Source organism: Pleurodeles waltl, chromosome 1_1 (genome assembly GCF_031143425.1).
Source record: "Pleurodeles waltl isolate 20211129_DDA chromosome 1_1, aPleWal1.hap1.20221129, whole genome shotgun sequence".
NCBI lineage: Eukaryota > Metazoa > Chordata > Amphibia > Caudata > Salamandridae > Pleurodeles > Pleurodeles waltl.
This window is the reverse complement of record NC_090436.1, coordinates 915789107-915861195: the sequence shown is the minus strand read 5'-3', so window position 1 is coordinate 915861195 and position 72089 is coordinate 915789107.

The window sequence follows — 72089 nt, the reverse complement described above, 5'->3', positions numbered from 1 at the left end:
GAGGGGTACTATGGAGATACGAGGGGCACTTTTGCTGGGGGGTACTAAGGGAATTAGAAGAGGAGGTCATGACTGTCGGACTGGGTGCCACCAGCGCTAAACGCTGTGATGATCGGTATGTGGTTAGGTGAAGTAATACTGTATCTTTTTTTTTTTCAGTTTCTTCAGAGAATCTGCCGAATCAGAGAAGAAGCAAAGGTAAGGTGATGACATTTACTATTGGACACATCACACACACCCACGAGCAATTTTGTGGCTCTATCTGCCTTCTAAATAGACTAGTTCTTTAGAGGGACAGTTTAGCCAGTAGCAGAGATGGTGTCTTGTTGGATGACTGCTGCTCAAGCCCTAACTAAGGTTATGGAGGATAGCTCTGAGGTAGGATCTGAGGGAGAGGACAATGGGGCAGAATTTGAGAGTGATTTTTCAGTCGGCGGAGTCCCATCTGACAACACCTCTTCCAGTGATTCTGAAGGAGACGATGACGACAGCCGTGCTGTCCCTTCGCAAGCACAGTCTGTGCAGCGGGACTACATCGGTTTAGCGAACCCAGAGAGCAGGTGCATGCGGCCACTAGCATAGAGAGAGTGCCCTCTTGGCAGCCCCCATTTAGGGCAGCCCCAAATTCCACCTTTTACTGGTGACACTGGATGTAAAGTCGATACAGCCAACTTTTTGCCAGTCGACTATGTCCATCTATTTTTGGATGTTGACTTCCTTCAGGAAATTGTGCAGCAAACAAATTTGCATGCAGACCAATTCCTGAGGGAGCATGGAGGCACTCTAGGGCTCCGTTCTAAGTCATGGCAGTGGACTCACAGTTCGCTAGCAGAGTTGAAGATATTTTTGGGCGTTAAGCTAAAAAATGGGTTAGTGCAGAAAGCCACCTTGCAGTCCTACTGGACGACTCGCACGGTTTGGGTAACCCCCATCTTCGCACCATACATGAGCAGAGATCGTTTTTTGCTACTGCTGCGCATGCTGCATTTCAATGACATTGCTCCTGCATTGCCCTGGGACCATCCACACCATGACAAGTTGTTCAAAATTCCGCCTGTCATGGAACATTTGTCGGCCAGGTTTCCAGAGATCTATAATCCTGGAAAGAATATAGCAGTTGATGAGTCCTAGATCCTGTACAAAGGACGGCTGCATTCAGACAGTACACTGCGAGCAAAAAAGCTTGCTATGGCATCAAGCTGTACATGCTGTGTGAGAGCTCTTCTGGCTATGTGTTCAATTGAGAGTGTATACAGGGAGGTACTCTACCCTGAACCATGTAGGTTTCCCTCCCGCGTTAGGGGTCACTGATAAGATTGAATGGGAACTTGTACAGCCACTCCTTCACAAAGGTTATAACCTTTATGTGGACAATTTCTATACAGGAGTAGAGCTGTTCAATGATCCCTACAAAGCTGGCACTGTGGCCTGCGGTACAGTTCGTTGTAACTGCAAAGGATTCCCGCAGGAGCTTGTTTGCAAGAAGCTTCAGAAATCCCAGAATACTGCATTGCGTTTCAATGAACTGCTCGCAGTCAAGTTCTTGGATAGGCGTGATGTGTACATGCTCACTACAATTCACAATGAGAGCACTTACCCCATCATGGTTTGCGGTCAGATGACCGAAGTCCACAAGCCCATCTGTATACTTGATTACAATAAGTACATTGGTTGAGTGGACAAGAATGACGAGGTTCTTCAACCATGCAATGCGTGTCGTAAAACCCGCCCTTGGTACAAGAAACTGTTTACCCGCCTGATCTAGATGGCAACATACAATGCATATGTTGTTTACCATCAGACAACCACAGGAAGACTCATGACTTTCCTTCACTTCCAGTTGTCTGTAATTGAAAGCCTCACTGCTGTTATAGAAGCAGCAGCAGCCTCCACCTGATATGTTCTGGAGGATGTGACTAGGCTACAGGTTCGACACTTTGCTGATCGTATTCCTAAAACACCCAAAAAGGATTGTCCATGTCGTCGCTGTAAAGTGTGCTCGAAGCATGGAAAGCGGCAGGAGAGTGGGTATTACTGTCCTCAATGCCCATCTCAACCAGGCCTCTGTGTCCCTATTTGCTTTACGTTGTATTATACTAAAACAAAGTTCTGGGAAATTGACTGAGGTAGAGCTTCCATTGGGTAATCTTTTCAATGGCTGTGCATGGATACAGAATGTCCATGGGCCACTGCTTCGTTACTTATTCTACTTCAGGAAATTATGGACTTCCTTATGGCCTGCTTGAGACCTATATCCACCGTCAGAACGTGGTAGGTGTTATGTTCAATTAACTTGCATTATAGTCCCCATACTGCACATACTAGTGATAGAACATATGCCACATTGTCATGGAGTATCCTGTGTGGCAGAATGTTAAAAGCATGACTGAATTTTGAAGTGCTTCTTAGAGAACTTATGTTTGCTACACAATGACCACCATGATTTCCAACGAGAACCAGAGTAAGTGTAATAAGTCAAACAAATGTCCTATTGGACGTATTCACCAACATTTCTACTTGTTTGGAAGTGTGAAAACTCAATTTGTAGCTTCACTTTCAAAGCAAAAGTAGAAGTGTTAGTAAATGAGTCCCACAGGATATTTGTTTGACTTTTTAGTTTAGGGACCTTAGGATTTCTTTACCAGCATGTCTGCCTTAGTTACAATGGTAGATATGTTCGCTCATTTTGAGGAATAGGCCTCCCAAGGCATACTAAAACACCCCCAACTTCCATCCACAAACTATTATAGGTTCACTCAGCAATTATACAGGATTATTCAGGACTCTGATGAGAACAGAAACATGAATGGGTAAGGAAAGCTCATGGTAGGTGTGCCTTCCCAGGGATATTGCACAGGTAGAAGGCAGATAGTAAAGGCAGTACAGATGTACATCATCTAAACCTATGGATTCAAATTAATTGGTGCCATCCCAGCAATGAAGGACAATGACACATATGGGTCAGTGTTTGACCTGCTTTTTATGCTCATCTTCCATCAGAACGTAGTAGATGTTCAGTTTGCTGTATGATAAGTGCATTTCAGTCACAGCACTGCACATAATGTTGGCTGGGAGATATGCTATGTTCTCACGGACTCCCCTGAGTGGCAAACACTACCCTTTTTCATAGCCTATGACTTTCTCTTTAGGGAACATCGCAAGAATTCCCCATCATGTCACCCTTAGTTTCAAAGTTAGATATGCTCACTCAGTTTGAGGAACAGCATGTTGGGGGTGTTCGAGTATGTACAGCATACTCGGACATCCCCAACTTGCATCCACAAACTGGAAGGAGTTGGATTTAGCACAGTAAGTGCGCTAAAGACGCATTAAAAACATATCCTCCTGAGCCTCGGGTGGCTTTCATGGGAGTCATTAGTAAAGGTTTGTTATGCATTATGAGAAAGTAGCCTCTTTCTAGCCTTGTCACCCCCACTTTGGGCCTGTTTGTGAGTGTATGTCAGGGTGTTTTCACTGTCTCACTGGTATCCTGCTTGCCAGGGCCCAGTGCTCATAGTGAAAACCCTATGTTTTCAGGATGTTTGTTATGTGTCACTGGGACCCTGCTAGTCAGGACCCCAGTGCTCATAAGTTTGTGGCCTATATGTATGTGTTCCCTCTGTGGTGCCTAAGTGTCTCACTGAGGCTCTGCTAACCAGAACCTCAGTGGTTATGCTCTCTCATTTCTTTCAAATTGTCACTGACAGGCTAGTGACCAATTTTACCAATTTACATTGGCTTACTGGAACACCCTTATAATTCCCTAGTATATGGTACTGTGGTACCCAGGGTATTGGGGTTCCAGGAGATCCCTATGGGCTGCAGCATTTCTTTTGCCACCCATAGGGAGCTCTGACAATTCTTACACAGGCCTGCCACTGCAGCCTGAGTGAAATAACGTCCATGTTATTTCACAGCCATTTTACACTGCACTTAAGTAACTTATAAGTCACCTATATGTCTAACCTTTACCTGGTAAAGGTTGGGTGCTAAGTTACTTAGTGTGTGGGCACCCTGGCACTAGCCAAGGTGCCCCCACATTGTTCAGGGCCAATTCCCCGGACTTTGTGAGTGCGGGGACACCATTACACGCGTGCACTACATATAGGTCACTACCTATATGTAGCTTCACAATGGTAACTCCGAATATGGCCATGTAATATGTCTATGATCATGGAATTGCCCCCTCTATACCATCCTGGCATAGTTGGCACAATCCCATGATCCCAGTGGTCTGTAGCACAGACCCTGGTACTGCCAAACTGCCCTTCCTGGGGTTTCACTGCAGCTGCTGCTGCTGCCAACCCCTCAGACAGGCATCTGCCCTCCTGGGGTCCAGCCAGGCCTGGCCCAGGATGGCAGAACAAAGAACTTCCTCTGAGAGAGGGTGTGACACCCTCTCCCTTTGGAAAATGGTGTGAAGGCAGGGGAGGAGTAGCCACCCCCAGCCTCTGGAAATGCTTTGTTGGGCACAGAGGTGCCCAATTCTGCATAAGCCAGTCTACACCGGTTCAGGGACCCCTTAGCCCTGCTCTGGCGCAAAACTGGACAAAGGAAAGGGGAGTGACCACTCCCCTGACCTGTACCTCCCCTGGGAGGTGCCCAGAGCTCCTCCAGTGTGCTCCAGACCTCTGCCATATTGGAAACAGAGGTGCTGCTGGCACACTGGACTGCTCTGAGTGGCCAGTGCCACCAGGTGACGTCAGAGACTCCTTGTGATAGGCTCCTTCAGGTGTTGCTAGCCTATCCTCTCTCCTAGGTAGCCAAACCCTCTTTTCTGGCTATTTAGGGTCTCTGTCTCTTGGGATTCCTTAGATAACGAATGCAAGAGCTCAGCCGAGTTCCTCTGCATCTCTCTCTTCACCTTCTGCCAAGGAATCGACTGCTGACCGCGCTGGAAGCCTGCAAAACTGCAACATAGTAGCAAAGACGACTACTGCAACTCTGTAACGCTGATCCTGCCGCCTTCTCGACTGTTTTCCTGCTTGTGCATGCTGTGAGGGTAGTCTGCCTCCTCTCTGCACCAGAAGCTCCGAAGAAATCTCCCGTGGGTCGACGGAATCTTCCCCCTGCAACCGCAGGCACCAAAAAGCTGCATTACCGGTCCCTTGGGTCTCCTCTCAGCACAACGAGCGAGGTCCCTCGAATCCAGCAACTCTGTCCAAGTGACTCCCACAGTCCAGTGACTCTTCAGTCCAAGTTTGGTGGAGGTAAGTCCTTGCCTCACCTCGCTGGGCTGCATTGCTGGGAACCGCGACTTTTGCAGCTACTCCGGCCCCTGTGCACTTCCGGTGGAAATCCTTTGTGCACAGCCAAGCCTGGGTCCACGGCACTCTAACCTGCATTGCACGACATTCTAAGTTGGTCTCCGGCGACGTGGGACTCCTTTGTGCGACTTCGGGTGAGCACTGTTTCTTTCATCCTTGTAGTGCCTGTTTCTGGCACTTCTCTGGGTGCTACATGCTGCTGAGAGGGCTCCTTGTCTTGCTCGATGTCCCCTCTCTCTCCTGGTCCAATTTGCGACCTCCTGGTCCCTCCAGGGCCACAGCAGCGTCCAAAAACGCTAACCGCACGATTTGCAGCTAGCAAGGCTTGTTGGTGTTCTTTCGGCGGGAAAACACTTTTGCACGACTCTCCACGGCGAGAGGGATCCGTCCACCAAAGGGGAAGTCTCTAGCCTTTTGCGTTCCTGCAGAAACCGCAGCTTCTTCTGTCCAGTAGAAGCTTCTTTGCACCCGCAGCTGGCATTTCCTGGGCATCTGCCCATCTCCGACTTGCTTGTGACTTTTGGACTTGGTCCCCTTGTTCCACAGGTACCCCAGATTGGAAATCCAGCGTTGTTGCATTGTTGGTTTGTGTCTTTCCTGCCTTATTCCTCTAACACGACTTCTTTGTCCTAAAGGGAACTTTAGTGCACTTTGCACTCACTTTTCAGGGTCTTGGGGAGGGTTATTTTTCTAACTCTCACTATTTTCTAATAGTCCCAGCGACCCTCTACAAGGTCACATAGGTTTGGGGTCCATTCGTGGTTCGCATTCCACTTTTGGAGTATCTGGTTTGTGTTGCCCCTATCCCTATGTTTCCCCATTGCATCCTATTGTAACTATACATTGTTTGCACTGTTTTCTAAGACTATACTGCATATTTTTGCTATTGTGTATATATATCTTGTGTATATTTCCTATCCTCTCACTGAGGGTACACTCTAAGATACTTTGGCATATTGTCATAAAAATAAAGTACCTTTATTTTTAGTATAACTGAGTATTGTGTTTTCTTATGATATTGTGCATATGACACTAAGTGGTACTGTAGTAGCTTCACACGTCTCCTAGTTCAGCCTAAGCTGCTCTGCTAAGCTACCATTATCTATCAGCCTAAGCTGCTAGACACCCTATACACTAATAAGGGATAACTGGGCCTGGTGCAAGGTGCAAGTACCCCTTGGTACTCACTACAAGCCAGTCCAGCCTCCTACATGCATGCCTTCGGTAATGTTCAGGAAGTAGGAGGCGGTTACTTGACAGGTGGTAAAATGTAGTCAAACTTATTCCGTCCTGTGGCACATAAATGTGATGGGCCCTTGTGTGGCAGCGGTAATATAATGTGAGTGCAGTGATTGGTTGGATTCGGATCGTGGCTGGCAGTATGGAAAGTTATGTTTGTTGTGTGTGAATGGGCGTGGCTTTATGGCCCACCTTCAGAAGGCTTGGTTTCAATATTCAGATACTTTGATAAGTATTCATGGTTTGAAACCATAATTTCTGGAGGTGCTAAAACCAACTAATGTGACTGGTGTATTAACTTTAACATACTAGTACCAGGGGAGTCCAAGGGTGCAGGACTTGCATGACTCTCACCAGTTTTCCTTCACCCAGAATCCCCTTGAAATCACAAAATGTGCTTAAAAACACTTTTGCCTTGCATTTCAGTGAGTGGAAGTCCTGGAATCTGCAGGCAGCCACAAATGTTCTACCACCCAGAATTCCACTAAGGATCCAGAGAAAAACTGCCCACTTTAGTGAGTGGGAAAGTGACCACAACAGGGAAGTACCCAAATTGTGGAGACATCAAAATTACCTACCACAAAACAGCCCAGTTTTATAAGACAGTCACCTGAGTATTTGGTCTGGGGCTCAGCGGCCATATAGGGAAACCTACCAAACCCAGACATTTCTGAAAACTAGACACCCTAGGCAGTCCACGGTAGTGTGGCGTGTTTGGATTTCACAAAGTTTTCTTATCCAGAATACTCTTCAAAAGTGAAACGTTGATTAAACGCACTATTTTTCCTTGCCTTTTCATCAGACAAATTACAGGAATGTACAGGGATCCACAAAATTCCTACTACCCAGTGTTTCTCCACTTGTCCTGGATGCAACTCCACTTGTGTGCCTGTGCCTAGTACCTGCGTCAGGAATGGATCACTCCAAGGTTAACAGTAGCCCTCATGCAAGGACTACCATTGACCCTTGTGTGATCCATTCCTGTCAGGGGCACTAGCCTGCCCTCACAAGTGAGGTACCATTTTTATCGGGAGGCTTGGGGGAATGCTGGGTGGAAGGAACTCGTAAATACTAGTAAATAATTTTATTAGCAAAGTTAATTAAAACCATCCCTAATTACACATTCCTACATTATAAACACTCAAACATGCTCTTGGTTTAAAATTTAAATACACATAAAAATTAGATTTGTCCTAATCCTAAAACTTTTCTTAAAATATTAGGCTTATAAATGATTACAGTTATAAATAAACCTACTCAACTAATTTCATCCTTTCTTTGTTGGTGTTAAGTTCAAGCACTCGCTTACGTCCATGAAAAAGTGACATTTCATCCTAGTTACTAAAATAAAACACAGTCAAATTCATAAAGACAAATGAAACTTAATTTAAACTAATCACTAATAACTAATAATTAACTAATATACTAAGAATTACCATTTAGATTCTTATCAACATGGACACATATCGACAATGCCGGGCACACACTACCTACTCAGCTATTTTCTCAATTTCTTTATGGGCCTGAACCATGAATTTAGTCCCCCAACAAGAAAACAGGATTGACATACCACTTAACCAACTAATAACAGCTGGCCTGCATGAGCGTACGTTTAGTGACCTAAGAATATTTTTCAGATACTTTCTCTTGTATTCTGACAAAGCCGGGCACACACAAAAAACATGTACAAGTGACTCTTGTTTGTACCCACAAAGTCGACAAGAATGTGTCTGTGCTTGCTGTCTCCATGAAGGGACCATGTCTTTGGTTTCCATCTTACCAAATTGCAAAAGCATAAATTGATGTTTCAGTGTCTGGGTGAAGGGTACTGCTAGATTGTCCTGGACCCGTAAAGATTTATATGATGTTAATATGGTCCAGGCATGTCGTCTTCTTGAGAGCATATGTTTGTCAATGGTTAAGGAGAGCAACCTTTGGCAGCATTTTCCTTCCACTAAAACTCCACATTACCCAGGTTCGTATCCCATGCTTCTTGCAAGCCTAGTTCCATAAAAGTTGTTTAAGTGATGGCCCCATGTGCCTTTATCATTACAATGCTGTTGCTCCTCAATTTCAGTCCAGCATATGTTGTTGATGGTACCAGTCTCTGCTGCTCGCATTCTCCAGTAAAACGTGATATAGGCACATTTACTCTGATGTTGATAATTTTTCAGGCCAAATTCTAAGCGAAGCTGTGCAGTGGATACTGAACGTGGGATCTGAAAAACTGATTTGTAAGCCTTCATTTGAACTTGGTTATAGAAAACTGCCCTCTTACCTAACATTATTTTGGCGCCATAAGTTACTGTGGCCCTTAGTCGTGCTGCCATAACAGAAAGCATATGATTATATAACGGGCAACTCAACTTTCGTTTTAATAGTTTGAAACCATAGGTCAAGGTGGTGGGCCTTTGCTTCAGCAGCAGCAAATTGCGGTTTGAAGGTCAAGAGATGATCCATAGTGAAACCCAAGTATTTGTATGTAAGGACAACCTCCACCTGTTTTCTATTAATGAACCACGCAAAAAATTTGAACTTCGTATCACCCAAACAGACAACCTTAGTTTTGATCAAGTTCAATTCCAGACCTTGCTTAATAATATATGTAGTAAGTGTGTCAATGCTGTGCTTTAGTCCGACTGGTGTTTGACTGAGTAAAACTATGTCGTCTGCATACTGTAGTCATGCTATTCCTTCCCTGGCCAAAGCCGGCGGATGACTTTTCACAGGTGCAAGGGCGTCGGCTAAGTCTGCAAGGTATAAATTAAACAGCATAGGCGCTAGTACACACCAATGTTTTAATCCATTTGCGGTTTGAATTCTATTGGTGACTTGGCCACCCTCTCCAATTTTTACTTGCACCCAAGGGCCCGAGTATAAGTCCATCATTGCGTTCATTAGACTGCAGGGAAGGCCCCAACCTTAAAATTTTTCCCATAAGCAAATTAATAGTAGTCTTTCGTATATCCATACCGATAGTTGTTGCACTAGACAGGCTTCATACAGTTTGGCTTCCACATCGATCAAGGCTATTAGCCTATAGCTTGAGGGGGATAAACTATTTCCTGTCTTATATTTAGGGTGGAAGATGCTGCCTTTCCATGCGTCTGAAAGCTGCTTAGTACCCTGGAGATCATTAAAAAGCAGCGCCAAATAGTAAGCCCAGAATGTAGTATGTCTCTGAAGAGGGCATTTGGGATTCCACTCTGACCGGGTGCCCCTTCCAATTTTAGTTTCCTAATGAGACCTGTCAGCTGTTCAATGTCTACGCTCATTAGAGTGTGGTCTTGTTCAATATCAGACAGAGAGGAATCTGTTTTCAACTTCACTCTAATGCCATAGCTTGTCGTACTTGGATCATGAAGACTTACAGCCTGAGAGGCCTCCTCCTTCCTGTGATGCTTTGGGAGTGAATATATTGTTAATACGTGGACTTCCCACGTGGCTGCATCTATACCTTCATTCACTTGTTGATTAGTACCCTGGCTTAGCCCATTCACCAAATGCCAGAACTTTTTATTATTATTTTGTTTGCTAGACATGAGGAGCTTGGTCCACAAATATTCATAATATCTCTGTTTTTCCATCCAACTATTTTTCTTGTATTTAGCTCTTACTTCAAGAAGCCTTGTTTTATTGGTGATCTTTCGCCACTGAATATCCTTTGCCACTTTTTTGTTTCACTAGAAACTTGTTTTTTTAATTTGTGCAGTGTTCTATTGTGCCATGGGTGCTCCACTAGGCCACCTTTCACTTTATTATTCGCCTCAATTGCCTTGATTAGAGAACACTTTTTAATGGGGCATTTATCCAGTAAAGAATCACACAAAGGCTCCCAAGCCTTCACCCATTCTCCTGGTTTCAGTTCTGCTTGTTCCCACATGTTGGGGGAATGCTGGGTGGAAGGAAATTTGTGGCTCCCCTCAGATTCCAGAACTTTGCAGCACTAAAATTTGAGGAAAAGGTGTTTTTTGTGCTAACTTTTGTGGTTTGCAAAAGATTCTAGGTAACAGATCCCGGTGAGAGCCCCACAAGTCACCCCATTCTGAATTCCCTTATGTGTCTAGTTTTCAGATTTGTCCAGGTTTGCTAGGTTGTCCTATGTGCTGGTGGAGCTAGAGGCCAAAATCCACAGCTAGACTCTTTGAAAAAACAGGTCAGTTTTCTTTAGGAAAATGTGATGTGTCCATGCTGTGTTTTGGGGAATTTCCTGTTGCAGACCCTAGGCCTACCCACACAAGTGAGGTACCATTTTTATTGGGAGACCTGAGGAAACGTTGGGTTGGAGGAAGTTTGTGGCTCCCCTCAGATTCCAGAACTTTCCATCACCGAAATGTGAGGAAAAAGGTTTTTTTTGCCAAATTTTTAGGTTTGCAAATGATTCTGGGTAATAGAAACTGGTGGGAGCCCCACAAGTCACCCCTTTCTGAATTCCCCTAGATGTCTAGTTTTCAAAAATGTATATGTGTTGGGGCATTTTCTGTTGCAGGCACTAGGCCTACTCACACAAGTGAGGTACCAGTTTTATTGGGAGACCTGAGGAAATGCTGCGTAGAAGGAAATTTGTGGCTCTCCTCAGATTCCAGAACTTTCTATCACCAAAATGTGAAGAAAAAGTATTTTTTTTTGCCAAATCTTTAGGTTTGCAAAGGATTCTGGGTAACAAAACCTGGTGATAGCCCCACAAGTCACAGCATCCTGGATTCCCCTACGTGTCTAGTTTTAACAAATGCACAGGTTTGGTAGGTTTCCCTAGGTGCTGACTGAGCTAGAAGCTAAAATCCACAGCTAGGCACTTTGCAAAAAAAAAGTCATTTTTCTTTGAGAAAATGTGATGTGTCCATGATGTGTTTTGGGGCATTTCCTGTTGCAGGCAGTAGGTCTACCCACAAAAGTGAGGTACCATATTTATCAGAAGACTTGGGGGAATGCTGGGTGGAGGAAAAGTTGTGCTTCCTCCTAGATTCCAGAACTTTCCGTCACTGAAATGTGATGTAAAAGTGTTTTTATTTGCCAAATGTTTAGGTTTGAAAAGGATTCTGGGTAAGATAACCTGGTGAAAGACCCACAACTCATCCTATTCTGGATTCCCCTAGGTGCCTACTTTCCATAAATGTATAGGTTTGCTATGTTTCCCTAGGTGCCGGCTGAGCTAAAGGCCAAAATCCACAGCTAGGCACTTTGCAAAAAACACATAAGATTTCAATGTAAAAATGTGAAGTGTCCATGTTGCTTTTTGGGCCATTTCCTGTCGCGGGCACTAGGCCTACCCACACAAATGAGGTGCCATTTTTATTGGGAGACATGGGGGAATACAGAATAGAAGAACAAGTGTTACTGCCCACTGTCTGTCTCTATATTTTCTCCTTCCAAATGTAAGACAGTGTGTAATAAAGAAGTGTATTGGAGAAATGGCCTGTAATTCATATGCTCGTATGGTGACCCCCAAATTCAGAGTTGTGCAAATACCCACTGCTTTTCAACACCTTATCTTGAGCTCATTTTGGAAATTCAAAAGTGTTCTTGATACCTATTTTTCACTCTTTATATTTCATCAAATGAATTGCTGTATACCCAGTATACAATGAAAACCCATTGCAAGCTGCAGCTCATTTATTGGCTCTGGGTACCTAGGGTTCTTGATGAACCTATAATCCCTATATATCCCCACAACCACAACATTCCAGCAGACGTAATGGGGTATTTCTTTTTTTTAAATCTGACAATGCAGGAAAAAGTTACAGAGTAAAACGTGGAGATAAATGGCTGTTTTTTCACCTGAATTCCAATATTTTGTTTATTTCAGCTGTTATTTTCGGTAAATAAACCTTGTAGAATCTACACAAATGACCCCTTGCTGAATTCAGAATTTTGTCTACTTTTCAGAAATATTTAGCTGCCCGGATTCCAGCATTGGTTTCACACTCATTTCTGTCACTAACCGGAAGGAGGCTGAAAGCACAAAAATAGTAAAAATGGGGAATGTCTCAGTAAAATGCCAAAATTGTGTTGAAAAATGTGGTTTTCTGATTCAATTCTGTTTGTTCCTGAAAGCTGAGAAGTTGGGGATTTTAGCACCACAAAGCCTTTGTTGATGCCATTTTCAGGGAAAACACCACATGCTTTTTTCTGTGGCCCTTTTTCCCATTTTTCAGAAATTAATAAAATTTTCGCTGTATTTCCGCTAATTTCTCGGTCTCCTCCAGGGGAAACCACAAACTCTGGGCATCTTTAGAATCCCTAGGATGTTGTAAAAAAGGATGCAAATTTTGCGTGGATAGCCTATGTGGACAAGAAGTTATGAAGGCCTAAGCGTGAACTACCACAAATAGCCAAAAAAGGGCTCAGCACGGGAGGGGCGGTGGGAGGCCCAGCAGCTATGGGGTTAAGGAGATCCAGCTACTCCTGTGGTGTGGGACGTGCATGTGACATGATCGGGCACGTGCCCATACAACGACCTGGCCAAGAGTGGGCCTGTCTATGCCCCTCCGTGCCTGGATGAGGCTGGGCTGGGCCCCCTCCTCTTGGTTTTGGGTTTTTAAGCCACAGGAATCTTCTGACTGCTGCTAATGGACAAAAGGAAGGTGAGTGTGATTGCAAGTACTACCACCAAGAAGGAGACAAAACCTACAGTCTCCATTACATCTTTCCTCACCACGGCTAAGTCCACCCTAAATATTAAAATCCAATCAGTAGAGGAGAGATTAGGAGTGGCTAGGAAGTCACTTGTTTCCTCTCCTCAGCTCGCAGTGAAGGACAATAGCCAACAGTCCATGCTAGAGGTGACGGGTGGGTGTGTTCAGTAGCTCGTGGAGGGAAGAAACAAAGGCGATACTCCATGCCCCCAAAATGGCTAAGTTCTTCAGGAGGAATTTCATCTGGAGGTGAGATGGGTGGTGTTGCTGTTACTGTTAATAATAATAATGTGTGCTCGGATGGAACTGTTTCCTCACCCACTAAGCGTAAGAAGACGGCCCCTTGGAAAATGGGTATTAATAAGATGAAAGGGACTAAACCCCGATGGGCCTGTTAGGGTTGCCCCCCCAGGTGCATCAGTTACAGGCTAAAAATCAGATATTTACAAGGGGTCAAGTGGGATCTTTGCATCTGGCGGGCAAGTCCCTGGTTGAAAGACTCGTAGAGCTTATATTGGAAAAAGCACTTGAAACTTTGAATGGTATATTGAATAGAATTGATTCTACCTTAAAAGATCTTCTGGATTGTGTGAAAGTCAATGTCGACCCTGCTTAAGGTGTAGAGGGGTCAAAGAGATCTGCCCCTTGGGTCCAACACTTGAGACTGTTAGTGTTAGTGATGTACAAAACAGGAAGGAACAATTTAGACCTAGAGTGCCCACTCAGAAAATGGGTGTTACTATGGGTCGAGCAGTCAGTATTAAAGTGTTCCATGAGAATGTAGGTGTGACATCCTAGGGGAATGCGGAGAGGTTGAGGGGCTCTGAGGGCGAATGATTCCGGGCATTTGAGGCTGGTTTACTTTCTATGGATCAAAATCTACATGTATTGCAGCTTCCTCCCCAAAGTACTCCATATGTAGTTGTGTTAAAAATGTTCCTGTGTTACCCCACACAGCTATGGAACAAGATCAACAACTAGAAAATAAGGTAGTCCATTGGTTTAACAATTCATTGGTGGGTGCAACAACAGAGTCTTTTTGAAAGGGTAATATTGATGTGAGGAGTGTTCAGTGAGTAAGCTATTCTAAGAAGCGAGTAACTGGTGATTGTGTGGTGGTAAATTTTAGAAACCCATCTCAGGTAGGATGGATATTGAACTAATTTAGAGCACAGCATGACTACAATGTACAAGCAGTACCTCTGGGGTATTTTTATCAACCTATATATGGCAAGAACCCCGAAATAGAAGAAAAGTGAAATTTTCCGTGCCACCCAGAATCATTACGCCCACCTAGATGCCCCCCTGGAAGAGTTAGATTAACAGAGGGAGAGCTATGGCCCACCTCTCCCAACCAATTTGATAACCATGAGTTATATTTGCGATACCAAATTGGATGGGTTTAAGAGTGGCACCTTAACTAGCATCCAGTTGAGTGATAGTATGAAGGTTAAGAAGGTCGGGGAGGAATGGTTTATCCTGCATTTATTGGAAACAGAGCTTAGTAGCTCCGATATTCTTGGGTTAGACCCCACTGTACACTCTGCAGGGGCTGGAGGGAACGCTACACATGATTTGAATATACTCTTTTTGGAATATGGCTGGAATTAAGGAGAAAATCACAAATGGTAATTGGCTTTCTATGTTACAAAACAAACAGGTTACCTGCCTAAAAGAAACATGGGCCAGCTCGGAGGTTCATACTAATGGTTTTTGATCAATCACAACACTGGAAAAACAGGCCCATGCCGGGCGAAGTACCAGGAGTTTGATGACTTTGATTACTTGTTCCTCAGGAGTCAAAGTTGTTAAAGCCAAGACTGACTCCCCCTTTCATCAGGTCGCAGTATAATCTTTGAAAGGTATTCCAAAAATTTTAATTCTCAATTTTTATCATAAGAATTTTGTGAGATCTAATGTTCTAATTGTACTTTCCTTCGCAAATAGTATTGAGGAAATGGTATCTTCTATGGATAATGAGTGTGTAAACTCGCTTTGCCTCCTCCTGCTGGCACACACTCTGCAAACTCCGGAAGATCTTCAGATGGATCCCAGCAGACTGTCACAGGACAGTCACCCACGCCTTAGTCATGAGCAAGCTTGACTACGGCAATGCCCTCTAGGCCTGCACCTCAACAAGGAACATCACAAAACTTCAACTCATTCAGAACGCTGCCACCAGACTCATTCTGGACCTCCCTCGCTGAGAACACATCTATCAACACCTGAGGACACTCCACTGGCTACCGGTCGAGAAGCAAATCACCTTCAAGCTTCTCCCCCCACATGAAGAAGGTCATACACAACACAGGCCCAGCCTACCTGAACCACAGAGTCTCCTTCCACACCCCCGCCAGATCCCTCTGCTCTGCCCAGATGGCCCTGGCCACTGCCTCTCGCAACCGCAAAACCATTGCCGGAGGACAATATTTCACCTACACTGCAGCAAAGATCTGGAACAACCTCTCCCTGCACCTCAGACAAAGCCTGTCGCTCACCATCTTCAGGAGGAACCTCAAGACGTGGCTCTTCAGATGAGGCCCCTATCCCCCCCAGCACCTTGAGACCCTCAAGGGTGAGTAGCCGCACTTTACAAATACTAATTAGTTGATATGTAATTTTGTGGGGTGGGGAGTTTAATGCCACCCTTTGTTCTACTGGGATGATAAGGCATGTGGGGGATTGTATAAGGATTCTAGTAACTACTCCCATTTTACCCATAATCCCTGTGAGGATAAATTAAATAATCTTATGAGGATTTATGACTTAGTCATAATGATTGATATCTCATCTAATTATACTGCTCCCGATATAACTTTTACGGGGCAGGGGTGAGGTTTAAAGATTAACCACATAATGATATCAGAGTCCTTGCTTAATAAAGTGGGTGCCTTACAGGTGTGCAAAGTAAATGGCATAACACGGATTAAAAGGCTCTCTTGTCCCATATAGTTGGCAGCAATATGGTGAAATTTGAACAGTGCTCAAGCACTGAAATTGTACCAGATCAGGTGCTGGGAGCCTTTGCAGATATCTGTGCATCTGTTAAACTCTAAATAACTCTACCAATTCAGCCTGACCGAAAATAAACCAGTTAAATGGTTTGATAAATTGTGCACTCATGCCCATGCTGAACTGATACGAGCCATAAAGGCCTCTCCTAGGGGTAGGTTTGGAGTTAAGAACTGTAGAGCCCACTATAAAGAGGCAATCGCATTGAGGAAAAAGGTTATTAGAGAAGAGGCATGGGAGAAACTAGTGGATGCCTCAGTTGCAAATGACGGGACACAGTTCTGGAAAATAGTTAATACTCAATTCTTCACTCTAAATACAAACCAGGGCTTATTCCGTAGCACAGATGGATCACTAACTTCACAAAGATGTACGCAAGCATTGGGGATGATTGTGTGGAATGTATGATAGAGGGATTAGATACTCCTAATAATGAGGAAGTGGTTATACACTTTAGTGAAGTGATATTGGCAATTAATAGTTCACTCCCAAATAAGTCTCCAGGGCAGATGGTGTCCCGGATGATCTATTTAAGAACAATGTGGATCTGTGGGCACCGATACTGGTTAATGTTTTCAGAGCTGCTGTAACCACTACTCCTCCTCTAGCTTGGTATAAAGCTACTATTGTCCCAATTTTTAAAAAAGGCAATCAGAAGGACCCTGCATGTTTCCGTCCTCTTTCATTGATTGACACTACAGTGAAAATATTTGGCAGGATTCTATTAGATAGCATGGAATTGTGGGCACATGACAATAATATTTTATCCCTGGCACAGTATAGTTTTCGGATGGCAGTGGGGATGGTCGATCAAAGTCTGAACCTCCATTTGTTAAGAGAAAAGTATGTAGGGGCCAGGCAAGAATATTTATACCTGGTGATTATGGATCTAACTGCAGCATTTGATAATGTTGTTAGGTGTACACTATGGGCTACGCTGATTAAACAAGGAGCGAATCCTGCACTTGTCGGTGCAACTCCATAGTGATGTGGAAACAAAGGTCAGATATTGGTTGAAGGAGTAATGTTCACACTTTTTTTAAGGTTAGGAAGGGGGTCAGACAAAGGCTTGTTCTGGCCCCCTTTCTTTTGACCTTTTATAGAATGGCTTAGAGGAAGGCTTAGCAGCGGTAAAGACGGACCCCCCCCCAAGATCAGTGGTAGACCTCAATCTGTATTAATGTATGCAGATGACTGTGTTCTCATGGCGAGAACAGGGAGGGGTTGCTGAAAGCTGCTAAATAAATGTGTGGAGTTCATGACATCATTGGGTCTGACCACTAAAAAGCAAATTCGTACACTATGGTGTGCACCCGCCATAGAATTAGCTTTCCTTGGTTTTACATTGAGATACCCGTTTTAATTGTGTAACCACATTTACCTTCATGGGAGTCCCTTTGGTAGTAAGTGTAAGAGGAACCACCTTAAAGAAATTAAGGTCATGCAGTATATTCAGGCGGTGGCTGCGATGCACACATTTAATACCAAAGTGGACTCTGTGCCCCTTAAAACAATCATCACAATTTAAAAAGTAAGGCCCATACTGATTGCTACTCATGGCGCAGGTGTTTGGAGATATATGGGTGCACTACCTTTACAAATAAGACAAAACAAGTTTCTGAGGAGTTTGCTCTCACTTCTCACTAGTGCACCTGCTATTATTCCACATAAGGGACTGGGTCTTATTATAGAGGATGTGATTAATTTAGCCCCAGTGTTCTTGTGGTTGTCCTTGTGGACTAGACTGGAAGTGGCCCCTACTCAGTCAGTGATCTCGGAATGCATGGATTTGGAAGGGATGCAGATGGTTAATGTATATTAAGAAAATGCTGGGGAAAGGTATGATGGCAGCATGTCTCCCTTTATTTACTACTCCGAAAATTTAGCCTTATTTACTGTATGTTCCACAGTATTATAGATTTAGTTTGATGAAGTTCTGGTTGGGTATGGCTCACTTTTTGGTTGTTTAACCTTTGAAAGCATATACCTTTAGGGATTTAACATCCTGCCCTTGTGACTCTCAATCAGCGCAAACACAATGCATATGTTTTTATTTTGCGAGTTATACAATGTTCAGAGAAGGGCCTTCTTAATCGTGTTACTTAGGTTATTAAACTTCTGGACATGTTTAAAAGCAATTCAATAGTTATTACAAACTGATGTGGTTTGTGCTGCTATTTATGGTTTTATAGCATCAGCTGTAAAAGAGAGGGAGGTGGGGAAATGATTTACAAATGTATGGAATTGTCAGCGAGTCACTTTCACAGCTTTTAGGCTTATATTGGTAAATTTAATATAAATTTTAATAGTTATCGTTAGGATGGAATATTATGGTGGTCATTACAACCCTGGCGGTCAGTGTTAAATCGGTGGTAAAACCGCCAACAGGCCGGCGGTAAAAAAAATTGAATTATGACCGTGGCGGAAACCGCCAACATAGACAGCCACTTTAACACTCCGACCGCCATGGTAGTACAAACAAACACCGCGACGGTAACCGCCAACAGACAGGCGGAAGACAATGTACCGCCCACAGTATCATGAGAGGCCAATCCGCCACCTTTTCCGGGGTAGATTCACTGCGAACAAAAACACGGCGGAAACAGGACTTCGAAGGGAAAACGCTCACCTCTACACACCCCACAAGGAACCAGGATGCCATGGAACCGGAACTTCAGATACTCCCAGCCTTTATCTTCCTGCTCCTCTACCAGGAGCACGAACGCCGGCGGTGAAGACCACGGTGAGTACTGCACTTACGACACAGGGGAGGGGGGAGGGAAAAAACAGTGACACACACACGCAATACGCAACACCCCCACCCCCACCCATGATAACACACACACCAATAAATATTGATACATCACAGTTACACCCCCAACCCCCCGGGAAGAATGCAAGGACAAAAGGAAATGAGTCAAATGATTGTAATATATTAAAATACGGTAATCAAAAATATTTACATATATACACATTTACACTATGAACAATTATATACACCAAGAACACAAGTCCAAGGGAGTCCACCATCATAGTCTGTGGACCACTGGGCCCAAAAGGCATGGACGAGGCCCACACTCAATACCGGAACAAAACGGAGAGAACACTACAGGGGCATCAGATAGAAATAAAACAGGCACCTCAGGGGGAAGGGAAGGAGGGGTACCTCAGCCGGATGAGTGCACAACGCCAGATCCACGAGGGGGCTCCATGCCCATTGATGTATCCTGGGGAGTGCAAAGCCACAGTCTCTCAAGTATCAACAGTGGGTGGGTTGCTCACTGTTCAATCCTGGGGAGTGCAAAGCCACAGTCTCCCAAGTATCTACAGTGGGTGGGTTGCCCACTGTTCAATCCTGGGGAGTGCAAAGCCACAGTCTCCCAAGTCTCTACAGTGGGTGGGTTGCCCACTGTTGAATCCTGGGGAGTGCAAAGCCACAGTCTCTCAAGTCTCTACAGTGGGTTGGTTGCCCACTGTTCAATCCTGGGGAGTGCAAAGCCACAGTCTCTCATGTGGATTCTGGAGGGGGCTTGGTGCCCAGAGTGCTTCATCCTGCCAACGACAGAGGTAGTGGATGCCTTTCTCCACTGGTTCCGGAGGTTGCTTGGTGCCCAGAGTGCTTCATCCTGCCAAGGACAGAGGTAGAGGATGTAACTCTCCACTTGTTCTGGAGGGGGCTTGGTGCCCAGAGTGCTTCATCCTGCCAAGGACAGAGGTAGTGGATGTAACTCTCCACTGGTTCTGGAGGGGGCTTGGTGCCCAGAGTGCTTCATCCTGCCAAGGACAGAAGTAGTGGATGCCTTTCACCACTGGTTCTGGAGGGGGCTTGGTGCCAAGAGTGCTTCATCCTGCCAAGGACAGAGGTAGTTGATGAAACTCTCCACTGATTCTGGAGGGGGCTTGGTGCCCAGAGTGCTTCATCCTGCCAAGGACTGAGGTAGTGGATGCCTTTCTCCACTGGTTCTGGAGGGGTCTTGGTGCCCAGAGTGCTTCATCCTGCCCGTGGCGGCCTCAGTAGCGTAGTAATCATTGGCCCTCACTGTCCTGCGGTGGTGCTGGCGGTCTTGTCCTGGGCAGCGGGGCTGCTGCTGGTGGTCCTGTCTTGGGCTGCGTGACTGCTGGCGGTCTTGTCCTGGGCAGCGGGTCTGCTGCTGGTGGTCCTGTCTTGGGCAGCGGGCTGCTGGCGGTCTTGTCTTGGGCAGCGGGGCTGCTGGCGGTCCTGTCTTGGGCAGCGCGGCTGCTGGCGGTCCTGTCTCGGGCAGCGGGGCTGCTGGCAGTCTTGTCCACCGTGCTGATCTTCCCAGACTTGCCGGTTTTAATGTGCCCCTTCCCCAGCTTGGATGGTGTCGCAGCTGTCTCCACACTCCCAACTGTACCCCTGGGAGCGGCTTTGGTGGCTGATTTCTTTCCCCTCTCCCGCCGGGCATTGGCCAACTTTTTATGCTTGACAGGTGGGGGACTGTCCGTACTCTGGCTCCTTGCCACATTGGCTGCCCTGCTGCCTGGTGCACTCCAGACTCCGGTGATTACTGGCACCACTGGTCCCGCTGATGTTGTGGCTGAGGTGCTAGGTTGGGACCTGGAGAGTCGGGCCCTAGGAGACTGAAGGGGTTGGGGAGGTGAGGGAAAAAGGTCAAGGTTGGCCAGGAAAAGTTTCTTCGGAACACTGGGATGGGGAGTTGGAGGGGGTTTGGAAGTGGAGGAAGAGGTAGTGGTTGTAGGAGGTGTACGTTTGCTGACTTTGGGTGAAGGTGCATGGGCTGGAGGCTGTCGTGAGGTGGATGGCTGTTGGGTGGGTGTGTGGCTGCGTTTGTGTACCTTGGGAGGTGGCCTCACAGACACACTGGGAGAGGACACAGGGGACGTATGAATGGTAGTGGGGGTGGTGACTGCACGTGAGCGGGGTGTGGTGGTGGGTGTGCTGGTGATGGACATAGTGGCTGAGGATGTAGTGCATGCAGGTTTGAGTGGAGAAAAGACAGGAAGAGAGGAGGGAGACGAGTAGGAGGGGGACAAAGTGGAGGCAGTGGATGTTGGTATGTGTTCATGGGTATGATGCTTGTGTGAGTGCCTGTGGGATGTGTGGTGTTTATGTTTGCCTGAGCTTCCCTTGTGTGCTGAGGTGTGTGCATGCTGGTCTGATGGTGTGCTTGGGATAGGCTGAGGTACAGGGGTGTGGGTCTGGGTGGAGGAAGTTGGCGGGGGAGGCTAGAGACAGGGACAATGGCTGCCACCAGTGCTGAGGCCAGAGTTTGAAATGCTCGCTGAAGGGCTGCCTGAAAAAAGTGAATGCCCTCCAGGTATGCATTGGTTTGGTGCAACTGCCTCTCTACACCCTGGATGGCATTCAAAATGGTAGACTGCCCAACAGTGAAGGACCTGAGGAGGTCAATGGCCTCCTCACTGAGGGCAGAAAGGGTGACTGGGGCAGGGCCTGAGGTGCCTGGGGCGAAGGTGATGGCCACCCTCCTGGGTGAGCGGGCACGGGGCAAAAGCTGAGGGGCTGCTGGGAGGGTGGTGCTGGTAGGGGGGGTGGCGGCTGTACCTGTAGATGCGGAGGGCACAGATGGGCCTGCCACCGCAAGGGAGCTCCCATCAGAGGAGGAGTCCTAATCGCTGGTGTCAGCTCCTGTCCCCGCCGTGGAGCTCCCCTCACCCTCCGTCCCACTGGTGAATTCAGACTCCGTAGTTTTGCCCTCCAGGGCCATGTGGGATGCACCTCCCTCCTGCTCCGGTGCCACTGCTCCTCCGCCTGATGATGCTAATGCACACAAGAACAGGGAGACCACAAAAAGGGGGGAGACAGAAGAAAGACATGTTGAGTGCATGCAATACCGCTACTGTTGGCAGACACGACAGACACAGAAGCCCCCTGCACTACGCCGCACACTTGGAGTCCACTATTCAATCCCAGGGACATGGGTTACAAGGCTATGGGCAATTTCAGCACACTTGGATGTCACAGGAGCCTGACTAGGTGTAGTTGGCACTGTACACAGGTGGGCCGGGATGCCACAGGGCCTGCCTTAAGTAGGGTCCTTTCCTACTAAACTCACCCTGGCCTTGGGGAACCCACAGCCCACCTCCCCCACCCAGACACCTACAATGCGAGCTGAATCAGCAGAATGAGAGTGTACTCACCTCCTTGTTGCTGCTGTGATGCCCTCAAGCGCCCATCCAACTCCGGGTATGCCACCACCAGGATCGTGAACATCAGGGGGGTCATGGTGCGACGGGCACCCCTCCCACGTTGGGAGGCCATCCCCAGCTGGGCCTCCGCCCTCTTCTTGCTCCAGTGGTGAATGTCCTCCCATCTTTTATGGCAGTGGGTGCTCTGTCTGTGGTAGACCCCAAGGGTCCGGACTTCCTTGGTGATGGCACGCCAAATATCCTGCTTCTGGTGGGCGCTGACCTACAGGAATAGTACAGGGGAAAAGGATAAGATATTACCGCCTGCACCATCACAGTCATTGGCCTTCATCCCTACCCTTGCCATGACACACATGCACTCACCGTCTTTTTATGCACGCCTCATTCTCACCCCCCCTATCTTTCATCCGCCCCAATCCACACATGCATTGCCCATACAGCATGCTCACAGTGTACTTACCTGTTTGTCTGGAGGACCGTAGAGTAGCGTGTACTGGGGGAGGACCCCATCCACTAGTTTCTCCAACTCCTCCATGCTGAAGGCAGGGGCCCTGTCCCCAGACACACAAGCCATTGTCTCTTCCAGACTGAGGTCACAGCAGCACTTGCAGTGTAGGTCCTCTCCTGTCGAAGATCAGGTATCAAGTGATTAAACAGAGAGAAAATGGCGGTCACGTCCGCAGCGGTGCGTACCGTAACCGCCGGCGAACATCGTCATTGGCTCCTGGGACCCATAGGGTCCAATGTTAACCAATGCAGGATTGCGCCACGGTCTTCGACCGCCTACCACGACGGTGTACAACGCCAGCGCAGTTACCTCATATCCACTTGTCCCACTTTACAGGTCAGGCAGCCGCCGTTTCATGGGCCCACATGGCATTATTTTTGACTGCGTCACACATATGTAGGCCTTGCCTAAACACTCATACAGGCTAATTTCGAATTGCTAATATTATCTGAGTAAGCTGTGTTTACGTACCTCAGAGTTGGTTGACTCTCTGCTCGCTGTTCTCCTCCATAGGCACTGTCCGCTGGGGCATGTGAGGAGATGGTGGCATCCTCCGGAGTACAGACTGCTGGTGGACCTGTCGACAATGGAGGAGCGACATGTGATCATCACCTGCAGGCTTGATCGTGCCACAATCCAGGAACTGTGTGCCCAGTTGGAGCCAGACCTGATGTCAGCTATCCGCCATTCCACAGGAATCCCCCCTCAAGTGCAGGTGCTGTCAGTACTCCATTTCCTAGCAAGTGGGTCTTTTCAAACTACAGTGGCCATAGCATCAGGATGTCCCAGCCTATGTTTTCCAACGTGTTGTCCAGAGTGTTGTCTGCCCTTCTGAAACACATGCGAAGCTACATAGTTTTCCCTCAGGGGGAAGATTTGCCTGCAGTGAAAGGTGATTTCTATGCCCTGGGACATATCCCCAACATCATAGGTGCCATTGATGGGACACATGTGGCCTTGGTACCCCCCGCAGGAGTGATCAGGTGTACAGAAACCAGAAGAGTTACCATTCCATGAATGTGCAGATGGTGTGTTTGACAGACCAGTACATCTCCCATGTTAATGCCAAATTCCCAAGGCTCAGTGCATGACGCTTACATCCTGCGAAATAGCAGCATCCCTTATGTGATGGGGCAACTCCAGAGGCACCGGGTGTGGCTATTAGGTGAGCACATGGACCCAATACAGTGGGAATAGTTGTCTGGGTCTGTGGATGTCCCTATGAGTTTGTGTGTGTCTAACAGTTGTCCCTCGCCATTTGCAGGTGACTCTGGTTACCCCAACCTGTCATGGCTACTGACCCCAGTGAGGAATCCCAGGACAAGGGCAGAGGAACGCTACAATGAGGCCCATGGGCGGACTAGGAGGATTATAGAGCGGACCTTCGGCCTCCGTAAGGCCAGGTTCCGGTGCCTCCATATGACAGGTGGTTCCCTATTCTACTCACCAAAGAATGTATGCCAGATCATCATGGCCTGCTGTATGCTTCACAACTTGGCTTTGCGACGACAGGTGCCTTTTGTGCAGATTTCACAGATGTGGGTCCCACTGTGTGACATCTGCTTTGTAGCTGTGTGACATAGATATGCTGACATTACATTTGAATAGGCATTTTGCCACTGTAATTGCTAATATACTATTTTGAAATCACAGACAGACTCCTGATGGTTTTTGTGCTTTAAGGGTGTTTATTTAAGTGCTCAATATTGGAGGGGGTTGTAAAATGGTGAGGGGTGATGGGTCAGGCATGTCCATGGCAGAGTCCAGTCTATTAGTCTTATAGGCGCATTGTCCAAAGAGGCATAGGAAGTGGAGCTGGGGCAGTTTAAGAATGGACAGGGTGACAAGGTGGGACAAAAGGATATCAATCAGGGTGGTCTCATTTCTTGGCTGGGGTCTTGGCATCGTTCTCTGTCTTTGTCCTGGATCTCAGGGACCATTTGCGGGGTGGTTCTCCCTCTGCAGGGGGTGGGATGCTGATGTGGTGATCCTGTGGTGGTACCTCCTGTCCACTAGCGCCGGCGGAGGTGGCGGGCAGTTCATCATCCAGGCTAGTGTCAGGGGCACCTTGTTGTGCCACAGTGTCCCTCCTGGTGTTGACGAGTTCCTTCAGCACCCCTACACTGGTGCCCAGGGTGGAATTGATTGATTTGAGTTCCTCCCTGAAGCCCAAATATTGTTCCTCCTGCAGCCGCTGGGTCTCCTGAAACTTGGCCAGTACCGTTGCCATCGTCTCCTGGGAATGGTGGTAGGCTCCCAGGATGTTGGAGAGGGCCTCGTGGAGAGTGGGTTCCCTGGGCCTGTCCTCCCCTTGTCGCACAGCAGCCCTCCTAGTTCCCCTGTGTTCCTGTGCCTCTGTCCCCTGAACCGTGTGCCCACTGCCACTGCCCCCAGGTCCCTGGTGTTGTTGGGGTGGTGGGTTAGCCTGGGTTCCCTGTAGTGGTGGACACACTGCTGCTTGACGTGTCCTGGGGACAGAGGTATGGGCCCGATGGGTGGGTGCTGTGCTGGTGTTTCCAGAGGGGGAAGGTCTGTAGTGGCTTGTGCCAGTGTGAGGGGAACCGACTGCCCCGAGGTCCCAGATGGGCCAGGCTGGTCATCTAGATCCAGTTGGACAGAGCTGCTGTCATCACTGTGGGCCTCTTCTGTGGGTGGAGTAGACATATCTGTACCCTCCTGTCCGGTGACATTGAGTAGGGTCCTGCAGGGGTGTAAAAGCATGATTATTGCATCTGTGTGTGCCATGGTGTGCAATGGGTGGATGACCGTGTACCCCAGTGCTTGCATTCCTGTGTAGGACCTTGTGTGAGAATGGTTTAGGGAGGTGTGTGGGTATGTGCAGTGGCCATGCTTTGGTGATGGGTGTCCATGCTTAGGTGTTGCTTGCAGGGCTTGGGTTTGGGATGTGTGGTTTGTGATATTGGGACATGTGTGAGGAGTTGGAGTGATGGGAGTGAGGGCGAGGGTGGGGGTATGTGATGGCATGCAGGTAGGGTTGGGGATGAAGTCTTACCAGAGTCCATTCCTCCAGCTACTCCTGTGAGGCCCTCAGGATGCAGTATAGCCAAGACCTGCTCCTCCCATGTTGTTAGTTGTGGGGGAGGAGGTGGGGGTCCGCCGCCAGTCCTCTGTACCGCGATGTGGGGTCTTGAGACCACAGAGCACACCTTCCCCCGTAAGTCATTCCACCTCTTGCTGATGTCATCCCTAGTTCTTGGGTGCTGTCCCACTGCGTTGACCCTGTTGACGATTCTTCGCCATAGCTCCATCTTCCTAGCTATGGAGGTGTGCTGCACCTGTGATCCAAATAGCTGTGGCTCTACCCGGATGATTTCCTCCACCATGACCCTGAGCTCCTCCTCAGAGAACCTGGGGTGTCTTTGCGGTGCCATGGGGTGGTGTGGGTGATGTGTGGGGTGGTGTGTGTTGTGCTGTGTGGGGTGATATTTAGAGGTGTGTTGTGTGAGGTGTGTGGATGTTCTATGGATGATGGTGTTGTGTGCCTGTGGATGCCTGGGTATAGATTGTGGTGACTCTCTCTGGCCTTCTGTCGCAATTGTAGTCATAGGGGATTGTAGGTGATGTGGGTGTGTGTTTTATATTGTATTGGGTGTGTGGGAGTGGTGTGTGTATCAGGTGTGTGTATTTGGAATTGTCCAATGTGGTAGTGTTTTGTAAATGTGTGTGTATTTTGAGCGTGGCGTGTGTACCGCCAATGGATTACCGCGGTTGAAAGACCGCTGCGTGGATTTGTGGGTCGTGATAGTGTGGGCGTATTCCTGTTGGCGTGACGGTGTCGGTTTTGTTATCGCTAGTTTATCACTGACCTTTGGTGTGGCGGACTTGTGTGGGTGTCTAGATTTTGGCGGATTCCGGGCTTTGGGTCATAATGACCGTGGCGTAATTCTGCGGCCGCGGCGGTGTGTCAGCAGTCTTCTGCACGGCGGTAAGCGGCTTTTACCGCCAATGTTGTAATGACCCCTTATGTCTTTTTTAATTATGTGGTTTTTAACTTTGTAATAGTGTTGATGATTTTAATTCAATTTTAAACTGACTAATTAAGCTATGTACTTAATGTAATGTTTTGTGTGTGTGCTCTTTTATGTATTAGAATTGAAATCCAAATAAAGGTTTCTTTGTGTTTGAATTTGAAAAGTGACCCATATTAGAGACTCAGAAATCTATAAAATTAGTCCATATTTTCAAACTGGGCCAGCTTTAAACTTATAAAGAGACACTGTTTAAATAATTTGCGAGGTATGGAAAACTGCATGGATTTGAACTTGCTGCAGACAATGTTTGTTTTTTTATCAAGGAGATCAACAGAAAAAAACATCCCAGCAGACCATAAAGCAGGTCCCCAAAAGCCAAAAACAGGGTCCACACTTCCCTGAGCAGCCAGGTGGGCACTGAATGATTATCCAATAAGGCAATCATACCCAACCGATAATGGTGTCAACAGTAAAGCTGTACGTTTAGTGTTGTTCCCTCATTGTTTTTACAAATAAGGTCTGGATTTTGGAAAGTGCACACTTCCTTGTTGCAAAAGGTAAGGTGTTTAGCATTGTACGACCTGAACTAGCCTTAACTACAACAACAGCGAGCTAACCCAAAAAGTAAATTTCCTGTATCTTTTTTGGAAGAAAACACATTAATCAGGAACTTAAAAAACAGGCTTGACCATTTAGGCCTGAGAAGCATGGCCAGGTCCATCAGCAGCCATGAGGAAGTCTCTTTTCTTGATGTTGGAAAGCTGATTAAATATTGGTCAGTAGAACGCAAAACGCCATCAATAAGAGCTTACATACTAATTCAGCAATAATTTCCTGTCCACTGAGATCCAACTACTCTTGTCCTTGCTTTGGCAGTGCGGAAGCAGAACATGCAAAGATAAAAACAAAAACGTTTGAAAAACCATGAACGAAAAATGTAACACATTTATACATCTTAGATCAGATCACAAACGTGGGCTTGGGCAGTGTTGTTTTAAGACACAGTCCGTGAGATGTTGTAGGCTTAAATAGTTCATGCAAAGGTGCGAGTCTGGAGTTGGCCTCTATTTGCATGTTTAGCATTCTTTGTTCTTTAAAACTCGAATGCGCAGCTGATTGTTGGAAAGGCAATAAGGTCTGGTAGCTTGTAAAAGAAGACACACATAAAGCAACAAATATGCAGAACCTGATAACACTGCAAAACAATGCAACAGAACTACACAGCAACACAACAATTCAATAACTCATGACACAACAATTAGATCACAGAACACAGCACAAGAACGCAAGAATAACACGACAAAATGTCACAGTAAAGCACACAAGAAGATAAAAACACAACTTATCGCAACAGGAAAAAGTGAAGTTGAGATGGTCGTTATAAATAAATGCAAATAGGAAAACTCCCAACCAGTGAAATAAAAAACAATTTAAGAATAGGCCTACAGACATTAATCTAGTTTCATAAATGTAGGTGTGTTTATGTTATGGGATTTTTGTCAGTACCATAGAATTTGTACTTCTACTCAAATCATAGCAACAGATGAATGAGGAACAAGCAAGACTTTTAAAAAAAATATATATGTGCTTTGGGGACACTACATTTACAAAGTTACATTAATATACTACTTTTGCGCTGCAAGTGTGTTATTTGTAGACCATTTTAATATTGAGCTATTCATATAAGTCTTGAAAACTTTTAGTATCTTCTTTTTTATTACTTTTAACTATAAACTATTGTTTCAAAGTAGGATAGGTTAGCAACACTTAATTATTAACCGATAATTAATGGGAATGTTTGCATTTTAAGGTGCAACTCTCCTTGGTAAATATAATTTCTTCAGATAAACTAGAGTTGCTTTTCATAAATATGAGTTAATAATCCAATTAACCCCAGAAAATCGAAGCTTGACAGCAATGTCAGCCCTACGTAACTACAGAATGAATGCCATTAAGGCATTTTTGAACCAGTGGAAATTAGGATGTTGAGGTCCCATAACATTTCCTGTTTAATTACCCATTTTTCTATTAGAGAAATGAATTTCCGAGATGCATTCTGTAGTTCAAACTTAAGCCCACAGTAAATGAAGAATGGTTCACATGCGGTGCACCTGTTCAACTACTGTTAAGGTTGCCAAGAAAAATACTGTGAAGTGATTTCGGAGGAAAGAAAACGTAGTTTATGGGGAATGATTTATTCTGGCAGTAATAATGCATTCTCAATGAATAGGCACGTTAATGAAAGATAGCAGTGTGAGAGAGCTGGGCCAGGGAGTCTCTGGAGAAAGGCAAGGACGCTGTAGTTTATACACCAACAAGCTATATTTTGTGCAATCGGTTGAGGTTAGAATACTTCACAATTTATGTACCGAAAACATATTTGCTAGACATTGGGGGCCGTATTTATACTCTGGTTGCGCCGAATTTGCGTCGTTTTTTTCGACGCAAATTCGACGCTAAACTAACGCAAACTAACGCCATATTTATACTATGGCGTTAGACGCTTCGGGCGCCAAAGTGCCCGGAGTGGGCGTCATTTTTTAGCGTGAACCCCTTCCTTGCGTTAATGATATGCAAGGGAGGCGTTCCCGTCTTAAAAAATGACTCCCAGGCCTTTACGTGGTATTTATACTCCCGGGCAAAAATGACGCCCGGGAGTGGGCGTGGCCAAAAACGGCGCATTTGCGCCGCTTTTTAACGCCTGGGTCAGGCATGGCGTTAAGGGACAAGTGGGCTCAAAATGAGCCCAGAGTGCCCTCCCCTGCCCCCAGGGACCCCCCCTGCCACCCTTGCCCACCCCAGGAGGACACCCAAGGACGGAGGGACCCACCCCAGGGACATTCAGGTAAGTTCAGGTAAGTATATATTTTTTTTTTTTTAAATAATTTTTTTTGGCATAGGGGGGCCTGATTTGTGCCCCCCTACATGCCACTATGCCCAATGACCATGCCCAGGGGACATAAGTCCCCTGGGCATGGCCATTGGGCAAGGGGGCATGACTCCTATCTTTACAATGATAGGAGTCATGTTGATGGGGGATGGGCGTCGTTAAAAAATGGCGCAAGTCGGGTTACGACGATTTTTTCGACGTAACCTGACTTGCCCCATTTTAAGACGCCCATACGCCATTTTCCCCCTACGCCGGCGCTGTCTGGTGTACGTGGGTTTTTTCCACGCAAACCAGGCAGCGCCGGTCTGCTTGCGCCGGCTAACGCCATTCCATAAATACGGCGCCCGCATGGCGCTTCAGAATGGCGTTAGACGGCGCTAAATTTTTTGACGCTAAACTGCGTTAGCGCAGTTTAGCGTCAAAAAGTATAAATATGGGCCTGGGTCTCTAGTTGGCAGAGGTACACACGATTGTGCAAGTAGGGACCACAATTCTAGTCAGGGTAAGTCACTACACAACATATATTATCCTGTGCTCTCCCTCTGGTAGCTTGGCACAGAGCAGGCAGGCTTAACTTAGAAGGCAATGTGTAAATTATTTGTGCAATAACTCATACAGCAACAGAGTGAAAACACCACACAAAATACTCCTAACCAGTTTAGGAAAACAGATAATATTGATCTAAATAAAATAAGACCAAAACGACAAAAATCTATCACACACAAGTCAAGATATCACTTTTTAAAGGTTCAAATGTCTCAATCCTTAAGAATCATTAGTTTTATTTTTTTAACACAGTACCTGTGATGCGTTAAAATAACAACGCACAGGGGTCGCAGAAGAGGAGGTGCATTGAAAAATAAGACACTGTGTCAGATTTTCTGGTGTGGCACAGATGATGTATCATTTATTTCCACGCAACAAGCGTCGATTTCCAGGAGCACAGCCTTGGTTCCTCACTGCAATGCGGGGATATTTTGATGCCCAGGGATGATGAATTGAAAATCCTTGATGCGCTGATAAGAAGTATTAGGCTGGTTGATCCAGTAGGTGATGCATTGATTTGTCAGCTGCAAGGCAGGTGTCTAGTCTTGTTGTAGATTCAGAAGTGTCTGATTCGGTGGGGTCAGAGACCCAGTATATATATACCCAAAAATGCCTTTGACTTGGGGGAAAGTTCTAAGAGGTGATTTGAAGTACACAAGGTCTCAGCCCTGTTTGTGTGGGGTCAGGCTCTGGCCTTTGAAGTGTAAGTGAGTGTCCCTTCACCATTCCTGCCAGGGAGACCCATTCAGTATGCAGATGAATACAGATGTTACTGAGTGTCCCATATTTGTGAATGGCTGGGTAGAATACACAAGGGGAGCTGTCAAGTAGCACAGACCAGACGTGGATTGGAGACAGGTTGTAAGGCACAGATGGCAGTAAGCGCAGAGAAATGCCCACTTTCTAAAAGTGGCATTTCTAAAATAGTAATATTAAATCCAACTTCACCCGTAAGCAGGATTTTCTATTACCATTCTGACCATACTATACATGACAGGGTTCTCCTTTCAGATCAGAATCTACCACTTAAAAGTATATACGGACAGTTCTAATGCTCAGTAGGCAGCACAGAAAGCCTTCTTGCCAACCAGGACACTATTAACCAACTGTTGTAAGGTTGCAAGCACATTCTTAAAGCCAGAGGGCAGGACCAGGAATTGGTAATGGCCATCAGGGGTTGAGAATGTTGACCTCTCTTTGACTCCCTCAGTCAAGGTGATCTGCCAGTACCCTGATCCTAAATCAAAAGTACAGAGGAATTTGATAGCACCTAGCATGTCAATGAGCTCATCATCTCAGGGAATGGAGTGGGCGTCAGTCTTGATGATGGAATTGAGTCCTCTGTATTCTACATACAACGAAGTTCTGGTTTGGCACATGGTGGGGCACCCTTTGGTACCGACACCACAGGGCTGGACTAGGGACTGGTAGAGTATTTACTCACACCTAAAGCTAGCATCATGGAGACTTCTCTCTTAAGAATGGCTCACACCCTATCTGACAATCTGTAAAAAACATTCCGTGCAGAGGAACTGTCTCCTGTGTCAACATTATGGACACACAGGTTGGTGAGTCTGGAGTTGAGGGTGAACAGTGAAGCAAACTGTCCCAGCAACTGGTAACAGTTATCTTGCTTCTCTGGGGTTAGGGTGACAGAGAGGTTGACAAAGCAAAAACAACAAGTGATGGACGGAATGCTGAACATTGTCAAACACTCACCCCCAGTCATAGATCTGGGTTTAATCCATCGTTCTTTTGCTCACCATGCCACCCCAGTTTGGACCCAGCCATATGCAAATCAGTCTTGACCCTGTTCCTCATGGGAACAGCCAGACCGAACTGCCAAGCCAGGTCCTCACTGGACCGGAAACAAGCATCCTGGGACCGGTTTCGGGGTTTCACCCCTCATCAGCCAGGCTAGCTTGAATCCAGTGGCATGGGAAGCACGGGACCCACGTCTGGGCATACCCTTCCCACTTAGGGTGACAAAGCAAAAACAACAAGTGATGGACGGAATGCTGAACATTGTCAAACACTCACCCCCAGTCATAGATCTGGGTTTAATCCATCGTTCTTTTGCTCACCATGCCACCCCAGTTTGGACCCAGCCATATGCAAATCAGTCTTGACCCTGTTCCTCATGTCCATCACTTGTTGTTTTTGCTTTGTCGCCCTAAGTGGGAAGGGTATGCCCAGACGTGGGTCCCGTGCTTCCCATGCCACTGGATTCAAGCTAGCCTGGCTGATGAGGGGTGAAACCCCGAAACCGGTCCCAGGATGCTTGTTTCCGGTCCAGTGAGGACCTGGCTTGGCAGTTCGGTCTGGACTGTTCCCATGAGGAACAGGGTCAAGACTGATTTGCATATGGCTGGGTCCAAACTGGGGTGGCATGGTGAGCAAAAGAACGATGGATTAAACCCAGATCTATGACTGGGGGTGAGTGTTTGACAATGTTCAGCATTCCGTCCATCACTTGTTGTTTTTGCTTTGTCGCCCTAAGTGGGAAGGGTATGCCCAGACGTGGGTCCCGTGCTTCCCATGCCACTGGATTCAAGCTAGCCTGGCTGATGAGGGGTGAAACCCCGAAACCGGTCCCAGGATGCTTGTTTCCGGTCCAGTGAGGACCTGGCTTGGCAGTTCGGTCTGGACTGTTCCCATGAGGAACAGGGTCAAGACTGATTTGCATATGGCTGGGTCCAAACTGGGGTGGCATGGTGAGCAAAAGAACGATGGATTAAACCCAGATCTATGACTGGGGGTGAGTGTTTGACAATGTTCAGCATTCCGTCCATCACTTGTTGTTTTTGCTTTGTCGCCCTAAGTGGGAAGGGTATGCCCAGACGTGGGTCCCGTGCTTCCCATGCCACTGGATTCAAGCTAGCCTGGCTGAGGAGGGGTGAAACCCCGAAACCGGTCCCAGGATGCTTGTTTCCGGTCCAGTGAGGACCTGGCTTGGCAGTTCGGTCTGGACTGTTCCCATGAGGAACAGGGTCAAGACTGATTTGCATATGGCTGGGTCCAAACTGGGGTGGCATGGTGAGCAAAAGAACGATGGATTAAACCCAGATCTATGACTGGGGGTGAGTGTTTGACAATGTTCAGCATTCCGTCCATCACTTGTTGTTTTTGCTTTGTCGCCCTAAGTGGGAAGGGTATGCCCAGACGTGGGTCCCGTGCTTCCCATGCCACTGGATTCAAGCTAGCCTGGCTGATGAGGGGTGAAACCCCGAAACCGGTCCCAGGATGCTTGTTTCCGGTCCAGTGAGGACCTGGCTTGGCAGTTCGGTCTGGACTGTTCCCATGAGGAACAGGGTCAAGACTGATTTGCATATGGCTGGGTCCAAACTGGGGTGGCATGGTGAGCAAAAGAACGATGGATTAAACCCAGATCTATGACTGGGGGTGAGTGTTTGACAATGTTCAGCATTCCGTCCATCACTTGTTGTTTTTGCTTTGACAGAGAGGTTTACACCCTCCAGTGAGCCATTGTGTTCCTGTGCAGAGAGGCGGTCAGGGAGAGGCTCACTCTTCTCCTCCACACCTTCATCTTTTACAAGTAGCATGCTCACTTCGGACCTCTCAAAGTTAGTTTTCAGTCTGTTTATGCAGTGCACACTTAGAGGGTCCTAGGGGTCTGGAGGTCCACTTAGTAAGTGGCTTCCCCGTTATGCTCCTTCATCTCAAACAGGCCAGTCCAGCGGTCGTGGAGAGCCCTGGGCTCTACTGCCTTCATTACATTTACTGTGTCGCCGGGATGAAACTCCACCAGAGTGGCTTTCTGGTCATAGCGGCATTTTATTACCTCTTGACTGGCCTCAAGGGTGCTTTTGGCCTTTTTCCAGAAGTGATGCATCTGGTTTCAGAGGATCCATATATAGTTGACCACATCCTGAGGGGGTTTCCTGGGAGCTTTCTCCCACCCCTCCTTGACAATTCTTACAGTTCTCCTATCAGGCTAGCGATAGAGGAATTCAAAGGGACCAAACCCTACTCCTTTCTGTGGCACCTCTCTGTAGGAAAAGAGAAATCATGGCAAGAGGATGTCCCACTTACACCTAACGGCCTCGAGTAGGCCTGCAATCAAGCCCTTCAAGGTGTTGTTGAACCTCTCAACTAGACCTTTGGGTTGAGGGTGAGATGGTGTGGTGAACTTGTAAGTTACACCACACACATCCCACATAGACTTCATGTATGCAGACATTAAGTTAGTTCCTTGGTTAGACACTATGATGCATATTTACAAGAAAGTGGTGCATCATAGATGATGAGTCACTTTTTTTGTGCCCCACTACTGGCACCTAACGACACCATGGTTGGGCCGTATTTACAATATGGTGCACCATGGCGGATGTTAGCACAATAGTATCAACATTTTTGACACTATTGTGGCATTTTGCTACACTAGTATCCAAAAGTTTGGCGCTAGTACAGCAAAACACAGGGAGCCCAATTGAATATAATGGGTGTGCCATTTTAACGCCTGCTCTGAGAAGGCGTTGAAAATGATGGAAAAAATGGTGCAGTGAAATGTTGTAAATTTCACTGCACCCTTTTTTGGGCCTCCCTGCACTGGAATGTCCCCCTTGCATACATTATGTCTGACACAGGCATAATAAGGCCCCAGGTGTCGCAAAGTGGCGCAATGCAAGCGTTCCACCACTTTTTAAATAAGGTGTATCAGAAAAGCCACCTTAGTGCCGCCTTACCATCAAAAAAATGACACTAAGGTGGCAAAAGGGGCTTGTAAATATGCCACTATCTCTTTGGGGAAACCCACATGGGTAAAAATCCCTATCAAAGTTCTGGTCACCACAGGTTACAGTCACCATCCTCAGAGGGATTGCCTCTGGGTAGCGTGTGGCATGGTCCACCAAGTCCAGGGTGAACCGGTTGTCTAGGGTTGTTTTGGGGTCCAATGGACCAATGATGTTGATGCCCACCCTTTCAAAGGGAGTGCCAACAATGGGAAGATGGTTTAAGGGAGCCGTCAGCCTTTTCCCTGAATTCCCACTGGCTTGGCAGGTGGGACAGGACCTGCAGAATGTATTTGAGGCTGTCTTCAATAGAGGTGGGTGTCAAGCCTGGCAAAGGTCTTATCTTGCCCTAAATGTTCTGCCATGGGCATGTCATGAGCCAAACCCAGTAGGAATGCTGTAACACTGGGGGTACCAGAAGCACACATGCTGACCCTGTACCCAGAGCTTTAGGCTCACTATATAGATCATTCTTCCAGTAAATCAGGTGAAGCCCAGAGGCTTCACCTGCTGGATGGGCTGAGGCCTGTCACCTCATGCCCTTAAGCGTGAGACACTCTTTCTGGTCTTTTTGGAATTCCTCCATAGTGGGCCCACCTTCAACTTGCCAGCTAGCAAGCTCATATAGGTGACCAAGGGTGGCTATGTTCTCCCTGATTGTCTCAGGGGCCTCCTCCTGAGGGACCCCGCCAACCTCCTTTGCAGTAACTTCAGGGACCCTCTCCTTGGCAGCTATCTGGGCCATTCTTCCAGGCCCCAGACACCCTTAACTCCCCTCTCAGGCAGCCATGGACCGTGTGGTCATCCAGACCCTCTCAGGCAATCCCATCAGCTCCAAGTGAGACCTGAGTTGTACCTCCCTCCAGATAGTGTGTTGCAGGTCATTGCCTAACAGACAATCTACAGCCATGGCAGGGCTCACAGCTACTTTCAGAGTGCCTGAAACCCCCCCACTCAAAGGAAACCAGAACCACAGGTAGATGGCTCTCATGGTTGTGGCGACTATGACTTGGTGGAATGTGTTTAGTAGGACCTGATTTGCTGGCACCAGCTGACACTTGACAGTTGTCATGCTGGCTCCTGTGTCACACAGAGCCTCCACCCGTTGTTCAATAATGGTCACCAACTACCTATACTTGGAAGTATTGGCAAGCTTGTGGGCTTTTGGTACCTTAGATGCATTCCCCAGAAACACTATGGTTGGCGCAACTCTGTAAAACAAATACCAAGCATGTGCTGTCTCAGAATTATATTGTACAACACAACATAATCACTGACTTTGCTGCCCGACACCCAGCCATCCAGTGCCTTAATAGAATAATCAATTAATTCTACCCAGGATTAGTTGGAGAGCTTGTTACTGAACCTGTATCTTTGGCATTACTTCTCAGGGGTCATTCCTCATTTGTCAATCAAAATGGCCTTCATAGGAGTGTACTTGGTCTGGTCCCCAAACTCTAATGTTAGAAATGTGTCCCTCCCAAGCATTGGCATGTGTTTCCACAGGTCGCACCCCAGCTCTTTAGTAACCCCATGTGCCTATATGCAGAAAACCAATTGTCAATGCCATCTCCCACCACATAACTGGTCACCAAATCCTTGGGTATATGAACCTTCTTGTCTCAGTCAGGTACTGAACGTATGCTGCTACCATCACTGCTGTATTCAGACTGCCTAGCCTGGAGCTCCAGATCTTGCAGACTCAGTTCATGAACCAATAGAAGTTTCTTCTCAGCTAAGGCTCTTTGAGCCTCAGCCTGCCTTTCAGCTCTCCTCTCCCCTGCCTCTATTTTGAATTTTGCCAACTGCAGCTGGAATTCTCTCCCCTCAGTCCTTTCCTCTGGGGTCTAGCCATTGCTTGGGACACTGCTTCTTGCCCTTTCAGGAGGCACAAATCCAGGGGTTTCCTCCTCAACTGCTGTTGGAAGCTCCTCGGAAGAGCCATTCTCATGCTCCCCCAACTCACCATGCTCTTGGAAGTGGGATTCTGCCTAGGCTCTCGGGCGAGTTTTGGTACTCTCCCTTCTTAGAAGCTCCACAGGGAGGAACCCTCTGTCTCTTTTCAAAAGCCCTTCAGCTGGGTAACTGTGAATTCCTCCAGCTTAGCCAGGTCAAACTCCCCAACTCCACTTGTGGACCAAGCTACCAGAGACATGATGTATAGGATGGATTAAAGATGCAAAGCAGAGATAATTGCAGATTTTTTTTTTAATTATATTTAAATGTGGGCAGGTAGTGTACATATAGCTGTTGTATGGCACTGCACAAACATCCTCACTACTGAACACCAATGTTAGAAATTGGGTCTCTACGTGGAAGAGGGATACACCCTTGTCCAAATAGGGACACAGGGTAAGTTACTACACAACCTAAGTTATCTTGTGCTCAACCTCTGGTAGCTTGGCCCAAAGCAGGCAGGCTTAACTTAGAAGGCAATGTGCAAAGTATTTGTTCAATAACTCATACAGTGAAAACATCACAAAAGGTACTCAGCACCAGTTCAGAAAAATAGATATTTATCTGAATAAAATAAGACCAAAACGTCAAAAATCAAATATGCACAAGTCACAATATCACTTTTTAAAGCTTTAAGTGAGTCTCAATCATTAAGAATCAGTGGCTGTATTCTTTTAATATAGAGTACCTGGCATGCGTCCAAAATAACAAAGCACGGGTGCCACAGAGGAGGAGATGCGTTGAAAAATAAGGTGCTGTGTTGAATTTTTCTGGCACGGCAGAGATAATGTGCCATTTCTTTCCATGCTGCAAGATGATGCAGCAATTGCCAGGAGCACAGCCTTGGTTCCTCACTGTAATGGGGTGATATGTTGATGCCCAGGAATGATGCGCTGAAAATCCTTGAAACGCTAGAAATAAGAAGCAGGCGCTGCATCACTTCCGGTAGGCGATGCAAGGATTTTTGAGCCACAAAGCAGGCCTTGCATCGATTTATGCAGGTGTTGCGTTGATTTTCTGATGAATTAGGATTTTGTACTCTGTGGTGAAGTGTGTGTGGCTCTCAGACTTCAGAACAGGAGGCAAGCTCAATCCAAGCCCTTGAAGAGCACATGTGGGGAAGGCAGAGTCTTTTCAGCAGAGTCAGGGGCCAGCAGGCAGCAGGGCGATAAACAGGGCAGCAGTCCTTTCAGCAAGGCCGTCCAGATGAGTCCTTTGGGCAGCCAGGCAGTCCCTCTGACAGAGTCCAGTTGTAGATCCAGAAATTTCTTATTTGGTGAGGTCAGAGACCCAGTATATATACACCCAAAAATGCCTTTGAGGTGTGGGAAACTTCAAAGAATGGTTTGAAGTGCACATGGTCTGTTTTTAACCCAGCCCTGTCTGCCAGGATCCCTGTAGGTGGTCTTCAGTCCTTTGTGTGGAGTCAGACTACTGGCCTTTGAAGTGTAAGTAATAGCCCCTGCATCCTTCCTACCCAGGGAGACCCATTCATCATGCAGTTGATTGCAGATGTGACTGTCCAGTGTTTGTGGCTGGCTGGGTTGAATGCACAAGGGGAGGTATCAACTAGCACATACAAGACGTGGATTAGAGACAGCTGTAAGGCACAGATGGCAGTAAGTACAAAGAAACTTTCTAAAAGTGGCACTTCTAAAATAGTAATGTTAAATCCAACTATACCAGTAAGCAGGATATTCGATTACAATTCTGGCCACACTAAACATGACAGGGCTACTCCTTTTAGATCGGAATCTATCACTTAAAATTATGTAAGGGCATTTCTAATGCTGGACTATGAGAGGAGCAGGCCTCACAGTAGTGAGAAACAACTTTGTGAGTTTTTTACTACCAGGACATGTAAAACACATAAGTACATGCCCTGCCATTTACGTGCATTAAAACCCTGCCCTTTGGGTTATGTAGGGCCTTCCTTAGGTGTGACTTATATGGAAAAAAGGGGGTGTTTAAGGCTTGGCAAGTAGTTTTAAATGCCAAGTCGAAGGGGCAGTGAAACAGCATGCAAAGGCCTTGCAATGGCAGGCCTGAGACATGGTTAAGAGGCTACTTCTGTGAGTGGCACAATCTGTGTTTCATGCCCGCTAGTTGAATTTAATCTACAGGCTCTGGCACATCTAATACACTTCACTAGGGACTTATTGGTAAATTAAATAAGCCAATTGGGTAGGGGGCAATGTTGCCATGTTTAGGGGAGAGAGCACATGCAGTTTAGCACTAGTCAGCAGCGGTACAATACTCAGAGTCCTAAAACTAGCAGAAACAGGGTCAGAAGGATGGAGGGAGGCAGGCAAAAAGTTGGGAGATGACCACCCTAAGGCTGTCTGGTCTAACACTATCCCTTATCTGAGCCATAAGAACACTGCCAGGGCATATCAGATATACTGCTTGCTTAAACAAGCACACTGCTGGTGGAGTACCAAACACAAGAACCCAGTCAAAATAAGTTAGGTGGGAAGATATCGCCATGCCTAAGATGTGATCACACATCTGCCTAACTACAGTTGCTGAAGCAATTTCTGTGCATTGGACAGCTCATGTGATTTGTATTAGGGTGACCGCTTGTCTCTGGGTCGCTATGAATACAGTTTCCACTCCTACACCTTCATGTGATAACCTAATGCATCCTATGTGCCCTAGTCTTAATTTGCTTCCGTTTAATTTGACTAGCACACCTGAAATCAATGGAGAGAGGAGGTCACCCTAATTAGTATTTACCCAGGAAGTCCTATTGTGGTATAAATAAGAATCATTCATCCTCATAACAAACAATATGGGGGTCATTCTAACCCTGGCGGTCGTCGGCCGCCAAGGCTAAAATGACGAGGGCACCGCCAACAGGCTGGCGGTGCCCCGCAGGGCATTCTGACCGCGGCGGTTCGGCCGCGGTCAGAAGTGGAAAACCGGCGGTCTCCCACCGGTTTTCCGCTGCCCTTCTGAATCCTCCATGGCGGCGCAGTTCGCTGCGCCGCCATGGGGATTCAGACACCCCATACCGCCATCCTGTTCCTGGCGGTTCGCCCGCCAGGAACAGGATGGCGGTATGGGGTGTCGTGGGGCCCCTGGGGGCCCCTGCAGTGCCCATGCCAATGGCATGGGCACTGCAGGGGCCCCCGTAAGAGGGCCCACAATGAATTTCACTGTCTGCATTGCAGACAGTGAAATTCGCGACGGGTGCCACTGCACCCGTCGCACCTTCCCACTCCGCCGGCTCCATTCGGAGCCGCCGTCCTCGTGGGAAGGTTGTTTTACACTGGGCTGGCTGGCGGCCTTTTGGCGGTCGCCCGCCAGCCCAGTGTAAAACCCAGAATACCCGCAGCGGTCTAATGACCGCGGTGCGGTATTCTGGAGGGGGGAACTCTGGCGGGCGGCCTCCGCCGCCCGCCAGGGTGAGAATCACCCCCTATATTAGGCCTTGCAAAGGCCTGTACAAAATTGAAATTACAATGGCATAATCTGTTTAATTAAATGAATTTGACAGCAGGCCTGTTACGGGCAATTCCAGAAATTACACCATTATACCACATCATGTAATTGAGCATCAAAGTTACAGTGCGGGAACATGTGAACAACTCGGACAAACATCAGCATCTGTTGTTCATGGCATTTGTGTCTTTTTGTATTATTTTTTAAGTGCCTGAAATGTAATTATTAATTGGGATAGGTGACTCTAGGATAATCACAACTGTTGTCAGGGTGGATCCTTGAAATCAGTAAATTAGCCTGCGCTCAACCCCTTGGTACCCATGGCACAGAGAAATCAAGTTTAATCTAACTCAGTCTGTAGAGAATTTTTACAGTGCACAAACAGTAAGAATCTCAAAATGCAAAAAATTAAAATCTCAGACTCAATTAGAACAATTGAGTAACATTTTATTAAATGACATCAAATTAACAAAAATCCAATAAAGGGAACCAGAGATATTAATTTCTGAAAATTAAAGTCAAAATATCACCAAAAAGCACCAAGTGTCAATGATAGTCAATGGTCGTGGTAGACCACGAGCTATGTGCATTTTGAGGCTGAACACAGTGGAGCATGGATCTGATACATCACCAAGTTGCAGGGTCCAGTCCAGGTTCAATTGTCACCTGTCAGCTGGGCAGTTGCAGGAAAGATTTCTTTTAGCTGTTTGTATCACTGGAGCTTGAACAGGAGGTCAGTTGTCTGATGCAACGAGTCCACTTGTTTGTCCTCGGTACAAGGAGAGTGCAGAAAATGTAATATTACAAGTCCAGTACTTCGGGTCTCAGGTCCAGGAGTGTTTTGAAGTGGGAGCCTGGAAATGCCATATTTATGTCAGGCACAAGCTTGTACCTTTGAATGAATTATGGGTATGCCCTAACCAATGGGATAAAAGATACTAGGGCCAACCCTTCCCATGGGCATTTTCAAAATGACCAAAGTCTTCAACCACACTACACTTGGGCCCTGAGAGCTGAGGGAATATGAGGAATGTACAATGGTAGTTCTTGGGCCCCCTATACATCCAACACTAAAACCAAGAGACAGAAGTCTGATAGAACAAAAGCAGGGTTTTCCAACAAACAATCAGTGGATACAAAAGAAATGTCTTGGAATAATTTTTCCTTCCTTTCAAATGCTTCCCTAATCCCAAAGTACCTATCAAGCAGGATTTGATACTCGAGCAGGATTTGGCATTGTAATGTAAAAACGGATGCATATAGTCCCCACCTTCATATTTCGTGAGGTGTAGGAAAGTACCATCTTGCCTTTCATGTTACCCCCATATTTCACTGTATATATGTTGTTTTAGTTGTATGTGTCACTGGGACCCTGGCAGCCAGGGCCCCAGTACTCATAAGTGTGCCCTGTATGTGTTACCTGTGTGATGACTAACTGTCTCACTGAGGCTCTGCTAACCAGAACCTCAGTGGTTATGCTCTCTCATTTCTTTCCAAATTGTCACTAACAGGCTAGTGACCAATTTCACCAATTTACATTGGCATACGGGAACACCCTTACAATTCCCTAGTATATGGTACTGAGGTGTCAGGGCTGGGGAGCAGTAGCTAAGACGACTACTGCAACCTTGTATCGCTGATCCGGCCGCCTTCTCAACTGTTTTCCTGGTGGTGCATGCTGTGGGGTTAGTCTGCCTCCTCTCTGCACTAGAAGCTCAGAAGAAATCTCCTGAGGGTCGACGGAATCTTCCCCCTGCAACCGCAGGCACCAAAAGACTACATCACCGGTCCTCTGGGTCCCCTCTCAGCACAACGAGCGTGGTCCCTGGAACTCAGCAACTCTGTCCAAGTGACTCCCACAGTCCAGTGACTCTTCAGTCCAAGTTTGGTGGAGGTAAGTCCTTGCCTCCCCACGCTAGACTGCATTGCTGGGTACCACGTGATTTGCAGCTGCTCCGGCTTCTGTGCACTCTTCCAGGATTTCCTTCATGCACAGCCAAGCCTGGGTCCCCGACACTCTAACCTGCAGTGCACAACCTCCTGAGTTGTCCTCCGGCGTCGTGGGACCTTCTTTTGTGACTTTGGGTGAGCTCCGCTTCACTCTTCTTTGTAGTGCCTGTTCCGGCACTTCTGCGGGTGCTGCTTGCTTCTGAGTGGGCTCTTTGTCTTGCTGGGCGCCCCCTCAGTCTCCTCACGCAATTGGCGACATCCTGGTCCCTCCTGGGCCACAGCAGCATCCAAAAACCCTAACCACAACCCTTGCAGCTAGCAAGGCTTGTTTGCAGTCTTTCTGCACAGGAACACCTCTGCAAGCTTCTTCACGATGTGGGACATCCATCCTCCAAAGGGGAAGTTCCAAGTCCTCTTCGTTCTTGCAGAATCCACAGCTTCTACCATCCGGTGGCAGCTTCTTTGCAACCTCAGCTGGCATTTCTTGGGCATCTGCCCACTCCCAACTTGAGTGTGACTCTTGGACTTGGTCCCCTTGTTCCACAGGTACTCTCGTCTGGAAATCCATCGTTGTTGCATTGTTGGTGTTGGTCTTCCTTGCAGAATTCCCCTATCACGACTTCTGTGCTCTCTGGGGAACTTAGGTGCACTTTACACCTACTTTTCAGGGTCTTGGGGTGGGCTATTTTTCTAACCCTCACAGTTTTCTTACAGTCCCAGCGACCCTCTACAAGCTCACATAGGTTTGGGGTCCATTCGTGGTTCGCATTCCACTTCTAGAGTGTATGGTTTGTGTTGACCCTATACCTATGTGCTCTCATTGCAATCTATTGTGACTGTACATTGCTTGCATTGCTTTCTATTGCTATTACTGCATAATTTTGGTATTGTGTACATATATCTTGTGTATATTTGCTATCCTCATACTGAGGGTACTCACTGAGATACTTTTGGCATATTGTCATAAAAATAAAGTACCTTTATTTTTAGTATATCTGTGTATTGTGTTTTCTTATGATATTGTGCATATGACACTAGTGGTATAGTGGGAGCTTTGCATGTCTCCTAGTTCAGCCTAAGCTGCTCTGCTAAGCTACCCTTTTCTATCAGCCAATGCTGCTAGACACCTCTTCTACACTAATAAGGGATACCTGGACCTGGTGCAGAGTGTAAGTACCCCTTGGTACTCACTACAAACCAGGCCAGCCTCCTACACGAGGTTCATGGAATCACCTATGCCCATTTAGGTCATCCTATTGTTTTCTCCATGTAGACATTTCACATCTTTTTCACACCCATTCAATTGGCAATCCCTGGCTTTGAGACGTGTAAAAGCAAATGCAAATTAGCCTCCAGGACCTTCAGGCAGTGAAAAGGTAACTTTCTAAAAGTTACTTTTCCTTAATATTTATTAACAATCTGATTTCACCATTGAATTGCATTTTTAATAGCTACTAAAAATAGCTATTTGATTATTTTTCAAGTTAGACTCAATCCAGAAATATATTATTAGGATTTTAGTCTGTATTCTGTCTTTTATTTACTTAGGCTAGTTAGGCCTGTCACAGTTACAAATAGCTTTTCAGGGCTAGTGACTTCAAGAACATGTTCACATTACATTTCTACATGTCCTACTTGCGAGTACCATGTTCCCTGCCTTGTGCACTACAGGATCTACATAGGTGTGACAATAGATTTTGCAAAGAGAAGTGTTGATCTGCCAAAACAGTTCATTTCAATAGGTCAAATTGTAGTGTTCAAACTGCTACAGTCAGGCTACAATGGTAGGACTAAGGTCATGTTTTACGCTGTCACTGTATGCATGGCACATTTAGGTGCCGCAGTTCACTAGTGACATTTAACTTACAGACCCTGCGTACATTTTGTACCATTTAGTAGGGACCTTTAGGTGAGTTAAATAAATCAGTTAGGAATAAGCCAGCTCTACCATGTTTAAAGAGGAGGCACAAGCACTTTACCATTGGCTAGCAGACTTGAGATGCAAAAAGTTATAACACCAGCAGAAATATACAGATGGATACAGTGTGAATAGACTGAAAAGTAGTTTTTGAAAGCAGTTTGAATGGTATTTGTGTAGGTTAATAAGGACCACATGTAAGGCACAGAGTTTAATGTACCACATTGTGCTTCAATAATGAATAAACAACTAAAAAGGTCTCAGTGGCAAAGACCAAAAGTAGACATAGAAATTGACAATTTGAATAACGGTAACTAGCACAACATATAGTATAAGCCGGCAGGAAACCCCTTGAAAAATTGAATCAAGAGTTTGATAGTAGGGTGCAGAAAATATGATATTACAGAAAAAGAAATTCATTTAAAAAGTTCTATAAACTTCCACAAAACTGGAAGAAGAACATGTTTCTCAAAATCATAATCTGATCCACTGTATGCAAATTGTATCCCAGTTGGTCCTGTTTTTACCCATAGCTATTTAATGTTGAACAAGTTACAAATATATTTGTGGTATTGTCATACCTTCCTTAAAATATAGTGGAAAATATGACATACATTTGTACTCTTTTTATGTCTACCTTCATTTGCATCCTAAACCAGTTTTCCATTCTGCTTTTTGCTTCTGGTATCCCCAGTATATCTTGGGTGTTGTGCTTTGAACTCTCCCAAGCTACAAAAAGAATAGCGAAGTGTTAGATTAGATTGTATAACTAGGATTATGGTAATTTGGAAATTGGCTTAATGCCAAGGAATTCGCATTCTACAGTTTTTCAGTGCTTTCTACATATTTATAGATTGGTAGCATATGCCACAAAATAAAACATCGTCCGTATTACCAGTTTGTTTGGAGTCATTTTAAAGAAGGTAGAAACATCCATATCCTGATGGACAATAGAGCGGATCGGCTCACAGTGTGGAAGGTCTCCTGACAAAATACATACTTGTGACAAAAGCTGAAAAGTCAAATTATTTGGGATGCAAGAAAGTAAGAACCCATTTGCTTCTGATGAAATTACGTTTAGATCTCCGAGATCTTATTGTAAAACAGTGCTTAGAACAAGGGAAATGTAAGGCATGTGCGAATTCCAAAAGTGGCAGAATAAGTATATGTGACTAATTCCATTTGTGCAGAACTTACATTTGTGATCAATCTCCCACAGTCAAGGCCGCTGCAGAGAGAAAAAGGCTAACTTACGTAAACGAAGGCTGGAATGATGTATTAATTGCCCAATAGCAATTGACAAAGGGCTTAGATGGCAACCAGTGGACTATGAAGATGTGGGCAAAATTGTTTGAAATATTGAGATCAGCGAATTTCAAGAGCAACATTGTAAGCTGCTGACATCCTTAAGACCTGGCTGTTGATGATGGATCTGAAATGTGTAGCTTTTATATTTCATTGACCACAAGTGTGTCAGACATAATGGAACCGATAGCAGAGAAAATCGGCTGCCATATTAGATGAACTGGACACTTTAACCCCTTCGCTGCCAGGCCTTTTCCCCTCCTGTGCTGAGCCTTTTTTTGGCTATTTGGGGCAGTTTGTGCTTAGGACCTCATAACTTTTTGTTCACATAAGCTACCCACTCCAAATGTGCGTCCTTTTTTTCTAACACCCTAGGGATTCTAGAGGTACCCAGACTTTGTGGGTTCCTCTGAAGGAGACCAAGAAATTAGCCAAATACAGTGAAAAGTTTTTTTTTTTTTTTTAAATGGGAAAAAAGGGCTGCAGAAGGTGGCTCGTGTTTTTTCCCCTGAAAATGGCAAAAACAAAGGGTTTGCAGTGGCAAGATCACCATCTTCCCAGCTTTCAGGAACAGGCAGACTTGAATTAGAAAACCCCATTTTTCAATACAATTTTGACGTTTTACTGGGACATACCCCATTTTTACAATTTTTTGTGCTTTCAGCCTCCTTCCAGTTAGTGACCAAAATGGGTAAGAAACCAATGATGGATCCCAGAAAGCTAAACATTTCTGAAAAGAAGATACAAGTCTGAATTCAGCAAGGGGTCATTTGTGTAGATCCTACAATAGTTTCCTACAGAAAATAACAGCTGAAATAAACAAATATTGAAATTGAGGTGAAAAAAAACAGTCATTTTTCTCCACCTTTTACTCTGTAACTTTTTCCTGGATGTCAGATCTTTGAAAGAAATATACTGTTACATCAGCTGGACTCTTCTGGTTGCGAGGATATATGGGACTTGTAGGTTCATCAAGAACCCTAGGTACCCAGAGCCAATAAATGAGCTGCACCTTGCAATGGGATTTTATTCTATACCGGGTGTACAGCAATTCATTTGCTGAAATAAAAAAAGTGAAAAATAGGTATCAAGAAAACCTTTGTATTTCCAGAATTGCCACAAGATAAGGTGTTGAGAAGCAGTGGTTATTTGCACGTCTCTGAATTCCAGGGTGCCCATACTAGCATGTGAATTACAGGGCATTTCTCAAATAGACTTCTTTTTTACACACTGTCTTACATTTGGAAGGACAAAATGTAGAGAAAGACAAGGGGCAATAACACTTGTTTTGCTATTCTGTGTTCCCCCATGTCTCCCGATAAAAATGGTACCTCACTTGCATGGATAGGCCGAGCACCTGCGACAGGAAATGCCCCAAAACACAACCTGGACACATCACATTTTCACAAAGAAAACAGAGCTGTTTTTTGCAAAGTGCCTAGCTGTGGATTTTGGCCTCTAGCTCAGCCGCCGCCTGGGGAAACCTAGCAAACCTGTGCATTTTTGAAAACTAGACACCTAGGGGAATCCAGGATGGCATGACTTGTAGGGCTTTGACCAGGTTCTGTTACCCAGAATCCTTTGCAAACCTCAAACTTTGGCCCAAAAAACACTTTTTCCTCTCATTCCGGTGACAAAAAGTTCTGGAATCTGAGAGGAGCCACAAATTTCCTTCCACCCAGCGTTCCCCCAAGTCTCCCGATAACAATGGTACCTCACTTGTCGGGGTGGGCCAGGTGCCTGCAACAGAAAAAGTCCAAAAACTTGTAGAGATTGAGGGAAAAGCACAGCGAGTTGATAAGCACATATTTTTCTTTTGTACATCTTTTAGGCTGACTCTGCTTTGGGGTCCCATGCAAGTGAGGTATCGTTTAACTTGGGGGACTGAGGGGAATGCTAGGTGGTAGGAAATGTGTGCCGCAGCGGTGATCCTACAAAAAAAAGTGAGGAAAATATGATTTTTTATGCAAATTGTGAGGTTTGCCGAGGAGTCTGGGTAAGAAAATGTTTGGGGATCCAGGCAAGCTACACCTCCTTGGACTCCTTGGGGTGTCTATTTTTAAAACATGTCTGGGTTTGGTAGGTTCCCCTGGATGAAGGCCGCACCCGGGACCAAAACCACAAGTGCCCCCCCCCAAACACAGGTAGTTTTGCAATAGATCATTTTGGTGTGTCCACATACTTATGTGATGTTCCAAACACCAAAATTGTGAAAAGAAATGCACTTAGGTTATGTTAAAAAGATCTCTCACCCACCAAGTTGGTGGTATGCTTCATCATCGGGGTCCCACCTGAGGCACCTAGCGTGTCACAGGTGTGCTGTGACGCCTATTTACAGCGGAGCAGGTTTTGTCATTTTTACCACACATACTGGTTGGATATGGCATGAGGGTGAGTGATGGTTCAGTGGATCAAATTTTATTAACAAGAGATTTCACAAAAATGAAATGCACTGTTAATAACTGAAAGGCCCAAAAACTGAACCAATGACTCACAGCTCATGAGCTGTAAGGCCACGGCAAGGCACCAACCGCTTTACAGTCCATTCACACACCTTTCATACATGACATGCACAAGACCATTCACACCGCCAGCCACAGGCCCAGCACCTTACAACGCTCACATCGACAGACAGCGCCACTCAAGGGCCCATCACTTACATACACCCACATGCCTGATACAACAATCACACCAGCTGATGGGAGTGTGTGGACTGGTGTATGGTTGGCAGTGTGTTACAGTAGCCAACAGCAAGTCAATATGTACACTATGTACACCGTCAGCCAAGCACCACTCCACACACAATGGCATCACTTTTTTTTTTTTTTAAACAAAGAAACCACTAACTAATTAGAAATAATTACAAAACTACAAACATAAAAGCTCTAACTAAGTACATGACAGAAATGCTAACCATGAAACTGAACACATGAAAATACAAAACAGGCAGTTTACACTCATGGTTGTTCCCAGTAAGTCTTCTGGGTGTGGTAATTCTTAAAACAACCACCCACACACAGCCCAGGCTTTGAAGGACAATCTGGGCAGTACATTTGAGTCTCCCTCTGGATACCTCTTCGAAAACACACTCTACATTTCTTAGCTGGAAAGTCTTTTTTGGGTGTGGGAGGAATGTGCTCAGCAAAGTGGCGATCTTTCAATCTAGCCACATCCTCCACCACTGCTTCTCTAGGAACTCTGGCCTGTTCCACCACAATAAGGCTCTCTATCACTGAAATTTCACAAATGTCATCTTTGACTCTGGAGACCTATCCTTAAACACAATAAAAACATTAAAAGTTGCTAAGTGGAAGAGGTGAATTGCTAACTTCTTATACCAAACGCAAGACTTACGAATCGCAGTATAAGTTTCCAACTTTTGATCAACTCTATCTACACCTCCCATGTGCTTATTATAATCTAAAATGCACACAGGTTTGCGCACTTCAGCAACCTGGCCCCAAACAGTCATGGGGAAAGTGCTCTTATCATGGATGCTACTTAGCATGTAGACATCCCTCCTGTCTGAAAATTTCAAAGCTAGCAGCTCATCATTCCGCAAGGCACTGCACTGTCCCCTCTCAAGTTTTTTACAGACAAGCTCCCTTGGATAGCCTTTCTGGTTACAACAAATTGTGCCAGAAGCAACAGTGTCCACTCTAAACAATTCCTTGAACAACTGCACTAGTTATCTACATACAAATGGTGACCTTTGTTGAACAGTCGTCTACCAAGTTCCCACACAATTTTCTCAGCAAGTACAAAAGTGGGAGGACAACCAGGGGGGTCAATATTAGAATCCCTGCCAGTGTAGACACGGAAATTATATACATATCCTGTACTACTTTCAGATAGCATATGCAATTTAATTCCATATTGTTCCCACTTGCTAGGAATGTACTGCCTAAAAACCAAACGACCCTTGAAGAGGACCAAAGACTCGTCCACAGCTATTTCTTTGCCTGGAACATAGACCTCTGAAAACCGATCTACAAAATGATCAAGGACAGGCCTAATCTTAAAAAGACGGTCAGAATCAGAGTGATCTCGTGGCAAGGCTGATGCATTGTCAATAAAATGCAGCATCCTAAGAAGAAGCAAATACTGATTACGACTCATGGTTGCAGGAAATATAGTTGTTGCCATCAAGGGACTAGTAGACCAATAAGAAGCCAGTGAGGGCTTCCTTATCAACTCCATCAAAAGAGTCAGACCCAAAAACCTTTTCATCTCCTCCAAATTTGTAGGAATCCACTGGGTAGCTCTAGAGTGTGGCCTAAGTCTAGCAGCGTTGTCTCTCAAATACTGTTCCGCATACAAATTAGTCTGCTCAACAGCCTCTTCCAAAAACACATCATCCACAAATAACTCAAAGAAATTGACAGGCAAAAAGTTCTCTGTATTGACTCTACACCCTGGGAGACCAGAAAAGGCAGGCAACTCTGGCTGCTCCTTGTTTGGGGCAACCCAGAATTCAGGTCTTCTAACAGGAAACCTTTCAGCCCCAGGTTGCTGCACTAATGGCACATCAGTGTCCTCCTCTAAAACAGGCCCTTCATCTGTACTAAGTGTGGCTTCCTCATCAGAAGATTCTTCTCTGTCAGAAACCTCACTGCCAGAATCTCTCACTTGTTCCTCTGTCTCAGATGCAGAGTCCGTCTCATAATCATGATCAGACAATGACTCAAAAAGCATACCAACCATCTGCTGAGCGGTCATCCTGCGGCTAGCCATGATCTTTCCTACGAAAATTAACTGGACAAATGCACCACCAACAACCAGCACTGTGTAAGATAAGTAATACAGTGTAGCTTTATTAGTAAGTGTTATAAACTCAAAAACTATACCACTCACTTGTCTGAAAAAGCTTGAATCACCAGCAATTACTCTGCACAGACACAGCAATCACCAATGATATCCCACTAAAAAGAAAGAAAGAAAAGCAAATTAGAAATAAGACAACACAAACATCATTGTGCACAAATCTAAGGACAATTTCACACAAACCTGCATTTAGTACCCCACCTACAAACATGTCATTCATGCATGGCAACATTACTCCTTTGGAGTAAATTATTTTTACTTACCTAAAACATGCAACTATGCAAACCGCAGGTCAACCACTGCCAAAACCGCAAGGAGCCACAGCAAAGAAAGCAAAAGCTTTGAACTAGAACAAAAAGGAGGAAAAAAACTTATCACAAATACAAATACTTTGTCAGTTGACAAACATCCCACCATCAAGCATTTAGAAATTGGTGCCTAAGTGGATTCTGCCATACGGGCAGATGGGCCTACTAAAAAATAGGCCTATCTGCCCCAAGGAGGGCAGGAAATACCTTTAGTAGTGTGTCCCCACGGGGAGCGACCCTTGCCCAAGGGGCCACCCCCATACAAAGAAAAACGCACACACTATCCCTGGTGCCTTAGTGGCTTCTGCCCTCTTGGGTACAATAGGCCTAAAAATCAAAATAGGCCCATCTGCCCCCAAGGGGGGCAGAGATGGGCAACAGTTCAATGCCCCCCTTGCCCAAGGGGATGCCTCCCCACATAAATAAACATAATAAAAAATTCCTGGCGTTCTAGAGGTTTCTGCCCCCCTAAAAATAATAGGCCGATCAAGGGGGGCAGAAATGGCCTTGGTACACGTGCCCCCAAAAGGGGGTGACCCTTGTCCAAGGGGCCACCCCATCCACTAACACACACACACTATCCCTGCTATCTAAGTGGCTTCTGCCCCCCTTAGGGGCAGATGGTCCTAAAACAAATAGGCCCATCTGCCTCCAAGGGGGGCAGAAATGGCCAACAGTTCAATGCTCCCCCACAAAAATAAACATGTAAAAAAATCCTTGCCGTTCTAATGGTCTCTGCCCCCCTTGGGGGCAGATCAGCCTAAAAATAATAGGCCGGTCTGTCCCCAAGGGGGGCAGAAGTGGTAAACAGTTCAATGCCCCCCTTGGGGGGGCACCCCTTGCCCAAGGGGGCGCCCCCCACATAAAGAAACATTTTTACCAAAATCCCTGGTGTTCTAGTGGTTTCTGCCCCCCTTGGGGGCAGATCAGCCTAGAAATAATAGGCTTGGGGGCAGAAATGGCCACAGGTAACATGCCCCCAAAATGGAGGGACCCTTGCCCAAGGGGCCTCTCCCAAACAACCAAAATATAGCAATATGAAAAAAAGAATTCCCTGGCGTCTAGTGGTTTCTGCCCCCATTGGGGACAGATCAGCCTAAAAATAATAGGCCGATCTGCCCCCAGAGGGGGCAGAAATGGCCACAACAAACATTCCCCCAAATTGGAGCGACCCTTGCCCAAGGGGCCGCTCCCGACACACACAGCAGAATTAAACAAAACCAAAAAGAAATTTCCTGGCGTCTAGTGGGCATTCCTGCTGCCCGATCGCAGCAAGAATGCTCAAAGAGACACCGAGGGAAAGGAAAAGCCTTTCCTTTCCCCCAGTGCCTCTTTGTTCCAAACCCCCCACCCGCCAGAGAAGAAACTCACCTGTTTCTCCCCCATCGCACTGGAAGCAAATGGCTTCCAGTGCGACCGGCACTGTGTAATGATGTCAGGGCGCGATTGCGCGCTGACGTCATTACGGGGAGGGTGGGGGGCAGGGTGGAAGGGGAAGGGTTTCCCCTTCCATCCCTGCCTTGGGGGGGAGGGAGGAAAGCCCACAGAGGGAGCGCTACCGCTCCCTCTGAGCTCAGTACAGAGGACGTAATGGTTATGGCCTCGCCACATGAGCACTGTGCTGCGGGACGTAACCGTTGTGTCTGCGGCACAGAACCAGTTAATCTAGTTTTGCTGGGTTGATCAAACAAATACCTAGAAAAATCAACATAATGAGGGGTAATGTCTAAGGACGTGATTATGACTTTGGTGGTCTTGGGACCGACATGGCAGTGGCCACGGTCAACCTGTCACAGTGTTGGTGGGCCGATCGCCATATATTATGATACATGTGGTTACATAGACGAAGACCACTGTGGCCCCACTGACACCGCCAGCAAATCTAGACCGTTGCGTGGGTGAGATAGGCCAATGCGCTTGTTGGAGGGTGGAATTCCAATACAACCGCCAGACCAATTACAAGGTGGCGTTCCTCTGACGTGACTGTGGCTGTCCAACCATCATATCTGAGCTGGCAGAAAGGGAAGCATATAAGGCCTCAGCTTCACCTGTCACCTGTCCTCAGCTTCACATATCTTGTGCTGCCATGAAGCGCATCATACATGCAATTCTGCTGCTTGTGCTGCTGGATGATGCCCAAAACTGACGCTGTCATGGATGCAACTGATGGCAAGCCAAACACTTAACCATTACCAAGAATGTTTTGTGTGACCCTGTTCAGAGTTGTACTCAACGTATGACCCAATCGCAGTCCTATGATGCCCTCTTTGGCCAAGTCACTGGCACTGCACAGGAACACTCTACATTTTAAATGTGTGCACAACCAATATTCAGGGAAAGTGGTGTGTCCGTAGCATTGTGACACACAACAGAAGCTCATCATCAATTTCCTACCTACAAATCTAAGTGGTAACTTTACATTGTTTACATGCCATGGCCTGTTGTGATATGAAAGATACATTTGTATGGATGTGTCATGAAACTGAAATACATCTTCTCTGCTAAACCTCTGTTATGGTCTTCCACATATCACTCACAAGGCAAAATAATCAGTGTGAGAAACATTCAAAGGTCACAATGTAAAGAATCCATGCAGACTATGGATACCTCTACCAGGGGGACCCATGGAAGACTGATTCCCTGGGCCACATACCACGTTGCACATCCCTCAAAACCACTATCTGCACAGGAACTGTGGCTTGATGTATATCAGCGAGAACCAATAGTAAAACCAAGTGCCATGCATATGTGAGAAATTTGTAAGTGGAAGTCATGAAAGCAAAGACAGCAGTAACGGTATGGGTCACACATTTAGTTAAAGTGTCTGTAAGGTACAGACATGAAAATTGACTTGTGTCCATTAAAATGTATGCACAGGTATGAAAATTGAACACCCTACATGTGAAGACAAACACATTTCTAGCTTGTACACATTAAGCAATTGTCCAACCTACATCATAGGGAGAAAGGGAAACCAATTGATGATGGCACTGGCCGAGCCAAGATTAAATACTTACCATATGAAACACCACCCAGTGCAATGTCAGCCCCAGTAAGATTACATCCAACATATCCATCCATTGAATATTTCCCCTTGTCCTGGGTGACTCCATTATTGGTCTTATCATACCAACAACATCAAATGGCTCATCAATCAGGGTGAAACAAACGCAACTGTAACTATACATCCCAAAGTATTTGTGAACATCCATATGGTAGAAAAGCAATGGCAGGACTAATGTGTACAAAAACTAGCAACTTATTTTATTGAAAAAAAGAAACACATGTAGTAAAGACCAATGGCCAACCCAATAGTCCAATAGGTGGTTAAGCACACAGCTGTGCCACTAAACCTGCATCTCAGACCATTGTCATGAGAACCGCATCAGGAAGGGGCAAATAGTGGACAGTCCAGGCACCTCAATGATGTCATTTGGGAGGGTTGGGGTTAGTTTTGGGATGGGTGAGTTTGGATTTGGGAGGGATGGGCCTGACTTTGGGAGGTATGGGCCTGACTTTGGGAGGGGTGTCCTTTTTTGGGGTTTCTTTGGGGTATGGCTGGGTTCAGTGGGGGTGGTCAGGTGTCACAGGAGAGGACCTGAATGTGGAAGGCATGGGTTGGAGTGTGGCTGTGGTCCTTTTGGATTTGGGAGGGGGTATTTTTTACAGGGGTAATTGCAAGTATCAAACTTTCTTTAGGGGAATGGATAGGGTGTCCAGGAGAGATTAGAAGTTGGGAGGGTGAAGAAGTGGACACGTGTCCATTTTCAATGGACTGCACCCAAAGTGTACTATATGCCATGTCACATGAATGAGGACCAACCACCATCACATGAGACATAGTAGTGAGGTTCCAGCAATCATGACACTCTGAAGACAAGTAGCCTGTTTGGTACAAATGTCACTGGCAACAACAAACAATTAGAGCTGATTGATCACTGTTCTCAGCCATGTGTCTGCTCAAGAAAGCATATTAGCAGAGGACTAGACTCTGTTGTGTACCTGTTCACTAGGACAATACACAAGGCACATCAGCATGCACCTACTACCAGACCTACACAAACAAATATGTTGTGCGACACACATGGGCCATTTCCAATATTCAGGGGGAGGGGGCTGCTTCTAATACATAAAAATTGCATTGTAACATATATGAATCTGCCCAAGACTCACCCTCTTGTAGCTGTTGGATTCCCTCAACTACCCATCAATCTCCGGGTAGGCCACTGTAAGTGTGCAGGCCATTAGGGGGTCAGGGTCCGTCACATGACCCTTCCAAATTGGGAGGACAGCCCCAGCTGGACCTCTGTAATCCTCCAGACCCAGCGGCTCAGGTCCTCCCACCTTTTCCGACAATTGACACTGAATTGGGGATAGACCCCCAGGGTCTGCACCTCTTGGGCAATGGCTCTTCAAATAGCTTGCTTCTGATGGGTGTTGACCTATATGGATACAATGAATGAAGAGATCATAATTGTATAATTCAGGATATTGTTTTGGTCCACACACATATTGTAGACACCAAGCACAAGCATTTTGTAATTGTTAACACACTACATGTGGAAATTTCACATGCTCATAAGTACATGGGTATATGTACACACTTTTGTAGTCATCTGCTGACTATCCACAACCCTGGTCACAACCTACACTGACTAACCAAGCCCACTAACGTCATGTAGCCCAGAGCCAACCAACATGTTCTGTGATGTGAGACACTATGAAGCACAGCACACCATAGTAACCTTCTGAAGGGTAAACTACTTGTGCGTGACTATGCAGAGAACTTTACATCCAGGTGCATTGACTTGCTGCATATGGTCCATACAGGCTACAACCATAGTAAAGACTACACCTTATGACTTAGGTAGCAATGAAAGGGCTAACATGGGTGTCACTGAGAGCTTCCTCAGATGTGTGAACATGTAGACCTCCTAATCGGATTTTATACTACATCTGACTGAGTTTGTGTAGTTTTTACTGGTATCCCACCTTTTACCAAATGTGGCACTCTTACAAAGATGACATTCAACATACCAAGGTATGTTTGGTCTGATTGGTTCAATGTAACAACGCTAGTGATTCACATGTAATGATCTCTCCAGAATTAATCAACTATCTACAGTGCAAACATGACTTAGGAACAAGTGGGAGTAAGGGGGCTGTCAGTATTAAATGTCACACATTGACATTGTGGGCCAATGGAAAGATGAAGCAGGTCAGGGGATTACCTCAGTCACCATTCCAAATATAGTCAATGTAAAAACATTCAGGCCTACTATTGGCTCTGAAGACTCATTCTGGGAACATCCAAGGATCTGCATGTCTACAGGGAATTTATCCTCTGTATCAGTTGCATTGTCACAGTAACTCTGGCTTAGCCTGGACTATGACTCCTTATGAGAAAACCTTTGACAGGCCTTGCTCTCTGCAGGCTGAGCATACAGAAGTAATATGAATGTCACATTTCCATCACTTCAATGCATAACAGTACATGTTGTGGCCATTCTATATGTGAGCTCAAGTTTGTGTGGCCCTTTGATGGGGTAAGTGAGGTTTAGCTATCTCCCAGACAACAGTTTGCCAAGGCCTGCTCTGGGCTGAGTGATATGTGAGAGTGTACACATTGCTAGCATCCTCCTTAACTGCTTCTAACAGTATTTATATATACACAGCTCATGCTCATACATTATTTTCTCATTTATCATATATATCATTCTTACCCTGAAAAATGTACTTGCATAGAAACGTGAACGCAACAAAAGAATGATCTAGGGCTTATCACACATCACACAATGCAATGGTCATGTGAAATACACAATGTTCAGGGCTCCACAATCCATATGGACCACAAAATGTAACTACAGTTATCAAAGAATATCGGGGTCTCAGAGGCAAATTGTAGCCTGTGGGAAAGGAAAGGATGATGTTGAACATAGCAAATATGTATGTAACCTGTTCCTCTGGTGAGCCATAGAGCTGACCGTAGAGGGAAAGAACCTCTTCAACAAGTTTTCCCAGTTCCTCTGAAAAGAAAGCAGTGGCCCTTTCACCTGCCTTGCCTGGCATGATTGGTCCCAGAGGCAGTACACAGCAGCTAAAGTGGCAGAGGTGTTGATGGCAGCAGTGTCAGGAGGCAAGTGAGTTATTTTTCAAACCACAGCATACATGTACGCCACAAACGCAGTCAACAGCGTAGACTGACACAGCCATTGGACCGTGACCATCACAGTCAACAACGTTAGCTTATGGCTGTGACTGTGGTCCACTGCGCTGTCTACTTCATCCAGCAGTGACAACTTCTAAAAGTCCAATATACAGGGTTAGGCATCCACAGTTTAGTGATTAAAACTACAGCATTGATGACTGGTAAAAGCATCACTACCACTACAAATGTGTCATAACATGTAATCATATGTAATATTCCATTGGTATGTAATTTCTAGTACACAGTCATTGGTGTAGTGTGTTACTGGTCATAAATGCCATATAACAGCTGTGCACTGTACACTGTTGGTGACGGTATTTAGGGAGGGAAAAACATACATTTCTATGTCAAGGTGTACATGAGGACCATATAGGTTTATGATGTGCACATATATGTTGTAGACATGTATAGACAACAATGGTAATTATAGCTGGGTCTTGGGGAGTAGACAATTGAAATGTGAAATGTTTATAATGTTTTTTCAGCCAGTAATGTTTTGTCACATTACTGTTGTCTTACTCATCATATATGTTGCTCTGGAAACTGTGACTGATGCACCTATTTGTGTGACTCCACACATAGGTATCCTGGGAGAGGGAGGAGATGACAAGCTACAGTGTACTATCCATTTCCAGACCTTCAGACGATGGAAGAAAGGGACGTTATAAAACAGTTTGGTCTAATAGGCAAACTATACAAGATCTATGTAATCAGTTGGAGCCTGATCTCATGCCTCAAAACAACAATCCAACATGTATACCACCCATTGTGAGACTCATGGCAATATTACACTCTCTGGCCACAGGGTCTTTTATATATACAGTGACTCTATCTGGTGGTACATCACAACCTATGTTCAATAGTGTTTTAAAAAACGTGCTCTCAGCAATGATGAAACACATTGACAGCTATACCAGGTTCCCCAGATATGAGGATATAGCCAATGTGAAGGTTGGCGTCTATGGATTTAGTCACCTTACACATGTGGCATGAGCTATATTGCATTAGTGCCACCACGTGCCAGTGAACAAGTCTATTAAAACAGGAGGCACTTCCATTCTATTAAAGTACAAGTTGTCTGCTTGCCAATTTGTACATTTCAAATGGCTGCGCCTGGTGCTCAGGTTCATCCCATGATTCCTTTGTAATGCGGAACAGCACCATACCCCAGGTGATGTCACAACTGCATCCTCAGAGGGGCTGGCTTGTTGGTAAGTAACATCTGTCCTAACTTTGTGTGTGCAATGTCAGGTGCTATAATCAGGAAGCACGTGACTGATTGTAAATCTTTTGTATCATTTTAAAACAGGAGACTCAGCATATCCCAACTGTCTATGGTTGTTAACACCGTTGAGGAATCCAGCTATGCCAGGGAAAGTCATCTTTCCCTGCGGCCCAAGGAAAAAAAAAGGAGCCATTTGACCTGGCTTTGGGACTCCTAAATGCTAGACTTCGCTGTCTGGACAAGACTGGGGGAGCCCTCCTCTAATCACCTGAGAATGTGTGTCAAATCACTGTGGCTTGCTGCATGCTTTATAACATTGCGCTGCGAAGGAACATACCTCAAATCGTGGAGGAGGGAGAGCCTGAGGTGCCACCAGGTGAGGATCTTGAAATGCCAAATAATAATGATAGTGGTGAAGAGGAAGGAGCTGACTTGTGACAAGACCTCATGGACAGCTTCTTCTCATGAGATGTCATGACTTTGACTGTACAATGAACTCCTGATGTGATGATGTGAGAAGTATATTTTTTGAAAAGTGTTAGGTGGCTGAAGCTCTGGAAAATGATGGCAAAACGGGGTTGTTGATAACGTTTTTAACACATTCACATTTAGTAAATGTGGCTTTGTTTATGTCAGATTTTAGTCATGGACTGCATTCTCCAGACACTTGCTATGTGAAGTGTGTCATATGTATGGTTTCATAACTATACTCAGAGTTTGGGTGCACAAGACCTGTGCCAAGACAGATTCTACATGATAGGATGTAAGTTAAGGAGACTCCATTGGACTTAAGCCTTGTTGTTTGGTGGCCATGATAAATTATGCGTGTCATCATTTGGTCAGAACATATGTAGTTGTAGGCCAAATCCATGTTAGTTACACTTCACATTGGCTAAACACTCTTTTGTACAAACTGTACGTAGCTGTTGATGTGTTTCATTATTGTAGGCCAAAGTGCGTGTGGCACGTTTTTGACATTTGTATGTGTCATACCACCAGATGCAGAAGCACTGGGTTGTAATGACCCTGAGATCAGGAACTGTTGTACTACTATCTGTCCGATGTTGGATTCCTTTTGTGAGGTAGGCAATATGGCTCCAGCCAAATTAATTTTTGCCTATTGTACAGGACAATGTCTGATATATCCCTTTCTTCCATGTTCTGGAGGTCTGTACATGCGATATGATTTAATCATGTTTGATATTCTATGTATCTGACATCTTAACAGCCTAAGATTTGAACAGTGTGATAAGAATTGTCTTAAACAAGACACTTGAATGTATGTGTTGGTGTGGCATGGTTGTGATTCTGAGCTACACATTGTGTACATGCAACATCTCCATGTTTACACAAGTACTTTGTTTTCTCATTGTATGGTTTACATGGTCTTACATATCTACATTGCGATATGTGAAATATAGTACAGCAGACATTGAGTTTGTGAATTTACTAAAGTGTTACAGGTGAAGACATATTTGGTACAAAAATAAACATAAATAAAAAGTGAAGGAATCATTCATGGTGAATGAAACCATAGATTTAGATGCCGAATCGTCTGAATTCACAGACTCATATTACTCCTCCCATCAGAAATGTAAAGGTGTCCAGAATTAGTCCACAGAATGAATGTGTGACACACAAAGGAGTACTTTAAGACTGAGGTTTCTTGCTGGCAGTGGTGGATGTCTTACCATCTGTTCCCCCTGGATATTTGCATGGACGTCCCTATGTGCAATGGAGGAGGATTCAGCTGCTGCAGAGGCAGGGATGTCTGAAAGTGTTTCTTCCTCTGACAGAGCCTCCCTTCCAGATGGAGATGGCCATGTATACTTGCACCACAGGAAGGGGTAGGTGATGGTGGAAACTCCCGCCTCAGGGTTGTATGGATGTCCATCAGCACCCCTGTTAGGGTGCCCATTTCGGGGTTATAGGCCTCGATCTGTTGGTACAAGTCCCTCTGCAGCTGCTTGATTTCCTGGAGTTTGGTTAATTACTACCTGGACCATCATGCTCTGGGACTCCTGATAGACCCCTAAGACTTGGCTGATGACTCTGGTTGTAAGTGGCCCCAGTGGCCTCACTCCTTGCCCACAGCATCCCTCCCACTGACCCTACCGAATGAGCTTGTGCCCTTGGTGCAGGGCGCCCTCTCCAACTGGGTCCTGGTCCCTCTGTGTCAGGGGTGGTGATTTGCACTTCAGGATCAGGACTGTGGGCACAAAATTGGGCACAACATGCCGTGACCGCTGTGGTATTCCACTATGGGTATTATGACCCACACTGAGAAATCTGCCACTGTACAGACATCCACACAAGTCTGCCAGACCAAAGGTCAGTGAGAAATTGGCGGTACCAAAACCCACACCGTTACGCCAACAGGAATACGCCCACAGTATCAGGACCCACGAATCACCGCAGTGGTCTTTCAACTGCGGTAAACCATTGGCAGTACACACTGCCGCACTCAAAATACGCACACACTTACAAAACTACACCACATTGGACAATTCAAAATAGACACACCTGACGAACATACACACACCACACCAACACACTCACACCACTATAAAACTCACACCCATATTACCCACAACCCTTTCAATGAGAAAAAACTTGCAAACAGAGAGAGACACAAGCCAGGAGCACCCACACAATCTGAGCCACATAACACCATCACCCATACACCATCCACGCACCTCACACCATACACCACAACACATCACCCCACACATCACCCCACACATCCACACACATATCACTCACCCCACATCCATGACACCCAAAAGACACCCTAGGTTTTCAGAGGAGGAGCTAAGGGTCATGGTGGAGGAAATCATCCAGGTAGAGCCACGGCTATTGGGATCACAGGTGCAGCAGATGTCTATTGCTAGGAAGATGGAGCTATGGCAGAGGATCGTGGACAGGGTCAACGATGTGGGACAGCACCCAAAAACAAGGGATGACACCAGGAAGAGGTGGAACGACCTACGGGGGAAGGTGCGTTCCATGGTTGCAAGACAGAGGACTGGCGGTGGACCCCCACCTCCTCCCTACAACTAACAAAATCGGAGGAGCAAGTCTTTGCAATAATGCATCCTGAGAGCCTCGCAGGAGTAGCAGGAGGACTGGACCCTGGTAAGTCAAATATTTACTACTATATCACCTACCCTACCTGTATGCCATCACAAACTCCTACCCCTACCCTCACCCCATCACTCCACCACCTCACATATACCCCACCATCACAACCCACCCATCCCAATACCAAGCCCTGCATGTAACACCAATTCATGGACCCCCATCACAAACCTGCATGGATACCCATCACCACAGCATGCCCATTATACAGAATCACCTAGCCCACAAAATCACCACTCACACAAGGCAAAGCTGACAGGGCAATCACAACCATACAGGGAAACAAACCCATGCACAAGATGGCACATGCAGATACAATAACACTGCATTTTCATCCCCACAGGACCCCCGCTCAACGTCACTAGAGAGGAGTTGCCACCAACAACCACTCCCCCCCAGAGGAGGCCCACAGTGATGACAGCAGCTCTGCACCCCTGGATCAGGATGACCAACCTGGCCCATCAGGAACCTCTGGACAGTCGGTTACCCTGCCACAGTCCCAACCCACTATAGAGCCTCCCCCCTCAGGAAACACCAACACAGCACCCACCCAGCGGGCCCATGCCATTGTCCTCTGGACATCTCAATCAGCAGTGTGTCCACCTATACAGGGACTCCAGGCAACCCCACAAACATAGCACGATCAGGGACCCGGGGTCAGTGGCAGTGGGCACACGGTTCAGGGGACAGAGGCACAGGACAACAGGGAAGCTGGGAGGACTGCTGTGCGATGGGGGGGCAGGCCCAGGGAACCCAGTCTCCAGGAGGCATTCTCCAACATCCTTGGTGCATACCACCATTCCCATGGGCCAGATACTGTACAAGTTACAGGGGACCCAGCAGCTGCAGGATGGACAGTACCAGGGGATCAGGGAGGACCTCAAAAACATCTATCCCATCCTGGTCACCATTGCAGGGGTGCTGGCAGACATGGGCAAGACCATGAGGGAGGCAATGGCACACCAACGGGCCCCTGACACTAGCCACACCGCATAACAGCCCTCAACTTCTGCCGGCGCTAGTAGACAGGAGGCCCGCCACAGGACCTCACCCCCTGCAGAAGGAGAGCCACCCCGCAAATGGTCCCTGCAATCCAGGCAGAAGCCAGAGAACATTGCCAAGACCCCCGCCAGGAAATAAGACTCTACTGATTGTCACCCTTCTGTCCCACTTTGTAACCCTGTCCACCTTGAACTGACATTACTTCCCTTCCTATATCTCATTGGACAATACACCTGTGATACAAAGAGACTGGACTCTAACTGGACATTCCTCCACCATCATCCAAGCCCATTGCACATCCCCCTCTACGTATGAGCACTTAAATAAACACCCTTGGAACAAATACTAATCTTGACTCTGTCAAATGATTGAATAATGTATTAGTACAACATTCTGAAAACATTGCAAGTCATATATACAGTCATTTATACATTGGTTTGACCTTTAGTGGGCAGCAGTAAACATACCAGGAGCCAGAGTGGGCCACAGAGATCTAAAAATAGAGATGCCAAAGGGTACAGTAATTTGCCATAGACATAGGGAAATCAGACTGCCATATACAATGTCCAACAGAAAACTGAAATGTAAAGTGAAGTTACAGTGTCTTACCTGTGTGTCACTGGAAGTACTGCTGAATTATATTGCTTCTGTTGTCCACATCTTCTTCCTCTGCGTCATCTTCCTCACTGTCCACAGGCTTCACCGCTGCCACAAGACCATCTCCAGGCTCATCCTCCTGCAGAAAAGGCACCTGGCTTCTCAAGGCCAGGTTGCGCAACATGCAACATGCAACGATGATCTGACACACCTTCTTGGGTGAGTAGTACTGGGATCCACCTGTCAGATGGAGGCACCGGAATCTATCCTTCAGGAGGCCAAAGGTTCTTTCAATGATCCTTCTTGTTCGCCCATGTGCCTCATTGTAATGTTCCTCTGCCCTTGTCCTGCCATTCCTCACTGGGGTCAGTGGCTATGAGAGGTTGGGGTAACCAGAGTCACCTACAAATATCGAGGGATACCCGTTAGGCACACACTAACCCTTAGGGACAACCACATACCCAGACACCAACTTATACTGTGTGGTGACCTTGGGCTCACCTATTAGCCACACCTGGTGCCTCTGGAGTTGGCCTATCACATATGGGATGATGCTATTCCTCAAGATAAAGGCGTCATGCAAAGAGCTAGGAAACTTGGCATTCACATGGGAGATGTACTGGTCCGCCAAACACACCATCTGCAGGCACCAATGATGTTGGGGATATGTCCCAGGTCATAAAAGTCAGCTTTCACTGTGGCCAAATCCTCCACCTGGAGGAATACAATGTAGCTGTGCATGTGTTTCAGCAGGGCTGACAACACTCTGGTCAACACGTTTGAGAACATTGGCTGAGACATCCCTGATGTCATGGCCACTGTTGTTTGGAAGGAACTACTTGCCAGGAAATGGAGCACTGACAGGACCTGCACTTGACGGGGGATACCTGTGGGCTGGTGGATAGATGACATCAGGTCTGGCTCCAATTGGGCACACAGTTCATGGATTGTGGCCCGATCAAGTCTGTAGGTTAGGATAATGTGTCTGTCCTCCATAGTCGCAAGGTCCACCAGGGGTCTGTTCACCGGAGGATGTCACCATCTCATATTCATACTCAGCAACAGAATCCTACGGAGGAAAACGGTGAGCAGAGGGTTATATTCACACATCAACTGAAATAATGATGCATCTTTTACTTTACAGAACCTGTATGTGAATCTGAGAGTCAGTTGCTGTGCCAGTGTCTGCTATGATGCAGTTTTGTGCCATGGCCTGTGCCCCTCTGAAATGGCGGCTGTCTGACCTGTGAGGATGGACAAGTGGAAATTAGGTAATTCCGTTGCCGTTGTGCGCCATTGCGGTAGGCAGTTGATGACCACCGTGCAACTTCGCATTGGTAATCATTGGGCCCTATGGGTTCCAGGAGCCAATGGCGATGTACGCCGGCGGTGACGGTAGGCACTGCTGTGGACATGACTGCCATTATATATCTGTTCACTCACTTGCTACCTGACCTTCAACAGGAGAGGACCCACACTGCAAGTGCTGCTTTGACCTGTGTCTGGAATGGACAATTGCTCCTGTTCCTGGGGAAAGGGCCCCTGCCTTCACTGCTGAGGAGTTGGAGAAACTGGTGGATGGGGTCCTACCCCAGTACACGTTACTCTTCAGTCATCCAGACAAACAAGTGAGTACACTGTGAGCATGATGCGTGGGCCATGAATGTATGGATTGCTGTGTGTGTAAGCCACATGTAGGGGGGGGCTGAGGCGTCCTGGGCAGGGTGATGCATGTATGGTAGTCAATGTATGTGCGTTAGGGGATGGGAGGGATCTGGTGGGGCATGAGTGTGACGGTCTGGACGGTTAACTAAAGCCCTTTTCTGCCGTATTTTCCACGCAGGTCAGCATCCATCAGAAAAAGGGTATTTGGTGGGCCATCGCCAAGGAGGTGCAGACCCTGGGGGTCTTTGACAGGTGGCGCACCGACTGCCGCAAACGGTGGGAGGACCTGCACCGCTGGGCAAGGAAGATGGCTGAGCCCCAGCTGGGGCTGGCCTCCCCACAAGGAAGGGGTGCCCGTCATACGTTGACCCCCCTGATGTTCCGCATCCTGGCGGTGGCCTATCCGGAGTTGGATGGGATCTTGAAGGCATCACAGCAGCCTCAAGGGGGTGAGTACAGATTCAGATTCAGGTTTACCTGGGTAGGGGATGTGGGCTGTGGGTGCCCCTAGGCCAGGGCGAACATGGCAGGGCAGGTCCCTTGTTGGGCAGGCTCTGAAGCACTCCACCCCCAATAGTGTTAGTGGGCACCTACTACTGGGCAGGGTCATGTGGGTTTCAGGTGTGCAGCTAATGGCATTAGGCATTGTACCTCATGGGCTGCTGACTATCTTAGTAACTGGTAGTGCATGGCCTAGTGCATAGGGCTGCTCCCTGTGAGTTGTGCACTCCAACGGCAGTGTTGTTGCTGGCATTGTATCCTCTGTATCTCCCCCCCTTTTTGTTTTGTCACCCTGTCCTTGTGTGCATTAGCATCATCGGGGGAGGAGCAGAGGCACCGGCGATGAAGGGAGCTGCATCCCACATGGGCCTGGAGGTCGAATCCACTGACGGTGAGGGCACCAGTGGGATGGGGGGCAAGGGGAGCACCATGATGGGGACAAGAGGGGACACCACAGACAGCGACTCCTCCTCCGATGGAAGCTCCCTGGATGTGGCGGACACCTCTGTGCCCACCCCAACAACAGGTACAGTCGCCACACCCCTACCAGCACCGCCCTCCCAGCAGCCCTGCAGCGTGTTTCCCGTGCCCGCTCACCCAGGAGGGTGGGCATCTACTTCGCCCCAGGCACCTCAGGCCCTGCCCCAGTCAGCCCTGCTGTGCTGCTCTCAGTGAGGAGGGTATTGACCTCCTGAGATCCCTCACTGTTGGGCAGTCAACCATTATGAATGCCATCCAAGGTGTCGGTATGCATTTGCAACAAACAAATGCATACCTGGAGGGCTTCACTGTGGCGTGGTGGCCCACCAGAGAGCATTTCAGGCTCTGGCCTCAGCACTGATGGCAGCCATTGTCCCTGTCTCTAGCCACCCTCCTCCAACTTCCTCTACCCAGTCCCAATCCCCTCAACCTCAACCTATCCCAAGCACACCTTCAGACCAGCATTCACCCAAATCACCACACAAAAGTGGTTCAGGCAAACACAAGCACCACACTTCATCTCATAGGCACTCACACAAGCACCACCCCCATGCAGACACACCAACATCCACTGCCTCCACTTTGTCCCCCTCCTCCTTCTCGTCCACCTCCCTCCCAGTAGTGTCTCCACTCACACCTACATGCACTACATCTTCATCCACTACCTCCATCACCAGCACGCCCATCACAGCACACCCCTCGCAGGCAGTTACCACCCCCACATCCATGCACACATCCCCTGTGTCCTCTCCCAGTGTGTCTGTGACCCCTTCTGCCAAAGTACACAAACGCAATAACCCACCCACCCAACAACCAAACACCTCACAACAGCATCCAGCCCATGCACCTGCACCCAAACTCAGCAGACAGACACCTCCTACAACCACTCCCTCTTCCTCCACTCCCAAACCCTCTTCCCACCCCAGTGTCCCTAAGAAGCTTTTCCTGGCTAACATTGACCTCTTCCCTACCCCTCCCACCCCCTTCCTTCCCCTCAGGCCAGGATGGCCAAAACCCAGCCCAGCACCTCAGCCACCAAATCGTCATCCGTTGTGGTACCTGCAGCTATCAAAGGCTCAAAGGAGGCACCCTTCAGCCCAGCCAGTGTGCCACCAACCCCTGCCAAGGCCAAAGACATTCCGCCACCTGGCAAGGTGAAGAGGGGGACAGGATCCAGCAAGGGGAAGGAGCCACAACCACCCAGCAAGGCCACCTCAAAGACTCCAGCTGCCAGACCCAAGGTCACACCACCATCTGCCAAGGTAAGGAAGGGGCAGAAAAAAACAGCCAAGGCACTACAGCCGTCCGAGGCTGCAGGTGAAGGTCTGGTGTGTACCAGCACAATCGCCAGCACTGCCACCTTCACCGCAGCCAGCCCCGCCTGCAGCCCCGCTGCTAGCACCGCCGCAAGCCCCGCCACCTGCACCGCCGCAAGCACCACTACTGTCAGCAGTAGCAGCTCCAGTGGGCAGCCGTCCAAGGCTGCAGGAGAAGGGTTGGAGCCTCCCTCCACCACTGGCAGCACCGGCACCTGCACCGCCGCTGGCACCGCCGCAGGCCCCGCTGCAAGCACCAGCACCTGCACTGCTGACAGTAGCACCACTGGCAGCAGCCCCAGTCGTCAGACGCCCAAGGCTGCAGGAGAAGGGCTGGAGCCTCCCACCACCACTGGCAGCACCCATGCCAGCACTACCACCAGTTTGCAGCCGTAGCCGTCGCTGGATGGAGTCTAGCCCTGCCTCCATGGACTATCATGAAACCTGGTCCCTTGAAATCTCATGCCTCAGACACCCATGTGAGGGACTGTGAACTGCCACACGCCAAGTGTTGCATCACTGGGCACAAAGCCCCCTCAAGAACCAGTGGAGATATGCATCTACTCACCCCCTCCTTGGCAGGATGAAGCACACTGGGAACAAAGCCCCCTCCAGAATCAGTGGAAGAAGGCATCCACTCACCCAATCCTTGGCAGGATGAAACACACTGGGCACAAAGCCCTCTTCAGAACCAGTGGAGTATGCATCCATTCACCCCTCCTTGGCAGGATGAAGCACACTGGACACACAGCCTCCTCCAGAAGCAGTGGAAGAAGGCATCCACTCACCCTATCCTTGGCAGGATGAAGCACACTGGGCACAAAGCCCCCTCCAGAACCATTGGAGATATGCATCCACTCACCCTCTCCTTGGCAGGATGAAGCACACCGGGCACAAAGCCCCCTCCAGAACCAGTGGAAGAAGGCATCCACTCACTCTATCCTTGGCAGGTTGAACCACACTGGGCACAAAGCCCCCTCCAGAACCAGTGGAGATAGGCATCCACTCACCTCCTCCTTAGCAGGATGAAGCACACTGGGCACAAAGCCCCCTCCAGAACCAGTGGAAGAAGGCATCCACTCGAGAGACTGTGGCCTTGCACTCACCAGGAGCAAGCAGGTGGCAAACCACCCACTTGAGAGGCAATGGCCTGGCACTCCCCAGGACCAAGCAGTGGTCAAACCACCCACTAGAGAGACTGTGGCTTTGCACTCCCCAGGACCAAGCAGTGGGCAAAGCACCCACTTGAGAGACTGTGGCTTTGCACTCCCCAGGAGCAAGCAGTGGGCATACCACCCATTTGAAAGACTCTGGCCTTGCTCTCCCCAGGACTAAGCAGTGGGCAAACCACCCACTTGAGAGACTGTGGCCTTGCACTCCCCAGCTGCAAGCAGTTGGCAAACCACCCACTTGAGAGACTGTGGCCTTGCACTCCCCAGGACATTGCTGAGGGCATGGAGCCCCCCTCCAGGAGCAGTGACGTTGTCCCATCTTCTGACTGAGGTGCACCCCCCTTCACCCTCTCCCTGAGGTGCCTGTGTGTTTTTGACCTGATGCCCCTGCAGTGTTCTCTCTGTATTGAGGCATGAGTGAAGTGTGGGCGTGGCCTATGAGTTTTGGCCCAGTGGCCCACGGACATTTTGAGTGGACAATGTACCGCATTATGTACATATTGTATTTTTTTGTAAATACTGTTTTAGAAATTCTTATGCATATCTGACTATTTCTAATATATCACTGATTTGACTCTATTCCTTTTGTCCTTCCGTTATTTCAGGGGGTTACGGGGTGTAAATGTAATGATGATGAACGTGTTTGTGTGTATGGTGTAGTGGGTGAGGGAGGGGGTGTGGCGTGTTGCATGTGTGTGTCACTCTCTTTTCCTTCCCCCCTCTCATGTCTCCTAGGTTCAGTACTCACCGTCGTCGTCGCCACCGCCGTTGGTACTCCTGGTAGATGAGGAGGTAGACCAGCATGGGGAGGACCTGCAGCTCGGGCTCCATGGCGTCCTGGTTCTTTGCCGTGCTTTTGATGGTGTTGGTTCCGCACCCGAAAAGCTGGCGGATGGACGGGTTGTGATGGGGTGGGTGGCACATTGGCTGTTTCCGGTTACCGGCGCGGTGCTTGTTGCTCCCTCCGTGGTGGTCGGAGTGTTAAAGTGGCTGTATGTTTTGGAGGTTTCCGCCGTGGTCATGGTTGCAAGACAGAGGACTGGCGGTGGACCCCCACCTCCTCCTGGTCATTTTCTTTACTGCCAGCCTGTTGGCGGTTTTACCACTGCTTTAACACCGACCGCCAGGGTTGTAATGAGGGCCTTACTAAGGTGCCATTCATTGCATTAATAGTGTAATTTAGGGTTATTGGGACAACATCAAGCTAGTTAGGCATACACATCTCAGAGTTAAGCATGATATGTAGATTGCTCAGTCCATGTTGAGTGAACATCATTTGTGACATGGCTAATAGGTGTCTTTGTGCAATTTATAGGTAATTGTAGTCATGAAACTTTCAAACTCCCAACACTAGTCACATGGTGAACTCCATGATGAGTGAACATCAGTTGTGATATGGCTAAAAAGTGTCTTTGTGCAAGAGCACAAGGGCCTCCTGTTTTGAGTTACAGAAAGAGGGCCTCATGGCAGTTGTAGCCATGTCACTTTCTCTAATTCCCAACACTTGACAATTGTTTAGTCTGACATACCTATTGCCTCACTGCAGTTAGAATGGACCGTACATTTATATTTTGAACATACCAACGGGTCCTGGGATTAAAACACCTACAAACCCCATTCAAATTTATGGCATGTAATGAAGATTGCTGCATGTGACGTTATCTATAACAATTCACAGTGACAATCTACCATCTCTGATACTTTGGGTATTGCAAGTTATGAAAGTAGATGACCAACATAATGGTAAAAGCTGATATGTGAGCATACAGGACCTTGATGTTTTGTGATAGTTTTTGTGGTGTGACTTACCAGTCTCCGCTCCCCAAGCTATTCCTATCAAGCCATCAGGATGCAGCATGGCCAAGACCATCGTCGCACAGGGAAAGAGTTGTAATGGGGCACTGGGAGAACCCCCACAAGTGTTCAGGGACTCCAGGTATTGCCTGGAGGCCAGTGAACACACCTTCCACCCCAGGTCATTCCACCTCATCCTAATATCCTCCTATATGTGCAAGGTGGTGCCAATAGCATTCACTCTGTTGACCACTGTTTGCCGCCATTCCATTTTCCACCTTAGAGGAGTATGTTAGACTTGTGCTCCACACAATTGGAGCCCTACTCTTATTATTTCATCCACCATGACTCTAAATTTATCCTCTGAAAAGGTTGGATTTTTGTGCCGTAACATGACTGAAAATTAAAGTGGGTGACAGTGACTAACTGAACAAGACAAGTGACATTGGGGGAAAAAACTTAGAAGAGGTGTGTTAAAGTTGTATAATGGGAAGGGAAAAAAAGGGCTGCCTTTTTATGACAAAAATGAAAAAAGTAGAGGGGAGGCCTCTGTCTTGCCGTACTGCAGTGGAGAGGCAAAGGATGATGGTCTGGGATGGGGTGCATTTTATAGTGTGATTTGCAGGTGTGTCCACTTGGCCAATTGATGTCAGCTGTGTTGTTTTTTAATACATCCAATAGGCACTCTTCTGGTGCTTTCCTGTGAGCGCACCACAATGGCTGACAACCATCAGCTAACCACTTCAAAGGGTCTGCCCTGTCAACTGTTGCTTTTGTAATAGGGTCGGCAGTTGGCTGTGGCCATGATGGTGATGAAGTACTCATCGGCAACATTGCAGCCCTCCATGCCGCTGGCTGGTAACAAGATGTTGACGTGATGGTAATATGGCAGCTGGAAGACAGCTGGCACAGCAGTCTTTTTTGGACCACGGCAGACTGGCAGTCTGACTACCAAACTTGTAATTCGGTCCTAAGGCATTACTGAAAAATTTGCAGGACTAGGGACTGAAAGATATATAATAGAACTCCACTGTAAAAGCTCAGATTTGATATTTTTCTTACATGTACATCTGGCATATTTTCATACAGTTCACATCCTAACAAACAATGTCCTCTTTTAAAACAGATATGTTGTTAAAATTGGCCAAAGGGACTGCTCTAATCGACTAGGCTTTGAATACTGATGAATTATGCTATAGCAGTAGATCGTAGCCCTTTTAAAGATTAGCTTTTCAAAGTGGAGCTAATAGAACCAATTATGGAATACTCCAATATAAATGTGTGCCCCAGATGTGTAGTATTTGGAATGTATTTAACGTAGTTCAGAAAGACAGGTGAATTTCCTTGAGGAGCACTGGAAATCGATGCTTAAATTTATCCAGATTACGTTAAAAAAGGCATCTTAATAAATCTACCCCTTTGTACAGGGAATATGACTAGATTGCAGTGCTGTGAATGGTCACAATTATATAGGCATAAGTGCAGAACACTTTGGCAAAGTGTTCTAAGGCAAAAGCAGCACTTTAGTGAAAAGGCTTCTAAAATGGATACAAGTTTAGCTTCTAATGTTAGAGTAAGGGGAGGTAAAGCAAACCTTTTAGCTGTTAAGAAATTGGAAATGGAGTCAGAAGAGGTCAAATGTAGTTTTTTTTCAAATTCTACACTGACCTGTGTATATATCAAAGTTAAAATGAAGAAAGTCAGACAGTATAATTGAAAGAAGTCATGTGTCTCATACTTCCCTTTGTCCTGGGTTGCATCTCTCTCTGGTCCACCACATTTTTAGTACAGCAGAACTTACATCTCTAAAACCGTGAGTATGTCAAGTTTAGATGTTCAAATGACCGTCTTGCCTGAAAATCTTCTTTATATAAATGTTGTAGCCTTTCTCTTAACTCAATGTTTGTGTTATATTCCATTCTTTTATTTCATAACCATTGTTTATTTCTTCTGTGATCCCATGTACAACAATGCATTTCGGGATGCATCCCCCTCCCACCTGGGAAAACATAATATAAAGTGTAAAACACGTAATTTCAAAACATGTAGGCAAGCAATAACGTAAAAGTTTCAACATTTTTCAAACTATTATTATAATAATGCTATATTTAAGCTGAAAGACGGATACTTTGATTAACTGTCAACCACAATATAACAGTACTCTAACGCTGTCATGCTTGTATGTTGTCTTGTCAGGTTGTAAGTGCATGATGTTTTCTATCACAACTCCCAGTAAAGTTGTGCAAAAAATGCAGACTGTTTGTTGTCTGTAGCTTTCTCTCATAGTAAGGAA